The sequence below is a fragment of the Mauremys reevesii genome, linkage group 8, assembly GCF_016161935.1.
Source record: "Mauremys reevesii isolate NIE-2019 linkage group 8, ASM1616193v1, whole genome shotgun sequence".
Taxonomy (NCBI): Eukaryota; Metazoa; Chordata; order Testudines; family Geoemydidae; genus Mauremys; species Mauremys reevesii.
Genome location: NC_052630.1, coordinates 24,809,597 through 24,868,655, shown reverse-complemented (window position 1 = coordinate 24,868,655; position 59,059 = coordinate 24,809,597). Strand labels below are relative to the sequence as shown.

Sequence of the window (59,059 nt, the reverse complement as noted above, 5' to 3'; positions counted from 1 at the left end):
AGGGTAATTTTACATGCAAAAGGTATTAAATTATTCGGCAATTACTCTTTCGCCTTACCATGTGAATTTGCTCTTTTTTTAATCTACCTGTAAGAAAAATTAAGGAGTTTTTACAAAATAAATATAAAAGTTTATTTATTTATTTAAAAAAAAAAGATGATAATTGAACTGCTGGTCCAAATATATTTATTATTCTTACTTTAACATAGAATGAAGCCTGCAGCCCCAGAGTTCTGTCCCTGGCAGGCGCAAGGGCCACGGCTTCTCTCCCCTGCTGGGCACTAGGCAGGCGCACATAAATGCCCCGGCGGGTGCCATGGCACCCACAGGCAGTGTGTTGGGGACCACTGCCCTAGCCATTTCCAGCTGAAATTGTACCTGCTGACATTTGAGGTTGCAGTGGCTTGTATGAAGGCAATAGTCTAGTTCAGGAAGGGTACATTTGCACCCACACTAGATTTGTGCATTTGGGGCAAGACTCTGCTTTAGACACACACCCCCCTCCAAAAAAAACCCACAAACAACAAAACACCTTAGTCATCGTTTCTCCCCCCCCCCCCCCCCCAAAAAAAAAAAAAACATCCCACCACCACAAACAGTGCTTCTTTGCTTTAGGGTAGGCTATACAAAAAAAGGTATAATCATCTTTCCCTGAGCTTCACCCAGATCATACAATTTTCAATGAGATGGTGTTCTGTTGTGAGTTAAGAGTCTTTTGAAAAGGTGACATTTGTATAGGAAAAAATAAGTTTGCCCCTGCTCACCCCACAAGTCCCTTGTGGAACATTTCACCTTACCTTGAATGGAGTATGTAACTTAGCATTATGGTCTCCAATAACCCTTACAGTCATACAGGTACAGTCAGTAATAGAGAGCATAGCAATCTTAAGGGGCAATGGGGGGGAGGGGAGAGACACACCCACACCAAGAAGTCATGTCAGAAGTGTTAGCAGATTATGTCTTTGGTGCCTTTAATGTTTATTTTGTTTATGGTATATAGTTAGAGAAGAAGATGTGGGCAACTTAACAAGACTAAGATTTAGGACTTCAGACCGATTCATTAAAACCATTTTTATTCAACCAAAAAACCTTTACACATATTTACCAGTATAACATTTTAACAAAGCACGTGGATTGTCTTTCCGTACTGCCAGTGTCTAAAAAAAAAAAAAAAATCTTATAGAACATCTTCCATCCAATGAAGACCGGCTTCCTTGTGTTTCCATGTGTTGACTTTGTGCAAAGAACTAGATAAAGTGAAGAGTTAACTGTATAAGAGCCCAGTGAGTTTAGCATTCATTAAAGGTCACTGACATACCTGGAAATGGAAGCCCATCAGGATGTAGGAGCACAGGCAGGCAGTCACAAACAAATTCTCAGTCTGTCTGTGCCAATCCTGACCTGAGACTTCTACAGCAAGATGTTTTAAGTCACTAACCTCCAAGATTGTCAGTTAGAATGTCAAGTGTGGTTTAGGTGGCATAGACTCTCCCAGCAACTGGCCAGAGATCAACTTTGCAACCAGGATTTCACATCTATTCTGTGGTTTAGGGAGTGACATGTGAAGCCAGCCAACATAGATGACTGGTCTCACGAAATACTCCTTCCATCAGTAAGTACATGTGAACAAAACAGTGAAAGAGTTTAGCCTAATGTACAAGAATCATGTGCAGTCAACCCAAGTAAAACACTTTATTTCTTGAATTAAAATTAAATACTTGTTATTTTGTTGAACTGGTTACCCATTATACTAAATGGCCATAGAGATGGACAGATTTTAAATCTGTTTTTGGTATTCTGTTCTCTTCAGTTGAGACAGTTTAGACACAGTAGGAAGTGACATGCCAAATATTTCCCTGGGTCGCAGTGTGAAGCAGGCTTTGACCAGAGAACCTTTCCAGTGCACAGTCATCCATTGCCCGCTGGGTAATAAAGTTATAAATCTAGCATTGTTCTTTAAAAATATTTAAGAAAGCCTTTCCCTTAAGGGCTCTTACTAGACACCCATCATTGTGCAACCTTGATCCTTGATTTTATAATGTACATATGGTCCCTTGAATCTTCAATGCAGCATTTAGCTTTTCCCAGCAAGTTAACAGGATCATCTTGAAACCAAGAGCAAGTCAGCACTTGTTCCTGTTGCCTGCAATAGAAAAAGCTGCTGTGAGCTTCTTGTAAATGTTTTTACTACTGTAGATAAACAGTAACTCAAAGTTCACATATTACCCAAGACATTAATTCCTGCTACTAAGTTACAGTTCTGCATTTCCCCATATGGAATGAGGGGTTTATATAATGTGAAGTCTTGGTTTGACTATATTTGAGGGATAATTGCAGGCAAGTGTGGACACTTACACATGATCTGAACCATTGATACTCAGACCTCAGTGATTCAGGAACCAAATTAGTGATCAGTGTTACCCAAACAAGCCACAGTAGTGTGAATTCATTGTTTCATATACTTTTTTTTATTTTATTAAAAAAAATTCTTACAGCAAAATGACTGACTCAGTATTATTTTATCAACTACAATAGGTTAACATAGTAAAAGCATCCTGACTGGATAATAATTAAATCAGTGTTTTAATATATGCTCAAAGAGCCACAAGAGACCCATGCAAGCCTCAATTTGAGTATCACTCATCTGATTTAACACTCATACTTACCTTCTTTAAAAGGAGTTTTGGGAGCACCATTTTCCTTGCTATCATATTGAAAAGCTTTAGAAGAATCAAAGCGCCTGATGCCCTGAATTTCATTCAGTTGCTCCTGAAGCTCTCTCTGTGCTTGTTTTTCCTTAGCTACCTGAGCACGCAGTTTTGAAACCTCCTGAAGTAGGAAACGAACACTTTAGTATAATTCTGAGGTCACCACATTATGAAGGAAGCAGTCATGAATCAGTAAAGTTAAGCTATGTTAACAAACACTAGCCAAGAGAAGTCTGTAAAAACTGAAAGACAAAGATTTTTGGATGGCTGGAAACTTTATTACTTACACTTGACTCAAGAGCATGGCATTCTAGAAGTACTAAAAAGTCTATTGGTGATGCTATGAGACACTAATATCCCCTGCTTTCTTTGCGAGGCTCTGGCCAGTGTGGCAATATGGAACTTGGGATCCATTTCCATTAGGTCTAGCAAAAGGTCAAGCTGAGAGATTTATCTTCTCACAGCTATTACCTGGTTTGTCAAACATTAAACACTAGCCCAGATGTAGATGCCTGGAGCTGAAGCAGCTCATTCCAACTCTAAGCTAGAGAGAATTGTCCAGATTATTTTAGTGTTAAACTCTGAATAAGTTCAGATGTTTAGTGTCAGCATCTAGATAGTTTATCTTAAACTACGGTGATGTTGCTTAGTGGCTGGACGTGATACATGGGTTAGACATGTCAGTTGCCAAACCTGTTTGAGCTGAGCATTCTCATCTTTCAGCTTCATAACATGTTTGATTTTCTGCCTCTGATTCTGATGGCCCAGTAGCTTAGCATAGGCATCACTTAATTTGTTCAGCTCTTCCTGGGCTGCACCATGTTCATTCAGGAGAGCATTCTTCTCTGCCTCAAATGCATCTAGTTGTTGCTGAAAGAGAATTTGAGTAGGAGATAAAGGAACATGAACTATCACTAGCTATTCTTCTTTAAAGGAATAGGCATGCCCCCAACACTTCCATTAAGTTTAGGTTTAAGAGGAACTATTAAACAAGAAATTGGTGATAACCAGCTAATATCCCTTCCCCAAATTGGGACACTGGAAGTCATATGCAAGGAGGTGGGGGGGGGGGAGGGGGGCGCGCGTGCGGGAAATTAGTGGCATAGTAATATCTTCCAAGTAAACTCCAACTCTTAATAGTTGAGAGTTGACTCACTGGTAATGAATCTTCAGTCTGTAGATGCTGCTTAGCAAAAAGACTAACCTGAAAAGGCTTAGTTTTGTTGTGCAAGTCCTCATAGAGAGCACGCCAGGTTTGTATCTCTTCTTCAAAGCCAGCAGCCACCTTTTCATCTATAGTTTTCCTGAACAGAAACACACAAGCAGTTTTGGTTGTAATCTAGTCTTAAGTGTATTCCCATTACTAAACCAGTCAGAGATCTGGAGTCACCTTGATCTTTCAACTTCAAGCTGTTTCTTGAAGTCTTCAGTTTGCTCTTCCAGTTTTGTCTGAAGTTTAGTTATCTGTGCAATGCAGGATTCCTTGGTTCTCCTTATTTCTGCTTCTTTTAGCGCTAGCTTTGTCTGGGCATCTAGAAGCATCCTAGGGAAGGGAAAAAAAGTTAAAAAACAGTTACTTCCTCATGAAATATTTGGAGACTTTCAGATTTAATCAGCAGTAAGCAAAGCTTGCAGCATTCCAGCTACTATACTTACAGAAAGAATGGTTAGACTGAAATAGCAAGGTTTGCACAGGCAGTGTTGCATAGAGCAGCCAACAGAGAGATAGAAAGGGGCTATCAGATTAAGCCTACAATATTTGTAATGTTTAGTAGTTCATTTCAGTTTAGTAGTATCTCTTTCTGTGCAAAGAAAGCATCTGTAAAGCCTATTGATCTGTCCAATGGAGGACTGTTTTGACACATTGTTAATTCAATGTATTGTGTCTTATTCCAGTAGTTGTCTGAGACAAACAGCTAGGGGCACAACTTGGGGTGTCTCTCAAGCTACTTGCAGAAGGATACATCTCATGCCGACAGACCCGCAAAGCTAAACTAAACAGGTGTAATTGAACAGTTAATGTAAGCAGTAGAAGCTTAGACTCCTGAATGAGAAGAGCCCCTTAATAAAACCAGCAGGAATTGTTCACTTTTGTCTCCTTAAGCATTTCAAGGAAGTGTGAACTTGAAAAAAGTGTTTTAATTAAGCTATTTGTAAGATTCTAAACTGAAGAGCTAGTGACTTCCGTAAGTTACTACAAACTTCACTGTACACAGAGCTGGAAAAAAAAAATCAGTCTGGATGTCAAGAGGCCAACTGCTCTTTTATAATCTTTCCAAAGGCTTTTAAAATGCTATGTCATTCACTGGTAAGCCTTTAGTTTACTAGACATATCCTGTTGTAGTCAAATACTGAAGATAAAGGTTAAATAAAGTGAACTTATGACAGCTTTCAAGACAGTTAAATGCCACTGTAGTGTATCTTGAGGTCCTAGATTAAAGAGCAAGAAAAAGTTGGGTAGCCCAGATTAGTCACAAATATTTGACTTGGACAGACTTTAAGGCAGGCATCTTGAGGAATGAACCCCAAAACTGCAGAATTAGAGCGGAGAGATTTAGGTCACACAAGGCATTTGGAGAAGCAATAAGTAGGGGAAGAAAGAGAGAAGACTGAAGTTCCCTTTTCACTGTAGCCAAAAGCAGGAAGCTTTTGGGTGACAAGCATTTACATACAATGAAATGGACTGATAGTCCATTACCCAAGTTATGATGGGATTGTGTGTGAGAGAGAGAGAGAGACACACACACACACACACACACACACACACACACACAGATGAGGTATTGTAGCTAGCTATCCAACTGAATTGAGCCACCTCCTAACCTGCATTGCATATACTAGTGGATTTTGCACAGCAACCTTTCAACGCCCTGCAGCTGAAGATCTATTCCTCCAAACAATGAGAAACAGTTCATAAAAATAGTTGCACTGGAGAAATATTCCATATGGTCTGGCCATAGGCATGTCAAAGGTGCCCCCACACCACCACTTTAAGGAATAATCAGATGGTCCATTACCTTGCATATTCCTCTTTTGCCTTGTCTTTAGCATGTTCCAGCTCCTGGAGTTGCTGTTGCATATCCTGGCCTGCTTTTCTCAGTTCAGCTACTTTCTCCTGTAGAGAAGAATTGTCCAGTCGGAGACATGCCATTTCTTCAGTCATAGATCCCTTGTAACTAGAAGGAAAAGTTTTAGCATCTGTTACTTAAATGTTAGTCTTCATTTTGCAGTGTTCAGTCCTTTTGAAGACAGTAACAATCCACCATAAGTTTGAGGCAAGTTGTATTTGAGATCCCATCACAGAATCTTAGTAATGTAGAGCCAGGTGCTTCAAGTGGTCTAGTCAATTCTGCCTCTGCATGGGGAGGAAGTATTTCAAGACCATTCGTGAAAGGTATGTGTCTAATCTGTTAGAGACCTCCAGTGACAGGGACTCCACAGCCTCCTGTTTCAGTGCTTAACTATCCTTGTATAGTTATAACTTTTTCCTGTTATCTAACCTAAGTCTCCCTTGCTCCAGATTAAGCAGATTGATTAATTGTTCTCCAATCCACTGATGTTAGGACAAGAAACACCTTTTCTTCTTTATGACAGCCCTTAACATATGAGATTGTTTATCAGGTTCTCTCTTAGCCTTCTCTTCTAGGCTACGGATTTAAAAAAAAAACCCACACAAACAAACACACACACACCCCCCCCAACAAAACACATTTCCCCCCCCACACACACACAAACAAAAAAAGCCATACCTTTCCTAATAAGTCAGGTGTTTTAAATCTTTTATCATTTCTTGCAGTCCTCTATTTGTCCACATATTTCCTAATGTGCAGTGCACAGAATTGGAAACAAACTCCAGCTAAGGTCTCATCAGCACCAAGTAGAGTGGGACAGTTAACTCCCACATCTTACATATAACACTGAATACATCCCAGAATGACATTGCCCATTTTTGCAACAGCATCACATTGTTGACTCATAATTCATTTGTGATCCACTATAGCCCCAAATCTTTTTCTGTAGTATTATTGCCTAGCTAGTTTTCCCCAATCTCTTTGTTGTGCATTGATTTTTACTTTCCAAGTGTAGTACTTTGCCCTTATCTTTATTGGATTGTATCTTGTTGAATTCAGACCAATTCTCAATTTGTCAAGGTTGTTTTGAATTCTAATCCTGTCCTCCAAAGTGTTTGCAACCCCTCCCAGCGTGGTACCATCCGCAAGTTTTATAACCATACTCCAAGTCATTCATGGCACATCAAATATAGTATACAGATACCTATCAGAGTGCTCAAATTATAAGCAGTGTCTACAATCCTGTTGAAATTGTACCAAAAAACTTCAAGTTTCAAGTAGTTCAGATGACCAAATACAAAAAAAAAAAAAACCCTCTCCATTTCTGTCAGAAGTCACGCAGGGGTCAGACCTAACTCTCTGAATGCCCTTTTGTATAGCAAACAGTTACATAAAAATCAGATTGACGTAATTACTCATTGTTTTAAAAGTTGGGAAAGTACTGGAAGACAAGCAAAGTGTTTTTGCTATTTCTGTATCCTCTGCCAGTTTTAAGAGTTGAAAAAGTACAAGATTACCAGTTCAGTTTTAAAATACTTTGCAACATCATGTGTAGTTTCCAGTGATTAAAGCAACAGTATCCCTAATCAGAGAACAGCCTGTGATCAGAAATTTAACTGTCATAATATTCATCTGGATCTTAACAGAAAGTTAAGCAGCACTTGCCAATGCACATAATTCTAATGCAGTTTTGGTTTCAACAATGGGAATATCATTTGGAACAAAAAAAGAGTGTTCCACTAACTTTGATAGTGTTGGGTTACAGGTGCTGACTTGATGGGTGCTCCAGGGCTCGAACATCAAAGGTGGGGGGGGGGGGGAGAAGGAGGGAGAAGAGAAATAAAAGCAGGTGCTCAGCACCCATTGGTCACCCGCCAATCATCTGTTTGGCAGCAGGTAGGAAACAGGGTGGGGGAGCAGGTGGAGCACCTACCTGGAAAAAGTCTGAGCCTGTGAAATCCCACTCCTCTATCTCGCTCTCCAGCATCTAGAGAGAATTTGCATACCTTTCAAATTCAGCAACACTTTCTCCAAGTTTACGCAGCGTGTTGCTGTGCTCTTCTTGCTGCTGAACAATGGCTTTACTGTGTGTTTCATTAGTTCTCTCCAACTCAGCATTCTTCCTGAAAATAGATTTTAATATTCCATTCTTGAGTCCAAATCTTGACACTGGTCTAGGACAATCAGCAGTGGTTGTACTGGCCATGACAGACTTGCTCTATCGGCTTCCTGTTACCTCTGATCCAAACCAGTATATTTCTTTCCTCAATACTACTTTCAAGAGTCTTACTAGCAGGTTTGACTTTACATCATTTTCTTTCCCCAGTGCTTTAATTTCAGTTGTGTCTGTAGGATGGGATTTTTACCATGGAAGTAGAAGGAATTTGAGTTCAGGAAGAAGAGCTGCAAGTAAGGTGCTTAGTTCAATTAATCTCAACTCTGAGATTAAACTGTTTTTCTTCCCTGGTCCTCACAGCAGATCTCCTTGGGCTAGTTTAATTTCTCCAGAACCCCAAAGTCAATGTTATCCAGTTGGGCTAGAGGAGTCTCAATTTTATCTTCATATGGAAGAAAAATAGCTCTTTAGAGCTAGCAAGTCCAATAAGAGCTTAAATAGAGTACATTTGTGCACAACACCTTGCTTTATGTACTTTTTCATTATCCTGAATCAGTAAACTGTCTAGCAGTTCATAAAATTACATCTATTAAATTCCGATATTAGACACCCTAATGCTGGATACAAAAATGAAAATAGTAATTGATTTAACACCTTTTCTACAAAGTTATCTTAAAAACACTGGTTGAACAGCAGCTAACACTTCAGTCTTTTAGTTGCTGAGCAACTTGGTGTCCTTTAAGGCCCTACAAAATTCATGGTCCCTTTTGGTCAATTTCAGAGCCATAGGATTTTACAAGTGGTAAAATTTCATGGATTCAGCTATTTAAATCTAAAATGTCAGTGTCGTAATTTTAGGGGTCCTGATCCAAGAAAAAGTTGTGGGTCACAAGGTTATTGCGGGGTGTGCGCGCGCGCTACCCTTACTGCTGCAGGCAGCAGTGCTGCCTTCAGAGCAGGGCAACTGGAGAGCAGTGGCTGCTGGTCAGGAAACTAATCTGAAGGCTGAGTCACTGCCAGCAACAGCATAACTTCTGCCTGCAGAGCTGGGCCCTCAGTCAGCAGCTACCACTCTGGCTGCCCAGCTCTGAAGGCAGCACAGAAGAAAGGGTGGCAATACCACGATTCCCACCCCTTACGACACCCTGCAACTCCCTTTTGGGTCAGGACCCCAATTTGAGAAACACTGGTATCCCCATAATCTGTATAGTATAGGGTAAAAGTGCGCGCACACACACACACACTTCACAGTCCGTGACACATTTTTCATGGCCATGGATTTGGTAGGGCCTTATTTATAACAGATAGGATTGAGTTGCTAACATTTAAGAGCTGCTTTTTGAAGATATTGGATTAGACCCAACTGCTATAGAAAAATGAGCTGGTGGCCACAAGTCAATTTAGTCCTGTGTATTCTAGCTGAGAATTTTTTTTTTTTTTTTTTTTTAAATTGAACCTGGGATTACCATTTGTATTTCCAAATTCATTAGACGCAACAGTTAGTTACTCTTTTCACAAACCCTTTCAGCTTTGCTTCCATCTGTGCTAGCTCTTCAGCTCTGGACTTGTTCTCTTGTTCCAAGTGCTTTACCAACTTATCAGCCTTTTCTTCCTTAATATGCAGTTTATCTAACTCATCCATTGCTTCTTCTAGTTCTTCCTCCAAAAGGAGCCTCTCATTTGTCATCTCTTCTTGAAACTCTAGCAGCTTTTGATGCATGGAAGTGGAAAGTTCCTGTAGGTACAGACAGCACAAATACAAAGCTATTAGTACAAAGGAATTTTGAGTTTACACAGTAATCTTAATTTTCATGAAGAGGAAGGGCTTGTCTACATGAGGTTGACTAGCTAATAGCTAGTCTACTATAGCTATGCCACTCAGTTTCCTCTGTGTAAACAAGCCCTTATTCAACAATACATCCACAATGGGTTTGATCTAAACCAGAGCAAGAATTCAACAGCATTTGCTAAGAGAGTAGATCAAGTCTGTATTTTGTTTACCTTCTCTTGTTGCAGCTGAGAATAGATCTCCTCCTGTTTCTGCTGAAGTTTTTGGTTTTCTTGCTCCTCTAGGAGGAGTCTCTTTTTCAAGCTTTCTATTTCAGCATTCATACTTTGCTCTTTTTCTCTGTTCTCAGTTAAGAGTTTCTCTATGGAAGAGAAAGATGCCAATATAAGAACGCTTTGAGGACAGAATAATTAAGAGCTTTGCCCTACAGTACACTGTGGTGCTCTCTCACTTTTTTTTTTTTTTTAAAGTAGACTTTCCCACAACTTGGTGAGCTGCTGAGTTTATCATATGAACATTCTTCCATCCTAGGTGACAGGAGCAACCATTAAGACTTTATCTCTCTCTTAGCATCAAAGAAAATGGGGCAGGAAGAAGCATGACCATTTCCCAGAACAACTGCTGGGATTATAGAGGGGTGTGCAGAGATGAGTCACTTAGTGGAGTCTAGAGCCAGAAGATACCACGGTATGCAGCAGTGAATTGTGACAATGCAATGCTGCACTGCTGCCTGGAGAATGGCTCACACCCCATCAGTCACCATATCAGAATATGGAACTAGAACCAAGTGATTTTTCAAGTGGAATCATAGCTTACATTCTGGAATTTCCAGAGTAAGTAACTAGTTCAGACAGCTCCCCATTCCCAACTCCCCCTCCCCTCCATCTGCTGCTGGGTGAAGTTTTTAGTACTGATTAGTAACAATACTTCTGACTATAATCTGGGCTAATAATAGGTAAAGAACCAGTTTAGTATAACGATATACCACAGTTTTGACTTGGGACATGCTAACCTACATTTCAACAGAATCATGTTACATAAGGTCTAAATGAAATCAGTTTGGACATGGGTCCAGAGACTCAGCCCACAGGCTATAACAATTACCTTTTTCTTGTTCAAGCAACTGACACCTTTCATTAAGCTCTTTGATTAGCTTAGATAGTTCTTCCTCTTTTGTTGTAAAACAATCTTTCAAGGCCATGATGTCCTGGTCCTTTTGTGCCAGTATCTTCTCCATATGGACAAGATCTAGTTTGTACTTCTCTATCTGTTCTGCAACTCCACTAAGGGAGCCGGGGAGGGGAGGGGAAGAAAAGATGCAGATATCTGTCAGCATTACATTTTGCTTAATTTTACATTTGTTGTCGTCACAATTTGTACCAACATAATCCTGTGTAACACTGAAGTCCCAAGTATCTAAACAGGACTTGGAAAAGATTAGTTTCTAGATGGAAGAGCTCAGGACAAGATCTATATTAATGTGCAATGATGGAGATCAGGTTTTTATAGTGCACCTTTAATGCAGCTTCCACTTTGAGAGTTAACTAAGACTCAGATCATTCCTTCTACGGAAAAATATTCATGAAGAATCCTATGAAATTCTATCCACTGAGTGCCCCCCCTCCCACCCCAACCACTTGAACTGGTTGGGGGCTTTCCCCTTCTCCAGAGAGAAGTGGAAACTAGTCTCAGATGTATGCAGGAACTGCACAGATCCAAGAAAGTCACAGTGTCTGACTCACTGCATGAAGATACAAGGCTCTGCTTAAGGGTCCCTCCCTCTCTAACAGTGCATCTTTGCATCTCTCTCCGCCCCTTTAAGGGGCAGGGTAGATCCCCAACAAAGAAAGTGTTACAGAATGTACTGCAGCCCAATTCCACACTAATTGTGCACATGCCTTCTCTATATTGGGATCTGCAATACACATAGTTGTCCCATTGATCTTGGAAGGCATCTGTATTGAGTCTGTCTACACAGCCAGTAAAGCACTGTCGTGGCAGTGCTTTAAAATGACTGTGTAGTTGCTAATAAAACTACTTCTGCAAGGGGAATAGCTCCCAGCACTGTAGCACTGTTTACACTACCACTTTCCAGCACTGAAATTTGCATTGCTTTGGGGGGGGGGGTGTTTTTTCACTCCCCTGAGTGAAGAAAGTTTCAGCACTGTAAGTGGCAGTGTAGACAAGGCCTAAGAGGGAAAAATCTAGCATAAAAACCTCTGCATAAATAGTGTTGACCAGACATTTTGTATATGGAAGTAGCTTTCTATGCCACTATGGAGAGGTGAGGCCTTGCTCAATTACCAAGAGTCAAGCTAGTTTGAAGGTTTTAAATCTAAGAAATGGACTAGAGATTCCCCCTCCTCCCATACAAAGGAAGAGAGTTAGAATACTGATGTTTGTACAATTCAAATTAGAAATACCACTAAAAGCTTGATCAAGCCCCTACAACTGAAGCTTAAGTGACACTTGATTTGTCAAATCTAAAATAGAAACTTGTTACCTGAGTTCTGTAATATATTCCACGAGTTTCTCAGTGTCAGACTTTTCTTCAACCTTGTCTCTCTCAGTAGCAGTTCTAAAAATAAGAAATTTAGATGCTGCACTTAACATGACAGTTCTAAAACCAGATACTCAAGAAGAGCTGCACAGAGCCAGAGGTTAATAAGTAGCTGCCTGAAGACAACTAACAGAAAACCTGCATTCATCTGTGGATTGCTAGTATTAAGGCATCTAATCATGAACCAGAATACACCTAGATGATAAGTAATTCAGTACCACACAATATGAAATTAAGGCAAGTTTCTTCATGAATCTGTTAGAGTTGCATTTCAGTAGATTTTGCATTGTCAGTTTCAAATACTGAATGTTTAGCCATTCACATGCATGTGGGAAGCAATAAAACTTGAAGGAGAGCTCATGCTAACTCACAGAATAAATTAATTCACTCTCTTCCATACCTAGCCTAGGGGCTCTCTGTCCTACAGTCTGGGAAGGAGGTGGCATGAGATCCTGCCCAGTCAGTAACTGTTACTTCTGGTAGCAGTGAGAAGATGGTATTAGGGATCTGAAAAAAAATCAAGTAGATTTTTCTGCCTACCTATGATCTTCATGATTAGGGACATCAGTTGGGAAATGCTGCATCTAGCCGCCAGTTGTACAAACATACTAATGTCTCCCATGACCAGTTGCCTTCCCCAGGAACTATTAGCTCTAAGTTTACCAGCAGAATCATTACCACCAGTTTCATGAATTTTACTTGTATTATCAAACTCAAAATGCAATGTTAGCTCAGGCATTTGACTCCTGAGACATTGAAAAGTGTACAAAAAGACATAGTGTAATGAGGATTCCATTCTACTTCACACATGCTTGAGCACAGGGTGGTATGGGCAGTGGCGTAGCCAGGTGGAGGGAACGGGGAGCAATAAAACAAGGTGCCGCAGTGGGTGGCACATTTACTCACACAGCGGCGTTCTGGGTCTTCGGTGGTGGACCCTTCACTCACTTCGGGTTTCTGCGGCAGCACTGAAGGTCCCGCCGCCGAAGCCTGGGAGCGAGTGAAGGTCCCACCGCCAAAGACCCAGAGCGCCGCCGGGTGAGTAAAATAAAAACACAGTGCTTTTTAAAAAATAAATAAATAAATAAATCGCTCCCCTAGGTGAGTACAAAGGCACTAGGAAATTGACAAGGCACCACTTGCGCTCAGTGGGGGAGCAGCCGCTCCCCCTCCCACCCCCACTGCTCCCCTACTGGGTATGGGTCACACTTGAGATCCATTTTGAAATGTGCAGTGATGTAGAAAAGCAGTGGCCTGCACAGTGAGGTGAAGTACACTGGTTGTTGATTGGCTTCAGGGTAGAATTTGAGGTGATGGATGGGGCCTGCCTCTCTGCCCTTATGATACATAAAGACTGCAAATTAAGTGCCTCAGCTTGAGATGGTGTAAGAAAAAGATGTCTTTCTAGAAAGACATTCTCCACAATGGGTATTAGAGCAAGTTGGAGAGGAATAGCTGGACCTTCTGGTCAGAAATTCTCACAACACCCTTGTGAAGGAGACAATTGTTGTTCCCCATTTTGTAGTTGGAGAATGGAGGCATAAGCTTCACTGAAGAGTCTACATCTGGGCCAGGAACTGAATCCAGTTAGCTTGAGTCCTAGTCTAGTGCTTTAATCCTCTAAACTATCCTTCTTACCATATTATACATGCTAGCTCACCTGAACTATATTAACGTTGGTCAACTGGTTACCTACAGCACACCAATAGCTTGAGTTGATACAAAATAAAATTGAAACCTCGCAGAATGCAATAACTTTCTTTTTGCTATGGAATGGAAGTCACCCAAGGTTGACAGATTTCTATTCCAGTCACAACTGAAATATTAGAGGAGCTATTTTGTCTTGCTTCAAAATAGACACTAAGGGGCAGTGTCATATACTAGGCACCTCTTACAACCCTATACAACAGGGCCTAAACCTGATTTACAGATCACTTTGTATTAGTTTTCTGCTACATCAGATTCCAATCCACTGGCAAGCTCCTATCAATTCCCTGTTTTCAGTACTTCTCTTCTCCGTAGCATCTGCTGACACTCATTTAGTTTGCCATATGTTACAGTTAAGTATAAGCAACAATGAAAGAGTTGGCAATTTATACCAGAGGTAATTCCTCTATTACTTACAGTTTTTCTTCCAGCTGTGCTACTTTTCCTTTGGAATGCACTAGATTCCTCTGGACTGCCTGCAGCTTCATTTCCATGTCTTCTTGTTTAGCAAGGACATTCTTTAAAGAGAAAAAAGAAAAAAGTAGTTAATAGCTATAGACATTTTACAAGCATAAAATATAGCCAACAAGTTATATTCCTATTAGGCACTGTGGCAGGCTTATTTATCCAGGCTAGTTTGCCACCATAAATCAGAATTTACTATTGGTACAGCCCAGTGCAGTTGGAGTCAAATTTATTACTTTGGAATTCAAGATGAATATGAAGTGAGAAAGTATATCAGGAAGGTATATTAATAGCAGTGATTTTTACAGAATTAAATGACGCTATTTTGTTTGCTTTTTAGACGCAATGGGGTCTAAACACATACTTGGATTATGATGCTGCATGATTGAAGATGACCATTTGTATCGCTGTTATACAATTGCAACATCTTATACAAAGTGTATCATGTAAGGTGTCAATGAAAAAAAAAGTTACAATTTGTCAGCTATGATTATCCTGGTTAAATCCATGCATCACTGTATCTGAAGTTACAAACATTGGATATAGATCTGCATCTCAAACATGTATTGTATGCCTGGGTGACACCTCAGAGCTAGATTTATATCAGGGCTAGCCAACTCTGTGTTGGTGGCCCATTAAGGACACTCCACTCTCACAATGGGCCATTGAAGAGGCAGGCCTTTCCTGTGGAACCAGGTGTAGGCAAACTTTTTGGCCTGAGGGCCATATCTGGGAATAGAAATTGTATGGCGGGCCATGAACGCTCACAAAATTGAGGTTGGCATGCGGGATGGGGGGGGCTGTGGTTGCGGGTGCAGCCAGAAGTGAGAAGTTCATGATGTGGGACAGGGCTCTGGGGATGAGGGATTTAGGGTGCAGAAGGGTGCTCTGTGACCAAGGGGTTCAGAGGGTGGGAGGGGAAAATGGCTCCAGTTGGGGGTGCAGGCTCTGGGGTAGAGCCAGGGATGAGAGGTGCTCTGGGTGGAGATTGAAGGGTTTGGAGGGCAGGGGGAGGAAGAGAGAAGATCAGGGCTGGGGCAGGGGATTTGGGCATGGGGGGAGGCTCAGGGGTGCAGGCTCCAGGCACTGCTTAACTCAAACAGCTCCCAAAAGCAGCGGCATGTCCCTTCTCCAGCTCCTACAGAGAGGCACGGCCAGGTAGCTCTGCACGCTGCCCTGTCCACAGGGACATGGTTCCTGGCCAATGGGAGCTGTGGGGGTGGCGCTTGGAGCAGGGACAGCGCACAAAGCCAAGCCTCCTGGCTTCCCCTACGCACAGGAGCTGGAGGAGGGCCATGCCGCTGCTTCCAGGAGCTGAGTGGAGCATCCCCGACCCAGACCCCGCTCTCCAGAGGAAGCTTGAGAACAGGATTTAAAATAAATAAATAAATAAATAAATAAATAAATGGCTGGCGGGAGGCATCTGGTCTGCAGTTTGCCAACCCCTGTGTGGATGCCTCAGACAGCCAGGAGCCAATGCCGACCCCTGTGATTTTGCAAACCATGTAAGGACATGTAATGAAGAGGTGCTCCTCCCCCAACCCTAGAGCTGCTGCAGCAGGAAGAGGCTCCCCCCCCCCCCCATCCCAGGTGCTGCTGTGGAAAGACAGAGCTGGAGGGTGTGTGTGTGTGTGTGTGTGCACGCGCGCACTCTTCCTGCCGTAGCCCGGGGCAACCAGCACCCCCAACCCCTCATCCCCAGCCCTACCCCAGAGTCCACACCCTGGGCCGGAGCCCTCCCCACAACCCTCTGTCCCAGTCCTGAGCCCCTCATTCCTAGCCCCACCCCCGCCACATGAATTTTGTTATGTGCACCAATATGGAGGTGATGTGTCACATCTCCTCCATATTGGTGCACATAACAAAATTCATTCCACACATGCATGGGAAAAATTAGAAGGAACACTGCCGGAGCCATCTCCATTTTGCCTCATTCTTGCTCCAGTTCCCTGGATTATGGGTTTACAACTAAAATGAGTATTTTTAACTATGGACTGAGGCCCTTCCAATCTTTTGGAAGCCTGCAGTCTAAAACCTGATCTATGAACACTGAAAGTCACTTGAATGGCTAAAGAATCATATACATACAATAACTCTTCTTAATAAAAATCTTTAGTTCGCCAATCCTTAGTAAGATGACAGTTTGATATGTGGGTCAGATCTGAGATACACTTGCATATTGACCTGGGGTCTGATCCTTTGGGATTAGTAGAACCTCATATATAATGAATTGCGTTTTTCCAGTAACCTCTCACTATACTAGACTTGTTTGTCTGGCCATTTAGGGAACTGTGGTAAAAATCTGCCTGGGGATTGGTCCTGCTTTGAGCAGGGGGTTGGACTAGATGACCTCCTGAGGTCCCTTCCAACCCTGATATTCTGATTCTATGGATAAGAACCAAATGACTGGAATGCCTAAGAGGGACTGTGTTTGGCTTCTTGGTAGCCAGTGCAGTGCTACGGAAGTCCTTTTGATACTGCTCTGGAGAATGTCTGTCCTGTCTCTTGCAGTCTGCCTTGAGTGTGGCATTCTCAGTGTGGTCCATCCCAGGCACATGGATATTGTGACATCTAAGGATTTCTAGAAGCCTAATTATCTGGATTCTGCTCTTGTCTCTGCTGTAGACTTGCAGTGCAAACTTGAACTCATTTGAGCCCTTTGGCTCACTTCCCATTTAACAGTGGAATAGCTACTTCTGACAGTGGAGTTGGAAGAACCCATTATTTGCAAGTTGATTTGTAATTAAAGGCATTTCAATTGCAAGCTACCATGTAGAAATACTAGTACCCTGCTTCTAATTCTGGAAGAGATCCAAGTTCCTGTCATACGAGCAATTTCAGTACAGTAACTTACCTTACTCTTGGTCTCCATCTTGTTCCTGAGTTTCATTAACTCCATGCATAGACTGCTCATTTTTTTCTGTGTGCCATCTTCAGAAAACTTGAACAGAGACAAAACATTTTCTGGTTAACACAGAATTAGCCCTACACAGAAAGGCAGTTTACATATTCACTTAATAAGGGCCTTCCCTGACCCTTATTAATTCCCTCCCCCCCCCCTTAATCCTGCCTCCAAAAGATATCTGCAATTCTTACCGTTTTGGGGGGGGGGGGGGGAGGGGGAAAAAGTACTTTTAAACTGACTTTGCATAAACTGCAAAGTGCACAAGCCAAGGCAAATGTACATTAAAAAGGCATATTTGTGGCTTTATATTCTTAAATTATAAAGTTCTACAGTATCTACCACTGAAGTGTTGCAGTGTAGCTTGAGAGTAGTGTTGTAAAAGTTTTACTTTATTTACCTGAATCAGTTTTATGTATTTAACACAGTATAATAGCTCCCATTGCTGGTGAGGGCAGGAACCTGAAGGGATGAAGCTAGAGCCCTAGAAACATATACCGAAAAGTGTTCCTACACAAGCCACTAATCTCCACTGAAAGTTTACCATTTGCCTATTCATAAATTCTAGTTGCGCCTTAGGATTAACAGCAGATTTCAACTTGCCACATGTCAAGTCTAACAAGTTTGATCAAAAGAACTCAGCCACACAAGTACACACTTGATATGGGACTTTATTCTGAGGGTAGGATATACCTCAATTGCTTAGGTCAAGATAATCAAAGCTAGTAGGTAAAATCCTGGCCCCACTGAAGTCAGTGGCAAAGTTTCCATAGACTCCAATGGAGACAGAATTTCACCCATTATCTTTAATCTTCTTCCACCTTTTTCACCGAAGAGCTCTTTGTCAGTGTCCTCCAAAGCAAAGCTTTCCTTGCACAGCATCTTGGTTGATAGTTTAGCAGGAAATTTACCTCTCCTCTCTTATGCCTATGTGGGCTGTACCAAGACAGTGCATAAGATGAGGATGTTTTGCAGACAGTAACACCAAGCATCACTGTCTACCCCGTAGTATTACTTCAACTTTGTTATAACAGTTTGATCCAAAATTGCAGTGTTGTGAAAGACAACAGTGCAATTAAACTTTTAGTTGCCATATAATTTACAAGTACAGCCTAGTACTCTATTCACACAAGCCTGAGCATTAGCCCTATTGGTCAACCTACCAACCCGAATCTAAGGGATCAGGTCTAGTCTTTTTTCTTAACTGTAGAAGACTAAAAACCATTAACTTTGTTGCTTGTGAAAAAGCTTGAGGATGTCACCTGCACAGAAAGTGACAAAAACCATAGCAAGTCTCTGCTAACTTGATTAAGTGGATCCAGGTCCAGACAGATACCTTTGATTTTAGAAATTCATTAGTTCTTGTTAATTCAAGAAGCTGTTTTTCCAGGGAAGCAACATTCGCGGAGAGAGATGTTTTCTCCCTGACTGCTGCAGTTAGTTTTGCTTCAGACTTCATGAAATCCTCCTCTAGAGCCTGGAGTCTTTTATCCTGCTCTCCACGTTCTCTCACTAATGCACGAATCTAGAGGAAACAAGTTGTTTGAATATTTATTACACGTCTCTAATTTCTAAAAAACAAACCAAAAAAACCAAAACAAAAACACAAGTTCAGTTTGAGTGATGCCCATTGTTCTCCTGTGAAGACAGATTATCCTTCGTCATAACAAACTTTTAACTGTTAGAAAAAGGGAAAGGACATGTAAGATCTTTACCCGTCATTAAGCTTAGTGGCTTTTGTATCCTTAGCATTTCATCTGGCTACTTTGCCCTCCTCAGTTTATTTCAACTGGGGTGCAAATCAAAATAATCTCATGGTTTCTCTAATTTGCCATGTGGGCAAAACTGGCCCTCTGGATTGAGGGGTGGAAAGACACTTATGTCAACACCACACCCTTAACATCTGAGAGATTTTTACATGAAGCCAAAATATAGTTTTAGTGGTGAAAGGGAGAAGTTTAACATCCCCACACTTGAAGTTTGTATCTTAATTCCAAAGCTACAGCTTCAGCAGGTGATTACATAGAACAATACCCCACCATTTGATGAGAAAAAGCAGTTTCTCTCATATTCATTGAGATATTTGCCCCAGAATGTATTGCTAGCCTAGAAGATTCAGATGAATTCATTAATGGAATGAGCTAAGATATTATGAGCATGTTATAAGAACCTTTACAGAACAGGCAATGCTTAAATCAAAGTGTCATGATTTTGTACCGCTGACAAACCCAGTAGTTAGTACATAGTTATTTTGATAAAATTTTGCTTTGGTCATTATACAGAGCTATTTATAAGCTTAATCAATGTGTCAGGTTACATATTTTGTTAGCTAGCAATTTTAATTCCTTCCACATGAAGCCAATAGTGGTCAAATTATTTAAAAAAAAAAAAAAAAAGGCACCAAAAAGAAATCTGTTCATACCTCTTTCTCAAGCATCTTTTGTTTTTTCAGCTCTTTCATGATGGATGTATCCTTTAGATAGGAGAAAAAGCATGTAAGGGTTACATATTCTCATACCCGAGAGCACAAAAACTAACAGGTATTCAGTTAAGGTTGATTACTCCATTGCAAGGTTTCTTGAAAATTACTGACAAAATAAACTGCCACTATGAGAACCATGATATTGGGCTATTTGAACTAGTATGCTAATCATAAGGAATTTTATATTGATTTACATAATATAATACTGAAAACCTGACACTGATGTTGTGTTAGCAAGACTTCCTACCACTTCACAAACACTTAAAACCAAAAAAAAAAACAAAAAAACAACAAACAAACAAACCCCGCAACCCAGCATCGAACCCCACTCGTTCCTTAAAACTACAGAATATTTAATTGACTTTCACACACTAAGTGGTTCTACCCCTTCTCTTCACGGGGAGGGGGCGGGGAGTAGGAGAAGATACCATACTCACACCCAAGCATGATTCTTAGTATTTGGAGCCCCCCAGCCTCTTATGTCCCCATATCGGGGCTTTCTGCTTTTCACTTTATTCTATGGGAAAGGCAGCAGAGGCTCAATAGCTACTTAGCTCCTCCCTCCTCTGTCTCTCTCTGTTTAGAGTCTGGGAGGAGAAAGAGCAGCACTTGAACTGTCTATTCCTTACCTCTCCCTTCTCAGGAAAAAGCCATCACCTCTCCAGCCACAGGTAGAGTTTCTATTGACCCTAAGCAAATAGATTATTCCAGATCTGACTAAGCTACATTCAAAAGGAAAAAATGGAAAAAACTTCTTAGTCCCTACAGGATGGGCATAAGGATGGGCATTGAAATAAACCCAATTATCTTATCAAAGGATTCAAAATTTGGAGAATGCATTGTTTTAAGACACCCAGATTCAGAGTAGACTAAAATTATAGAATTAACAGTATGAATATAGCTATACCAGAGACAAAAAGAGTCTTACTGTTGATCCCAGAGATTTAAGTCTTCTTGCAGTTTTGGGCAAGCAATCATTCATTTCACTATTCAAATTCTGTTGATTTCCCATTTCCCCTGTGGAGACAACAAAGTTTCACCATATTGAAGGGTCAAGATTGAGTGACTGTTTTTGTGGAAAGACTACATTTGACAGAGTCTTTGATCTTTGTTAGAATACCCACCTCAAATCTGAAGGTTTGATAAAAATATAACTATCTTCTATACTTGTCCATCCAACTCTCGTACAGTGCCACCATCAATTCATAGTCTATTCAGTTTCCACTGAATTTACCACCCGTCCTGAGACATACACTCAGGAAACGGAACATTGCCACTTTACAGCTTACTGTATCTCCTCAATTGCAGTGTGAAAGAGAAACTGACTATGTAGGTAGGTGGATGGAATGCATGAACTCCCTAATGTTTCAATGAAAATAATGCAGTATTACTGGAGGATGGAAATTCAGATAAGCATACTTTTCAAATTGCTGGCAGCCTTTTAAAATAGAAGCAGGTGGTCAATGAACCAACGTGAAGCAAAAGCAAAGTACAGACCATAATCTCAAGCACTGAGAAAGCAAACTGAAGCAGCAACGTATTAGCACCAAGGCTATGTTTACACTACAGCGGCAAAAGAGATACAGCTGTGCTGATGGAAGAAGTTTTCTGTGTATGTAGTTAATCCACCTCTTCAAGAGGTGGAAGCTAGGTCAACAGAAGAATTATTCTGCATCTACACAGGGTTAGGTTGATCTTACGATGATGCTTAAGATGCAAAATTTTTCAGCAGCACTGAACAATGCAGCTAGGTTGATCTAATTTTTAAGTATAGACCAGGTGATAGTTTCAGTATTGCAAGCCCTTTGAAACTTTGTAATTTGCAAGTTTGTCAAGCTGTAGGACTACTTACCTTTCTGCTTTCTAAAGCGTTGGGATTTGTCAAGAGACACAGGTTCCTTCAATGCCTCTGAAGATTTGACTTCATAGGACCCCGATGATGGGGCATAAGCTAGAAATGAGGGAATGAGATGTTCAGCACAGGAGAGAACACTAGTTATGAGAATCTGAAAGAGGAGAGTTATATTTATGGATTGATTGCCACCAAGCAGTTCAGACCTATACTGCATTTCCCAGTTTTTAATCTGCACAAGAGATATCCAAATAAAAGCGCAGAAGACAGACATTGCTTGTCCAAGCATTCTGCAGATCATACCAGCAGTAAAGTTATGCCCATAGCAGAGCATTCTTGCCTGTTTGTGTATGGACCGCCACCATAAACTAGATTTGTGGTCTATACTCAATACTGCAGAAAGACTTAAAATTAGTGCATTAAAGCCTATTCAAGTAGTTATTGGAAACACATGAGCAATTAGAAGACAATCTTGTTCCTTTAAGACTGGATCAGCCCTATTTCAGCACTTTTGTTGGCACTTTGAATGGCACAAACTTTTAAAAGGTAGTCCCTTCCACTTTAAGAGGGAGGCTCATTTGAACTCTGCCATTTTCCAAGTGCATAATTTTAAAAAACTGCTTGCAAAAGTGTCTTTGAAGGGAAACAGGAAAGATAGGAGAACACACTGGCATAGATTCATCATTGCTCTTACACTTACAGCTGGCAATATCCTGTCCTCGGTGGTCTCAGAATATGGCAAGCTACTTTAAGCGAGTCTGTCAACTTGTTTTAGTTTCCAAGGCTGATTTACTGACACAGAGGTCAGGGATTGAACAGATATGAATTGCCACCCTCTGACCTCTTCAAGTATATGTTGGTGGGAGTGTATATAGATTCAGAATAGGTATTAGTGACAGACTGCAAGGCAGTTCTTAGGCAGTGAATTTCTTAAAGCTCTGTATTAAACTGTCACTAGCTAGGATTTTGTGGATATAATCTTTGCTTTTTTATATCTTGTATTAAAGCTTTAACAAACAAACAAACCATCTAACTAGGTGCCCCTTTATTAGTGAGGGGGTGGCCTGTACCTGTAGTTCCATTTCAAGAAGAAATGGGATTCCACACTAAGAAGAAGATTGGACAGTTACAGTGACCTTTGGTTGAATGGAAAAATTGTAGTCAGTAATATTTAATGTAACGACACATTAGTGCTTGATGTCATGAAGCAGTAAAAAGCCAAAAAGTAGAGATGGAGGGACTGCTGTCCTTGGATGGGGTATGATCTAAAAAACCAAGTCCTTAAATTATTTCAATAGTTTGGACCACCTCCTCAACCATGTTATAACATTTTTGGCAACTGTAACAGCTGTCTACAGGAGATGGAAGGGCATTTTAGCAGCTTAAAAAAAAAAAAGAGCCACCACCATGCAACTTGCCAGCTGATTCAAGGAACATAGTTTGGGAACCACAGATATATATGAAGCACACATGGAGTATCTTGACACTGAAAAAGGATGCAATTGAATTGGTGGAAAGATCAGAATAAAGTTTTCACAAGATGCTAGTGCCACTGTAGAACTCTACGAATCCTACCCACAAGGCTAGTTGTATCAGCCAGTTAGAGGAATACTCAGGTTATGTCCTAAAATTTAGGTTTTATTAGTCTGTTTCATAGAGATTAAGGCCAGAAGGGACCATAGATCATCTGTCTAACCTCTTGTTTATCTCAATACATAACATTTCAGATATTCCTATACTAAATCTAAATCTAATGACTTTAGTTAGACCAAAGCAAGGTAGTCCTCAGGAGACAAAACAATTGTGTGCCACATGGAGAACAAGAGAGACAGAGATACACTAATGCCTGGAAATTGATTAGGAGAGAGAGATGCTCAGATGATCCTAGCTGCCAATCCATGTCCTGAAGTGCAGAGGAAGCCATCCAGACCAAAACATTCCTATCTACCTGACTTGGGAGAAGATTCTTTCTTGACTGATCTCCTGATCAGTTAGGCCCTGAGTATATGAGCAAGACATACCAGCCAGGCATCTAAAATGATTCTTTGTACTGTCTCAGAGTACCAGTTTACTCTGACCACAGATGGCAACAGGACACCGGACAAATCGATGATGCCTCAGGAGAAAAACAAACACCAACACACACATACCCCACACTAAAACACCCTGTTGCCAGTTATACAGTAGGGAAAAATTCTCTCCTGATCCCTGCAGACAACTGTCTGAGGCATGAGAGTTGATTAGTAGAGCTGCAAGTGTTAAGATTTCTTCCCTTGTCCTCAGTAGGCTCCTGTTTTCGCCATGAGGTGGATGAAAAGGGATTCATAGATTTAGATTTCAAGGCCAAGGAAGGACCACTAAGGCCATCCAGCAATGCCTCCCCCGCCACCCCTCCCCACATACAAGCCATAGAACAGTGGTCCCCAACCTTTGTGGCCAGTAGCATATTCATGTTTTCAGAAGAGTGTGGCGGGCGCCAACAATTACTCACATACAGGGCCGGCTTCAGGCACCAGTAGAGCAAGCACGTGCCTGGGGCAGCACATGCTACAGGGCGGCATTCCGTCCATTCTGCAGAGTCAGAGCGTTTTTGGGGTTTTTTTGGCGCCAGTTCTGGGCAGTGCAGAGAGAAGCCAGGAGGACAGAGAACACTGGCGCCTGCAGCCCTGGAGTACTCTGTCCCCAGCAGACGCAGGGCTGCGGCTTCTCTCCAGTTTAAGCTGCAGCCCTGAGCCTGCCAGGGACCGAGAACACCGGCGCCCGCATCCTGCAGCCCCAGAGTTCTCTGTCCCCAGCAGGCATGGGGCCGTGGCTTCTCTCCCCCTGCTGGGCACTAGGCGGGCACACATAAATGCCCCAGTGGGCACCATGGTGCCTGCGGGCACCATGTTGGGGACCACTTCCATAGAATTTATCCCAGAAACAAGATTAAAGCATATGTTTAGAAAGATCACAAGCAAAGCTCAATAGAAGAAGCATCATCTTTTCAGAGTTTCACAAGTGACTGGAAGCCACAGACAAGGAAGATGAAGCTTTCGGTGCATCAAGTGACAGTGACCCACAGAATATTTACAGTGCAACTACAGAAGTCCCTGTCAAGCATGTTTGTGACATACAAGGCTTTGGAGCTGTGCTCCAGCTCCACTCCACCTCCAGGCAAAAACCTGCAGCTCCACTGCTCCGGAGCTGCTCCGCGCTCCAGCTCCGGGCTCCGCTCCAAAGCCCTGGTGACATACTCCTCTATCTGAGTACTCTGTACCAGGCATAAATAGGCCATTTATATTTCAGTGAAGACAACAGAGCAGCCCTAGAAAAAGTTGAGCAGTTAGGCCAAGTTCCAATGCATGCAATTTCATCGCTCACAGTCCACAGAGGATGTGGGTAAGGAGGTGCCCCTTAATCCATAAGCATGAGCTTGCTACCTTACTGAAATAAGTCTGCTGATGAATTTTTGTCACCACAAATACTAAGTCCGTCCACATATTTACACCAGCGACACCATCACAGAACCTAACCAGATCAGCCACAACATCTCTGGTGGATGTGCAGGTGAATGAACCAATGTAATATACACCATCATATGCCAGCAATGCCCCTCTGCTATGTACATCGGCCAAATTAGCCAATCCCTACGTAAAAGGATAAGTGGTCACAAGTCAGATATTAAGAATGGCAATATACAAAAACCTGTAGGAGAACACTTCAACCTCCCTGGACACACAATAACAGATTTAAAGGTAGCCATCCTGAAGCAAAAAAAACTTCAGGACCAGACTCCAAAGAGAAACCGCTGAATTTCGGTTCATTTGCAAATTTGACACCATCGGCTCAGGATTAAACAAAGACTGTGACTGGCTAGCCAACTACAAAAGCAGTTTCTCCTCCCTTGGTGTTCACACCTCAACTGCTAGAAGAGGGCCTCATCCTCCCTTGTTGAGCTAACCTCGTTATCTCTACACTAATTCTTGCCTGCATATATTTATATCTGCCTCTGGAAATTTCGACCACACGCATCTGATGAAGTGGGTATTCACCCATGAAAGCTTATGCTCCAAAACGTCTGTAAGGTACCACAGGACTCTTTGTCACTTTTTACAGATCCAAACACAGCTACCCCTCTGATACTTGAGAGTAGCATTGTTGACCTGAGACCCCTCTGAGCAGACGTTTGAGCCTGCACACAGCCAGAACAACCTTTGATCAAGGGCTGGAGGCCATGGACAGCTGCCCGCCGGGATGCTTGGCACGCCTATTTCTTCCGGCGCTGCACCAACGCCAGCCTTCAGGAGTTAGCAGTAGGCTGGTTAATCAAGGCACAAAGGCAGGCAAGCCTGGGAGCCTACGGGCGCCTCAGGGACGCGAGAAACCTTCACTCAGCGTCACTCAGCCGGCTGCTATGACCAGGGAGCACCAGCCCGGCCGAGCAGCTGTACCAGGGCCTAAGGGGAGGCTTCAAGGACACCATCAAGGCCAGCCGGCCCGGCCCCCAATCGCCTCCCCTGCAAGGCCACTGAGCACCCTTAACCCTCGCACTCCCACAGGGGCTGGGTGCACCCTCCCCCGCAAGAGCCGCTAAACGCCCCGGGCTAGCGACAGCACGGCCAGCTCCGCCCCCAAGCTACCCCGGGCGCGGGCCCCACGCACGCTCACCAGCGGCCTCGTTAAAGCGCTTGAGGGGGGCCTTGGGGAAGGCCATGGCTGCGCAGCTCTCAGCCCCAATAGCCACTCACGCTCGCCAGGACCAGATTCAGATTCAAACTGCCAACCGCCTTCTTAACACCCCCCCGACAGCCAATCACAGAACACCGCCAGCGAGCCTCTAGAGCCACCCAGCCAATCACCGCCTCTGCCCAGAGTATGCGCACCAGATCCCACGGGAAACAAGCGACGGCAGCGCATGAGCGGAAAAGAGGGGCTGCGGGGCGCGTGCGCAAAACCTGCCTCGCCCGCGACGGCGCATGCGCACCGCGCTGTTTTCGGAGCGGAAGGAAGAAGCGTGCCGTGAGCTGAGCGATGTCGGGCCCCTTTGAGGAGCGGAGCGGGGCGGTGCCCTGCGCGACGCCCTGGGGCTGCTGGTACCAGACTCTGGAGGAGGTGTTCATCGAGGTGCAGGTCCCGCCGGGCACCCGGGCGAAGGACATCCAGTGCAGCCTGCACAGCCGGCACCTGGCGCTGGCCGTGCGCGGGCAGGAGGTGCTCAAGGTAGCGCTGGGAAGGGGGAGGCTGGCCGAGCGGGCTGCCAGTGGGGCAGGGCCCGGCCTAGGCCGCAGGGCTGACGGGGAGGCCCCAGCAGCTGTTGCAGACAGTCAAGACCGGCGGGGCGCGTTTGCTCTGGCGCTGGCTCACTGACACTTGGCCCTTACTGCACTAGGGAACGTGTAACCTCTTCCTGCCCTGGCTCGCACTGCTGGGGAGCCTCGTGGGAGACGCTGCTTCTAGCGCCCTGGTATTGGACTGGGGGGTTGAGGGCCCATGTGTCGTTGACGTGGCCCTCTGAGTGGTGTCTCCTTTGGCTATAGAGTCTCTGGTGGTTGGGGTGTAGCTCCTGCAGATTTAAAACCTGTGTTTGTTGTAAAGTTCAATACAGTAACTCCTCACTTAACGTTGTAGTTATGTTCCTGAAAAATGCAACTTTAAGTGAAACAATCTTAAATTAATCCAATTTTCCCATAAGATTTAATGTAAATGAGGGTGGGAGGTTCCAAGGAATTTTTGGGGGGGCAGACAACAGGCGTTGTATACTGTATTGTGGTGGGGAGGTGCTGCTGGCTTACCCCTGGGGCTTAGAACTGGGGGTGCAGGGTGTGGGAGGGCACTCAGGGTCTGACAGGGAGTTAGGGTAGGGGTGCAGGAGGAGGGTCAGGGCTGGGGCAGGCAGGAGGTGCAGAGCACTTACCTGGGGCAGCTCCTGTTTGGTGCAGGGGGTGTGCAGGTTGCTCTGTGCTGTGCAGCATTGCCCCCCGTGGCCGTGATTCTGGGAGCTGCCTGGCAGGCAGGGCTACCCAGAATGCAGAGGCTGTAGGGGCTGCAGGGCCCTAGCCTGCAGCTCTAAAGCTGCTTTTGGAATGTGAGCACCAGCTGGAGGACTCAGGAGGAGCAGGGGCAGCCTGCAGCTGGAGAGAAGCAGCCCTTTCCTCTTCAAAGCCAGCCAGAGGGAAGTGGCTCTTTGAAGGGGAAATCACCGCTTTTTCTCCCTGGTTGCCCCGCTCCTGCTGAGTCCTTAGGCCCCTGCTCGCAGGGCTGCATTCTGAAAGGGGCTTTAGAGCTGCAGGCCAGGGCCAGGGGAGCCCCGTACACAGCTCTTCTGGTCTAGGCCTGTTTAGGCTCGCAAGTTTGTTTTTTCACTACCAGAAGTTGCTCCCTTAAAAGATATTATCTCACCCTTCTTGTTTCTCTATGTTCTGGGACTGACACGGCCACAGCAACATTGTAAACAATTCAGAATATTGCCTCATTTCTCAGTCCGTGAGGTTGATTATTTTCCATTTAAGAGAGATAGTAAGTAACTTTATGCCCAGGGTCTTAATTTTTCTTTTCTTCTTTACAAAACCTGCTAGTGCAACAGGTTTGTTTTTTGTTTTTTTTACAAAACTTGCTAGCATGTTTCTTGTTTGGTTTTGCTATTTTTGAAAAAAACAAAAAACAGTTAAAACAGTTTTGAGGAATTATAATACTTCCTTGCAGTGCTTGAAATGAAAACTGTAGTATTCTACTAGTATGTGAGAACCTAAGTGGAACTGAGTCTCTAAGGCCATGGCTACACTTGCAAATTTGCAGCGCTGCAGCAGGGTGTGAAAACACACCCTCTCCAGTGCTGCAAATTGTGGCGTTGCAAAGCGCCAGAGTGGTCAAAGCCCCAGCGCTGGGAGCGCGGCTCCCAGCGCTGTACATTATTCCCCACAGGGAGGTGGAGTACAGACAGCGCTGGGAGAGCTCTCTCCCAGCGCTGGCGCTTTGACTACACTTAGCGCTTCAAAGCGCTGCCGCGGCAGCGCTTTGAAGTGCAAGTGTAGCCATAGCCTAAGGTGCCACAAGTACTCCTCGTTCTTTTGGAGTAGAAATAGAAGCACAGGGGTCCACTCCTTCACTCCTCAAATTAGCATAATTCACTTCATTTGATTTAAGCATTTGAAGATGGAGACCTTACATTTCCCCTTCAGTACAAGGTGCTGTACAAATAAATAATAAAAATAATGTATTGGTAACATAGGTAATGACTTTTAAAAATTTTTGTCTTGGCACTGTCCCTTTAATATTTTTAAGTTACTGTGTCTAATTACAAACAGTGTATTACAAATTTTGTCTTGAACGTATTTCATTAGCAAACAGTAAAACACATTTAATGATGATGCATTGTAGAGTATCCATAGGAATGAAAGAATCAGCTTTCTAATTAAAAAATATTAGAAATGAGAAAGTTTTCAAAGTTGTTGCAGTGCAAATTCTATGGTATATGTCTACAAGTTTTTGTTTCAATAGTTAAAAGCAAGACACATACACTGTAGGATTTATCTTAGTACTTCAAAACTTTCTGATTTTCTTTCCTTTCTCATTGGAAAGCCCATTTGCTTTCCCATTGGTGCTGGTAATTAGCAATTCTTTGCATCATTATAATTTATTTATATTGTGCCATAGGTGTGCATGGCACTTTACAGACATACTGGAACCTTGATGGGATGTCACATTAAAATGGGAATCCCCCTATCCCCTTTCATTGAATGGAGATACTGAAACAGTGACAGGTATTTTTATTGTATTAAGCAATTATTTTTAATAATTATTTTTACTTACTTTCTTAGGTATAATAATCATTGGAGCTTTTCAGTGCCAGGTTGCCCATAGTTACTTTTTAAACCATAGGAAGTTTTCAAACTTCAGTATAAACTGGGAGTAATGTTTTGAGATTCAATATCAATCAGATTTTGAGAAACTTCTATTACATAACCTTGTAAATGTCTTTTTCAGGGTAAACTATTTGACTGTACAATAGCTGATGAAGGGACATGGACGTTAGGTAACTATCTGCTTCTTTTAAATGAAATTTTGAAAGACAGTTAAACGTCTGTGTGTGTTCAAATCTCTCTCCACATTAGATTTCATTTCTTTTTAAGATCCAGAGTGTACTATAATTGTGTCATGATCTGCTTTTTTCAAACATACAGTTCTTGGATCACAATACAAAAACAGCCTAATGATGTCTTTAGTTTTTTTAGAGAGAATTATAAAAATTAGAGATGAAAGGAAAATACTGTGTTAAGTCGTCTAGTACATTCCCTGTCAATGCAGGATTGTTCCCATTAGTATACTTCGGAGTGCTGGTTCCATTCATCTAGTTGTAAAAGTCATGAGCAATCAAGCCTCACTGAGAGACTGTTGTCCAGTTTTTTTTCCCCTTGACATTCAGCCTAAATTTTCCTTTTCTTAATTTCATCCCATTACTTTGGACAGCATACTGAGATATAAAAGTAATTCCTTGCCTTCATTAGCGTTGACCATTTTGAAAGTTGTTACCATGACCTCAGCTTCATTGTTTTCCCTTAGCCAAGATGTACATACAGTAACTCCTCACTTAATATTCTAGTTATGTTCCTGAAAAATGCGACTTTAAGCAAATCCAATTTCCCCATAAGAATTAATAGGGCGGCGTTAGGTTCCAGGGAAATGTTTTTTGCCAGACAAAAGACATCTATACACATACAGTATAAATTTTAAACTATTTTTTAACAATCAATTTAATACTATACTTAGCAATAATGATTGTGAAGCTTGGTTGAGGTGGTCGAGTAAGAGGGTGGATCATCTGGCTGCTGTTCTTGCTGAACTTTCCCAACTCGTAAAAACACATTTAGAGATTGTTGTTTTGCTCTTTTTTTTTTTTTTTTTTTTTTGGTAATTTTCTTTATAGCAAGTCATTACTAATCACTTTGGAGCTGCGTTCCTTGTCAGGATCATCACTAAGGATTTGCAAGCCAGCTTCAATCATTTGGAAAGCTTAAGAAGGGTGTTTGGCAGTCAAATTTCTTGGCCCTCTTCTTCTGTTGCTCTCATCACCTCTAGTTGCATTAGATCTTCATTGTTTAGCTCTTCTCTGTGTGAGCAGAAGTTGTGTAACGTTGGCTTCTTCCACCTCATCAAAACCTGCTTTCTTGGCCAAGCCGAGGATAGCGGGGACATCATCTTTAAATCCTTTTAAGTCATTGAAACATTCAGGCCGCAACTTCCCCCACACACCATTCGTGCATGCCTGAATAACTTAGGCCCAGGACTCACCAATGTTATTGAAGCACTTGAGGAAGGCAAACCTACAATTCAGGAATTTTGGCATGACTACAACATCCTCATCAGTGCCTCTGAAGAGCTGGTCAAAAGTACGGCCTAAGTAATATGCCTTAAATGCAGCGATGGCTACTTGGTCCATGAGTTTGGATGCGTGATGTGGTGTTAGGTGGCAGAAAGACAGATTTGACGTTTTCGCACAGGTTGTCCAGATTGATTGGATGAGTTGGTGCATTATCAATAAGCGATAAAATCTTGAAATCAAGATTTTCCTTGGCACAATATTCCTTCCATGCAGGGACAGCATAGAGAATCAGCCATTCTGAAAAAATAGCTCCAGTTATCCATGCCTTCTTATTGGATTTCCAAATGACTAGAAGGTGTTCCTTTGCGAGCTCGTGGTGTTTCGGATTGATATACCTTCAGCGATTTCATGTTCACATCTCTGACAGCATAACCACCTAAAAGCAAGGTTATGTGGTCTTTAGCTGCTTTAAATCCAGGCGCTGTCTTCTCTCGGGAAATGTAAGTCAGCTTAGGCATTCTCTTCCAGTAGAGGCCCGTTTCATCGCCATTGAAGACTTGCTTAGGGGAATGGCTGCCTTCCTCAATTATTTTCTTGAGATAGTCCAGGAATTTTTTAGCTGCTGCAGTATCGGCGCTAGCTGCCTCACCAGACATTGTGATGTTATGCAGGTGGAAGTGTCTCTTGAACCAAACTATCCTCGATTTGCCATGCACATCTCTGTCTGTGATCCTTCACCTTGGTCTCTCTTCAAATTGTCATACAAACTTTTTGCCTTAGCTTGTATTACTAGCAAACTTTAGTTTTGGTCCTCTGTCCACACTGAGAGGAGACACTCCATTATTTTCCAGCAAACTACTTCTTGATCGACTTCTTGTAGTAGCATTAAGTGGTGTTACACACCGAGCACTAGCCCTGATCTTGTCGGCATTACTCCGTATTGTTCTCACAGTGGTCGGAGTAAGACCTAGAACGATGCCAATGTCTACCGCATGCTCGCTTGCATCAAAATGTTTTAAAATGTCTAATTTAGTACCCAGACTAATGGTTTTCCTGGTTTGCTTACTGGTAGTGGTATTGCTAGGTACTCCACTATCACTTGCTGGACGTTTTTGACTCATGATGCTGGGTGATACTCCTCTGGATGGTGCATGCATGTGCTACTCTTTGTTCCCTTCAGCCTGGAGGGGTTGGGATCATGCAGCATCAATCAACTATTGAAAGAGAGAGAATTTGGAAAACCCATGTCATTCTCCATGGTAATCTGCTCCCCTACTGGAAGCCCTGTGGGTTTAGGCTAGGACTAGTTATGGAGTCAGTTTCATTGCATGTTCTTTCTTTCACAGGAGCCCTGCTGGAGGAACAAAGGCCTTCTTCCAGGGTGCTCTGGAAAAACTGGCCCTCCTATAGTAACCATGCACTCAGCACCAGGGCAGCACTGCAGCCAATGTAGCTGTGACTGTTGTAAGAGGAGGAAAATAACATCTGCTGCAGGGCTTTGCCCCTCCCTGCTGTGTGCATGCAGGGGCAGAGAGATGCAGTTGGCATTGAAATGAATGGCAAATCTCCCATGGATTTCACAGATTTTCATGGGAATAGGGCCAGGCTCTGTGAATCCCTAGGCAGCTTCTCCCCCTTGCTAGAGTGAAGCAGGGACTGGAACGCTATTAGCTTGCTTTGGGCCAGCTCTCACCCTGTGTTCTTACCCCCTTCCCGCAAAGGGGGGGGGGGGGAGCGGAGCAAATGGAATGTTGTGTATTCAGACGCAGGCAGTGTTTGCAGGTGGCTGGTGGCCTCGGGCGGAGCTTCCGCAAGCACTTGGCTTGGCACCCTATTCCCAAGCAGGGAGGAGGGTGGTGGTTGGGCTATAAAGTGATGATGAATTGCTGGGGGGTAGTGTGCACGTAGTGTGTTTACAAACATACAGTAGTTGGGAGGGGCCCCTGCCTTACCCGCACAGGCACAGCCCGCTGCAGACAATGAGGTGGGCAAGGAGGCTGAAGGTGCCACGTTAGGCTAGGGAAGCGCCTTGAGTAGCAGCAGCGGCAGCTTCCCCCTTTGCTACTCGGGTACAAGCACAGGTACCGACTTTGCCCGGGGGTGCTCAACCCCACATCTGCCACAGGCCTGCCCTCACTCCACACCTTCCCCCAAGGCCCCACCCGCCTCTGCCTGCTCCCGCTCCACCCCTCCCGTGAGCACGCTGTGTCCTCGCTCCTCCCCATTTCCCCTCAGCCTCCTGCAAGACAGCTGATTGCAGGGGGCAGGAGGTGCGGGGAGGGGAGAGAGGGGAGGCACTGATGCACGGGTGGGAGGCACCAGTGAGGTGGAAGGGAGTGGGGCGTAGGTTGCCGACCCACCATGGTTCCGAGCTCCCATGAGGACCAGCTGCTCTGCCAGAGAATCCTGCAAGTGGTAGACAAAGCGGGTGGCCAAATGTTATAAGGGAACAGTTACTGTATTAATTTAATTAATCTTTCCTCATCAGTCAGTCCCTCTAGAAAGGTTCCACTTAGTTTGTGGGGAGGAAATATATATGTACAGTCTTTTAAACATATGAATAAAAGGATCTTCTTTTCCTTAGTTTTCTTGTTGCACATTGGTCTAGATGTCTGAGTTTGTCTTCATTTTCAGTGAATGAAATATCTTTTTGCATAGCCCTTAAGAATGAAGTTTCACCAGAAAATTCACTAAAATATTAATGTTGAATTTGGCTGAAAAAGAGTATAGCACTTAAGAAGTCCTATTTCTATTTTTCTTATGAAGAAGACAGAAAATTGATACGTATTGTTCTAATGAAGACAAATAGAGATGCTGGAAATTGTTGGACCTCTCTGTTAGAAAATGAGTATGCTGCTGATCCTTGGGTACAGGACCAGATGCAGAGGAAACTTACACTGGAGAGATTCCAAAGAGAGGCAAGTCAGAGGACACTAGTTACTGTTTGTGTCTTATTTATACATATTATGCACAGGTTATGGCCATGAAACTGAGAAAAATTATTTTACATTCATCAGATACACAAAGTTAACCCATTTTTACTATTTTATTTTAACCCATTCTGGTTGATTTGTCACTTAATGGGTTGAATCTTCATTAGGATACCAAACTTTGCCTGTAGGATGCCATTCTGTAATTTGAGAGAACCTAAAACTCTTCTTTTAGAATTTAAAAAAGGCATTCGTTTTGGAAAGTAATGCATAGTTCATTTAGAATCTTGGCATTTGACTTCAGTGAAAGTTGCAGGTACCCAACAGCAGGAGAATTGAGCCTTAAAAGAGGACCTGTATATGGCATTCTCTCTCTTAATGATTACATAGCTGTATTTAAAGTTTATTTTTCAAAATCAAGTCTCCTTGAGTATATTTATACAGAACACACAGTCAAAACTTTGTTTTGAAGACAAAGGAGAATAAACTCACTGGGCAAATAATTCCTCCCTCTATTTTGAGTAGATTTCATGCTAAACTTGTTTCCCAGTGCTGTGACTACTACTTATAGTACTTCACCATCCTTGTGTACTAGCATTATTCCCACAGCTCTGCTGAATTACTAGAGTTTAACAATTAGCAAGTGCTGAATCAGCACAATTTTTTATTTAACAAAAAACAGCAGCATTTTTATAAAAACTAGCTTTCCAGTACTGCAGGAACTTCCCCTTTCAGATAACAATTTAAAGGGACATTGTAAAAGTCAACAGCTGTAATATTTAACCCCACTCCCTAATAACATTTAAAAGATTTTCTTGATATGGAAATCTAGCTGCCTCCTAAACTTGGGATGGCAAGAGCCTGCAAACTCACTTTTGTAGCTGGGCAAGCCACCAACCATAATCCCAATCTCCCTTTGTGTGTAACTGCTGATGCATGTGTACAAAAAAATTTCACTCTCCCTGGAGAATTTCAACTGTGCCAATTCCCAGGAACATAACAAGCAGAAGGTTGTGTGTTTTTATCAGGTTAGGAGAACGTTAACAAACTTTGATTTATATAGTGATATATTGAATATTAACCTTTATATGAATCTTTTATCTCTGTACAGAATCCTGGCTTTGACTTCAGTGGGGCAGAAATTTCTGGGAACTACAGCAAAGGGGGTCCCGACTTTTCCAAACTTGAAAAATAAACTTTTCAGCTGTGTTCCAAAGAACCAGAGAGAAATTCTGTGTTAAACTGAAGGAGTGGAATATGTCATTGCTAAAGACTTCACCTGTCTACAGAATGAATGTCATCAAATACTGTCTCTGTCGATAGTTTACAGAGGATTCCTTTCAGTAGGATCAAGGCAAACAGCAAAGCTAGAAGCTCATTTTTAAATGTGTTAATGAAAACTATGCACACATGATAAATGTACTTTAAAGGTGTCATGACTGTTTTTAAGCAGTATGGATTTGTGTAAATATTCCACAGTGAAGTGAAAGAGGCACAGTTATAGAATGCTACATAAATGTCAGCACTCCTCTTGTGGAGAATTAATCCTACAGGCAAGCCACTTACCATTATCTTTAACTTTGAAAGACCTATATTTTTCTACATTTTAAAAATGTACTTTTGTAGCTCTCACTTGGTTAGCCGCCCTCTGATGTGTGTTAGTAAATTCAATTTTAAAACCCCAGTGGCAGAAACAGGAATATTACTCTTAGATACAGAAAATAAGTTTTGACATTTTAGTGTTGTGCCAAATGTTGCTGAAGGACAGACAGTGTGGTAGCAGAAAGTCAAAAGGTTTAGGTTGAAGCCTGGTTTCCAGTACTCGTAGGTCTACTTACAGTATAGTAACTTCATATTCTTTGTGGGAGGAGAAGAGGTTTTGGTTTCTGAAAGGGTGGAATACTTTGCCTGTAGGATGCTGTGTACTTAGAACTTAAAACTTTTCTTTTAGAATTTAAAAAACTTCCCATGTGAGAGCTACCATATTGTACTACTTCCTGACTAACACACTGAACAAAATGTTGACTTACATATACCATTGTGCAAGAAAATAAATGTGCAGTTATGCATTTCTATTGTTCCTATTTAGTGTATAGTTTGAATTTAAGAATATAAATTTTAATTACAGGTTTTGGCTGGAGCTTGACTACTTTGTATTATGTGCTTTATATGAAAGTTACATATTCTAAGACTTTCCTAATTTAATTCTTAATGTAGCCAGCAAAGACTGAGTATATGTCCAACATATATTATTACAAAAGCCAAATCATCTCCCTATCTAAAAGAGTAAGAAGCCTGCATCATGCTTTGCACTGTTATGCATGTTTACAGATAGACCAGTTCCAGCTGTGAATTCCAGAATAGAGGTCTCTTCATTGACAATGATCTGCCAGCAGCCACCAATCCATTAAAATATCAGGCTTAATTAAGAGTGTCAGCTGATCAACAGCTATGGGAGTACAGAGGAAGGAGTGAGTGTAGGGTGCAAGAACCTAATCCATTTGTAAAATACTCTCAATCCCTTCCATTACACCTAGGAGCAACTATAGTAAAGCTACTTTCTTGTAACAGTCCCTGAAACCATATCAAACCTCCCAGCCCATAGGTCAGCTGTTACCTGCTCCACTGGGCTGGGATAGCATTTAATTTCTGTACAATTTAACTTTTTCATTTTATAGAAGAGGTTCAGACCTCTGAGCCATTATTACAGGGAAGAGGCTAGATCTCTCACATTACCATTAATTTCACTAGTGTGTTAATCCAAAGGCTGAGACTCTAAACATGTCCAGCTAATTAGTTCTTCTTTCTGACAAATAGCATGAGAATTGAGTATAGCTGTATGGATAAATCCAGGGCAAAGAAAGAGGATGGAAAAAGGAAAACTGAAGGGCAAAAAGTACCTGGTCTGTGAGGTGAATGTTTTGTGCCAGCAAGTGACAGTGAATGGTACAAATAAGTTAACTGAAAGTTTAATTAATATGTAAAGTTTGTGCAAACTGCCTATTTATAGCAGTAGTACTAAGTAGGATTTCTAGACTATTAAAAATGGAATTCTGTATTCTCCATAGCCTGAGTTTGACAACTTGTACCCTTACAGCAAACATTCCTATGCAGTCTAGGCTCTGGAGCCTGGTAATGCTTTGGGAGAGTTCTGCAAAGACAGGCCAAGATGAGCATGTTACTGCAATATAAATAGGAGATAGCAAAACTTTCACCAAACCTACATCTAAGCTGCAACTGGTTAGAATTGTAGCAAACACAGGAGGAAAAAGCCAGTTAGCTGTGATTATGTATCTTGAAGTTAGGGGACAAGACTTTTTTTTAAAAGTAGTGGAAGGAGGCCCTGTTACCATCCACTTCCAGTTATTGCCTAAAAGTAGTTTCTACTATAGTCAGCCCAGTACAAGACACCATCTAGGGTTCATGAGGAAGAGATGGAGTGGCACATGTAGGATATGATTTCACTTGAGTTCAAATCCCTTTTGCTCTCTCCAGCTGCCTCAGACATAAACCCAAGAGATAATGGGAGCTTTCTGGATAAGAGCATAGTTATCCAACAGCTTCATTTAGGTTTTCATGTACAGCTCCAGTCAAGAAATTACCCCTGCAGCTGAGGGAGAAGTAACTGCTTAATCAACCCTTCAAAAAGTATATAATGGACACTTAGCAGTCCTTTCTCAAGAACTGCTTATGTAAGAAGGCCACTATAATGCTCTATTTAGGGCTACAATAAAGCTTTCCTCAGCTGTTCTGGAGCCCTTCTCCTACACTAATTATTAGCTATGGAAACAGGTGCCAATACCAAAGTCCCAGTTCTTGGGGAGGATAGTTTTCAAGCCTCATGTTCAAAATCTCAGTATCCCAATGGAAGGTATCTCAGGTTTTTTTTTTTGTTTTTAAAGTAGGAAGATGTAGCCTACTAGTAAATAGTGTGGTGTTGCAACCACGGTGGACTTAACCATACCCTTCATTTCAGATGAAGCAGTCATTTAGAAAAAGTCAGGCTAGTCTATTTGACATTTGTCTCCTGCTTTGACATTTAAAGTCAAATTAGAGGGGAAGTGAAAACTAACCTTATCTGTACATTAAATAAACATATCAAGATTTGGTCTTAGGTGTCACAGGTTTAAAAAAACAGAACTTATACAATAAGTTGACAGTTTTAAAATAGATGACAATGATATCTCTACAATAGCTCTTAGCACCTACAGTTTAAGTTTACTTTCATAAGAGCATTTATGTGGGAATGCTAGTGGTCCCAGAATCATAGTAAAGAAACAGTTTTGTAATAGGTATTGGGAAGAGGGTCAAAAGGACAGTTACTCAGACACCTGCATTTCAAAAAGTTTTATTGAAAGGTACATTCTTTAATTAAACAAACAATATTACTTCTGCTAAAACTAGCTCAGTGCATCTTCAGCAGTTGCATTCAGCTTGCATAGCATGTACTATCCTTTACATCTCCTGCCCCTTTCACCAGTTAGGTATGCTGTATGTAGTTACCACTGCTATCTGCATGGTCAAGGCTAGCAACAACATTCATCTATAAGTTCATAGTAAAAAAATTTCTTCCTCAAGCTGTTCACTACTTAGCAGTAGTTTAAAGTGTTCTGTAGGAAGTTTGACTATGCTTTTATTACATTAGAGGAAAGGTGAGGTGTTTCCCCAAAAATCAGTGTTAGATTTTGGAAAGTAGATGTTGGCGTACCAGCCCCACATTTTATTTAACTATTCACAGTTCTTTTCTCCCATTGCCCAGATTAAATTTAGAGTGCATGCAGGAGTTAGTGATAAGAGGTTCTCATGCAGTGCGGAGCATTCAGAGCTCACTGCCTACATCCCAGCTTCAGCCATTTGTTTCATGACATACAACACTGCAGCTTTACTTGCGCTTAAGCATCCCCTTCATGAACATTGTTAGAGTGTACTCTCTCATATGTTTGACCTTCCTCTATTGCTGAAGAGCTAGCATTGACACATAGGTTTAGATCTTTTAGTGATCAACCAGGAATGAAGCTGTATTTGTTCTAAGTAGTTTGAGTTCTGAATCAGCTCTATTAGAGGAATAGATACAGTTTCCTATTTGGGCAACAAAAGCTGATGTCATCTTACCTTATGGTGGTACTGGTACAATTTCTATTGATTATTATGCAGGTGCAGTTTGCATGCCCTCAATTTGCCCCATTGTCTAGAAGTGAAGCTAGGGAGAAAGTTGCAGAGCCTGACAAAACCTGACTTGTCAAACTGCTACTTGCTGTTTAACTGACATTGCAAACTGATATAGGGTGCAGTTTGCTCATGAAAGCTATGCTTTCAATCTCCACCATTCAAAGTTCCCAAAATTATACTTTTCACAAAATGAGGGTAGAAGGATGGCTAAGTTCAATAATGATGCAGAGTAACAACTGCAGGCTTTCCCTGCATAGTGTCTGACTGATTTGTATTTTATCATCTTAGCCAGAGTTGTCAACTCTGCACTGGAGGTGGACTGCACTGCATCAAAGGACCAATGCCTTGTGCAGGAGGACATGGCTACTCACAAAGAAAACATGACAATACAAAACATTTGACTTAGTCTCTGGGATGCAGTTATCTATCCAGTGCAGTATCAGGGAGATTTGTCAGAGACTATTTGGTAGACTCAGAAGTCCTGAAGCACATTATGCCTCCTATGTTTCAAGTAGGAGTTTTAGGAGGTGTAGAATCAAATTGCATGAAGTTAAGTAATCCAGCTAAACAGCTACAGTTGCAGTAACCAAGGTTAAACTACACTAGCTGTTCTATCAGTTAACTACTGAGTTGTCTGAGGCTATTCACTACTATAAACAGTATTATGATGCTTCACTGTTACATTTTCATATTTCAATATTCAGACAGGTTTTAGTCATTCATCCTTCAGGAACTGTTTACTACTTATTACTCCTGTAGTCAGCACCAATACAACTGCATTTGCTGGAAAGGTCTACTAAAGAAACCTGGATGTTTTAGTTTTCTAAGAGTTGAACTTCAGATGCTGGAACAGTTGTCAGGTTTTAGGCTTCAGTTTTCAATTCCACAGCTGAATTCTGTAAACCAGCCGTCAGGATAGTCATCTTTCTGCACAGGAATCTTAAAATAGACAGTATAAGAGACATTAAGTCAACTAAACAGCTGTTACTACAGATGTAGTACAGCAAGACAATTTCTGCCCCTGAAAGTAGGAAGGGGATGGGGGAAGGGCAAAGGATACTCCAGGGAAGAGACAGTTAATGGCAGTCATTTAAAAAAATTAAATGAAAGTAGCAACTCAGCAGTGAAAGTTAGTTGGGTAATAGGCTAAAACAGTAATTAACTCATCTCCAGCTTAGACTCCCCACCCCTGAAATTTATTTCAGGCCTTTAGAGTTTGTTTCAGCAAGACTGGTTTATTATACATGGGTTAGATACAAGCAGGGTTCCAATAAAGTGTTGGACAACAGCTTGTCTGGTCAATGCACAGGACAAAGAGTTAGAGGCTAGTTTTGCCAGATTAAGTTTAACCATGTTTAAACTATGTAGATACAGTAGAACCTCAGAGTTACAACCTCAGGAATGGAGGGAGGTTGTAACTCTGAACAAAACGTTATGGTTCTTTCAAGAGTTCACAACTGAACATTAGCTTAATATAGCTTTGAAACTTTATGTAGAAGAAAAATGCTTTTAACCATCTTAAGTGAAAAGCACAGAAACAGTTTTCTTACTGTGTCAAAAATTGTTTACACTGACTTTAATTTGTCATTGTTTTCATTTAACACAATTCCATACTGTATAGTATTTGCTTCCCCACCCCACATATCTCTGCTGCCTGACTGCGTACTTTCAGGTCCAAATGAAGTGTGTGGTTGGCTGGTCAGTTTTTAACTCTGGTGTTTGTAACTGAATTTCTACTGTAGAGCTTTGGAAGTGAGAGGGGAAGCAGTGTCTTAATGCATTACATACTACTTCAGTTGACAGGGTATTTATTTTTGTAGGAAAATCATTGTCTGAGATCGGCTTTGTAGACTTTTCTATGACAATTATCTCAGAATTGTTATTGCATGTTCTGTATGCATGTTAGGAACAGGTCCTGAAGTCCTAGGACAACCAGAAAGTTGTTACAGGCAAGCCAATTTCATTAACTTGGTATCTGGAGGATTACTACTTTCACTATAAATTTTGGTGCACTGATTATACATTGGACCTGCTGCTCAAGTATAGACACTTCTTCCTTTCCTCTTTTTCCTTGTAAGCATCAGAATGTGAAGCAGGTTAACCACCTGGCATCTTTGTCACATCCCACCACTTGCTCTGCTCACCTAGCTGTGCTCCAGACTTCAGTGAGATTCAAGTCCCATACTGTGGTGTCCCAGAAAGAACTGGTACTCTGCTACAGGAGACATTAGGAGGATTGCCAGTTTGTATTTTCAGACTCAGGTATTAGTGTTGATGCACCTAAAGGTCAGCAGTACGTGTCCAAGGATTGACAGGCCACTTGGAATGTGTTGATTAAATTGAAGAGTTGCTTTGTTTGACAACTAAGTCGAATGTCTAGGCTGTGCCTAGGGGGCTGAAGAAACCTCCTCCAGTCTGGTAAGCATGAAGAAAGTTTTAGTTGTTTAAGGATTCCTGTTTGTGCACAAATCTAAGTTGAAAGCAGTTAAAGAAAGTTACCTGTTACGAGCCAGTCTCTGGGATTGTGGGGAGATGTGAGATTCTGTAGTAGCTATGCTTCAGCTGCCGTGCGGTACGTCCTGACACAATCCACTTCAGCTTCTGAACATTTGGTTTTGAACACTTGTTTGATGAGTATTCTGCAAGGCACTTTAATACCAGCTCCTTCCAGAAAGTTAGGTCTCTGCTATTTGTCTGAATGAAGAAAGGTTGAAGCTAGAATTAAGCACTCATTTTCCAGTAGTTTTAATCTACCCTCGCCACCTACAAGCAAGCTACATTAAGAAAGCCTTGTACCACATGCCAGTTGGGGGCAGGTGTGAAGGGGACAAGCTTGGGTGCCAATGGACTGCCGAAGGCCCTTAGTTCTTAACACACAAGAGCTTGGATAAAATACTTCACATTATTTTTGTGATTACTGGGCTCCAACAGAAAGGAGTAGTTGTTCCCTTGTGAACAAGTTTCACAATAGTTCCACAGAATGACACCATATAAGTTGTAGATGATAGTAATAGTCAAGTTGAGCCAAAACTTGACTTGGTTTTCCTTGGCGGTTTATTTACATCAGGGATTGGCAACCTTTGGTATGCAGCCCATAAGGGAAATCCGCTGACAGGCTGGGCCGGTTTGTTTACCTGCAGTGTCTGCAGGTTCGGCCAATTGCAGGAAGCAGTATGGGCCGAGGTATGTGCTGGCCACCACTTCCCGCAGCCCCCATTGGCCTGGAACGGCGAACCGCGGCCAGTGGGAGCTGCGATTGGCTGAACCTGCAGACACTGCAGGTAAACAAACCGGCCCAGCCATGTATTTCCCTGACTGGCTGCATGCCAAAGGATGCAGAATCCTGATTTACATCATGGATACTGTGAAGGACTGTTGTACCTTTTCATCCCCTATGAGCCAGTCACACGAATGCTGCATAAAAAGTTACAAGCAAGTTTTTCAAATCTCTCCACCTTGGGAGAAAAAAGTCAACTCCAATTTGTCAGATCAAGTAAAGAATTATTTCATTTTTAACTGTAGCAAACTAGAATCCTTTCTTTGGAGGAGCCTTCAAGACAAGCAGAATTCAACAACCTAAAGTTAAACTTGTTCAGAGACTCTACCCTTCACTGTTGAGGTCATTTCCCCCATGACCTACCTTGGAATGTATCTGAAGGCATTCTATCGCTTCATTCAACTCTAGCAGTTTCTTTTCTTCGATCTCTAGTGCCAATATAGATAATGCCAAAACAGAAGGCTAAGGGAAACAAAGTAAACGTTAATACTGACAGCTGAGACTGTTAAGCTTCAGTAAACTCAGTGTGCTTATGGTATTAGAAACCACTTACCTTGACTTTAGAGAACATGATTCTGCAGTGACATGCCTTAAGCTGGGCTTCAAGTCTCTCAAAATTAAGACGCTTTCTTCTGTAAGAGAATGGCATTAAGAGTTTAGTTAGTTGTACAGAGCATGTAATTTTCTTTCAGTATATAAATCAGATCAAGACTGCAAAAGCCTTAGAAATTTGCTGCCATTTAATATAAAATTACTCAGACATTCTCTTTGATATGGTTTAAGGGCTCCATCAGTTCCAGAAGTGTTTGTGAAAGAAGAATGACAGGCTTCTTTTAAGTTCAGAGGTGTTGGGTATATCTACACTTAAACCACTACAGCAGTGCTGCTTCCACAATTCAGCATATACAGTAACCTATGTCAGTGGCATGGGTTCTTCTGGCAGCATAAGTAATCCACTTCCCCTGGGGACCTAGTACTGTCTACACCAGGTGTTAGGTTGGCATGGCTACATTCAGGGTATAGATTTTTCACACCTGAGAGATCTAGGTATGCCAATGTAAGTTCCCACTGTAGTCTAGCTCTAGGACTCAGTTTCTGTACTATAAAATTAAGTGTTGCAGCTTAATGTGCTATTGCTTTGTTTTATGCATAGATATTTTTCTATACACATTTGCAAGACTGGCAACATGGTAAAGTAAAAACAGTTTTGGCTTCATCTCCCCAGTTGTTCTGACCCAGATAAGGGGTTTTACAGGTTTGATGTGCTTACAATATTTGTTGACCAAGCAAGTTTTGATCATGAAGTAACTAAGAACATTCATGAACCAGCTGTCTTTTCAGAGACAACATTTTGAAAGACTATCTGCCAGACTACTGCTGCTTGATCAGCAATGCATTAACTGCACCTGTTCAGCAAGGCTGTTTCCCTGATCTAAAACTATGCTCTGTGTCATTTTTATTTTAGCTGTAATCAACATTGTCCCTGAAGTAGGAGAAAGCTCTGTTCATTAGAGCACAGTATCAATCCACAGGGATTCATATCAGCCACTGTTTACCTGTTTGTAACTGTTTGCATTCTCACTTTTGATTTAAATTGTATACATTAAAGTAGATTACTTGAGTGATTTTCCCCACCAGCCCTTTCCCAGTGGGCAGTGAAGCTTCAAAGTCACGGTGTAATAGTTGTTTTACCTTTCACAAGGTAAATTCTCATGGATGAGAAAGTGATAGAGTTGTAGAAACTGAAAGGCAGTTGTAGCTTTGACTCTCCAGTATAGCTTCTCTAACACAATTTTCTCCATTCTCATCATGTCAGATACAGTGAACCTGTACTGGCTTATTCGAATTAAGTCAGTGGCTAAGGGAATGTTTCTTTCTTCTTCTGTTGCTTTCACAGCCAGGTAGAAGCAGCTTAGTCCAACACAGCCTAAGTGCTTAGGCTGCACCTAAAAGAAAGGACAAATTCCTTATTATAATTAAAGCATTTTATAGTAAGTCAGAAAAATAAACATGTGTTCAGCTAAAAGATGTTGGGTTCTCTTTTTAAGCCAAGCTCTGCAGGTAGCAATCATTTTACATTCTGAAACTCGACCATCCACATCTATACACTATGATGTCAGACACCCAAAATTACTTCTCACTCTGCCTTCTACAAGTAGGGGCATTTGGGAGATTCCCCTCTTATACTGAGCTTTCCTTATTGTATTAGAAATCTAGACATTTCTATACCAGGTTAGATCAGGGTCACTAATCCAATATTCTATTGTTGAGTTAGACAGTGAGGTACAAGAAGTTCCTTGGAGAATTAAGGAAAAAAAATCTAACTAGTGGGCATGTCTTCCAAATCACTGAAAGAAACTGGTATGTGCTCAGAAGTGAGTGTGTCTAGTCCTTTTTAATCTGATGGGGGTGGCTTTAAAATTTTCTAAAGGATTTTTTTTGATTCAGTAATCTTTCCACCCCTCCCCCCCCATTTAGGAATAAGCATGGTCTGACTGTGGTATGCTTAAATTGCCTTAAGACTGAGTTGGAAGATTTTGAATTGCTTACTTTTGATTATTATAAAAGTATCTTTGAGAACTTTTATTTCTGATAGCATACACAATGGCATAATGAGATCCTCTGGTCACTCTATGCAATTATAGGAGTACGCTTCAGTCCCCAAATCCTCCTTCCCAAAACCACTGAAGTACTCAGTGCTGACCAACATCTGAAGTCTGTTGAGCACTTGGCATTTTGGACAAGAACCTTACAGATCTAGAGTAGTAAAATAAGAAGTAGCTTACAGGAATGTACACATACATCTTATATTGAAAGGAGTAAGAGAAAGCATGTGTACAAGAGAAGTTTGCTGTTTAAAACTAACCGGAGATGTGAAACTCTGACAACCCATAGTTGAACTGACCTAACCCTGGTTTAGGCAGCACTAGGTCAACAGAATTCTTAAATCAACCTAGCTACCACTCCTGAGGGGATGTGTATTACCTGCACAGATGGGAGACCCTCACCTGTTAGCAAGCATAGGTATGTTTACAATGAAGTGCTATAACAGCACAGCTGTGCCATTATAGCACTCTTAGGCCTGGTCTACACGGCGGGGGGGGTCGAACTAAGGTATGCAACTTCAGCTATGCGAATAGCGTAGCTGAAGTCGAACTACCTTAGTTCGAACTACTTACCTGTCCTCACAGCGCGGGATCGACGTCCGCGGCTTCCCCGTCGACTCCGCCACCGCCGTTCGCGGTGGTGGAGTTCCGGAGTCGACGGGAGCGCATCTAGATGAGACGCGATATATCGAACTCCGAGAAGTCGATTGCTACCCGCCGATCCGGGCGGGTAGTATGGACGTACCTTAAGTGTAGACAAGCCCATAGGCTGTATCTTCACTTGGAATAACTCTAGTTAAGAACACCTTTAAAATCTTATTGAAGACAAGTACTATGTAGTTTTCACATAAGTTAGGAGGTTACATTAAAGGCTATGAAGCATAGCTAACTTTTTTTCTTAATTAAGTGAAGGCAAGGCCATAGAAAGTTAGCGTATAAAAGCTTATGTTTCCAAAACATACCTTCATTTTTGACAGAAACCTGTCTAAGAAATTCACAGCTAAAGAAAATGTTTCTGTATTGAAGCCAAAGAATTGAGTTAAGCTGAGGAGATCTTTTACTTCAAAGTCTCGCAACCTTGCAGTCATTCGGAGGCCATTGTCATGAGCAGTTTCAATTAGTCTCAGTCCAGAAGCCTTTGGTTGATATCTTAACTCTTGTTCCAACAGAGCATTGAGCTGATCTAGCAATTCCTGAGCTTCAGTTGTTACAAGCATTTCAATCATCTGTAATGAGACACAAATACTTAATGCAAGAAGCTACTAAAAGGCATTTTGGGACTCTGATATGCTGGGGAGTTGCATTTGCCCTACATCAATCAGTGGCAAAGGGAAAGCTCTTCAACTTTACCCAGGAGGATAGAATTACATCATAATATTAGCTAGCTCTACTTAGATTTATAATGACTCCCTCTCCATTGTTCTAGTCCCAGGGTTCTCAAATTGGGGGTCAGAACCACTCAGGGGGGGTCACAAGGTTATTACAGGGGAGTAATGAGCTGCCAGCCTGCACCCCAAACCCTGTTCTGCTTCCAGCATTTATAATGGTGTTAAATATACTAAGTGTTTTTAATTTATAAGGGGGGTGTCCACACTTAGAGGCTTGCTATGTGAAAGGGGTCACAAGTACAAAAGTTGGAGAACCACTGTCCTAGTCAGACATTTCTGCTGTTATACTTCTGGACTTAGACGTCTGATTTTCTAATATGCATTAGACAGAAGATTTTATTATTTATGGAGTTGGTGTGTTATGGCCAGCAAGCAGCCTTCCCCTTTAGTATTATACACCCTGAAACGCCCACATTATACAGGAATCTGGGCTGGCATTTTATGTATGCAAGGAACCCAAACTCAAGCTCGGGAGTATTCCTCCAAGAGAGAGGTCAGCACTTTGCAGACAGCGGGGCTGTAGCGCTGACTGCAGCGCACAGACACATCGCACGCCCGTCAGCTGCCCGAGCCCTCCAGTCACTCAGCACCTCCCCCTCCACAGTGACATGCCTGGGCTTGTCCGCCCGGCTCGGGAGAGGGGGACTCGGGCTCATAGACCCCGAGACACAATCTTAGTGCGGGGTGGGGGGGGGGAGGGGCTTCAAATCCTCCTCCCCCGCCCCCAGCAATTCCAGCTCGACCCAGGACAGCCCCAGGCTGTAACAGCACAGGCCGGCTGGGTCGTGGGGCAGAGAACCGAGCGCCCAGCCTGGCGCCTCTGGTGCCCCAAACCCGCACGCGACCTGCCCAAACCCGGACCGTCCCCCGGCCCCAACCCATGAACGCTCCATCCCCCCTCCCCCGCCGCCCCCTTACCGTGTGATCGGGGGCAGGCGCCGGGTCCTGCTCGGGGCCGCGGGCACCTTATAAAACGTTCCTTAAAACCTCGCCGCGTTTAAAAATAAATAACCGCGCGCGCACCGCCGCCCCGAGGCCCCACTACGGTGGCGCCTGCCCCGACCACCCTCCGACCCGCGCCCCCAGCCCTTATGTAGAGAGAGAAGGGCGGGTGCCGCCCATACTCGCCTCCGGTTGGCTGCTCAGGGTCTGATCGACCAGCCAGTCGGCCAATCAAAACGCTGACTGAGAGGGAGGCCGAGGCTGGCGTCTACCGGCCTCAGATGTAGCCTTCGGAGGTCGGGTCGGGGAGGAGTCGCTGATCCGAAGCGCCGCCTGCTTTGGTCACCAGGGGGCAGAGACAGCGCCTTGCACCATAGAAAGGTCAGGCTCGTGCCTAGATGCACCTGATGAAGTCACCAATGGCACCTTGCTTCCCTCCCGCCCAGAGTCCCTGGCTCCTGGGCGATTTCTGCTAGGGCTGTGCCCTGGGTCAAACGGGCCACGAGCCATCATGGGCCCTGCAGGGCTAGAATCTGAATCTTTCCGGCACCACCACATAACTCTGCACCATGCCTACTTATGCTGGCTCCTCTCTGCGTGCTTTTAAGTTCCATAAGCTTTCGCCAATCTAGATACCATTCGACAGAGGGATTATTTCGGCTGGCACCTCTTATATGTTGCTCCAGCTACGCAACAGCGGATGCTCTTGCTTCATTCATATAGCAGGGGCCTGATGCTTCTGTCTTCTCTTCTAGAAAACTTTAAATTGTTGAACTCACATTATTTTGTTTTAAATTTATAAATTTATACATTTATTTTCCTTGCTTTTGAAGGCATTTAGACAGCTGTCTATAACTTTGGTGGATTTCCAGCTTGCACATCTGCATGTCAACGTAGAAATAACATCCGAGTTGAAGCTTACTTTATCTTTTAATGAAAGGTGAGTTTCTCACCTAATTATATAACTCTAGGAGCTGGGACTTTAAGAAAAACATCAAATAATGAGACATTCAGGCTGAAATCACTAATGTGAGCAACACAGCAACCTCGCCTGGCTACATCTAAGCAATATTGTATTATGAGTAGGCTTGTCAGAATACATTTTAAAAAAATAAAAGGATAATACTGATATTTATTTCTAATTTTTTAGATTTTTATCTATTTACATTTTCATATTTGTGCAAAATCATGAGTATTTTAAGCATTTTTTCTATTTTTGTCAATTTACATTTTCACAGTTGTGGGAAATTATGGGGGGGGATCAGACAGTTATTTAATGACAGTAGACACTGAGATTCAAAAGTTAAAGCTTTATATAGACCATTAAAACACAAATTGTCAATAACACATCAAAATATACAAAGTAAATATCCTTAAATCAACAAATCGTACTTATTTTTACTATTTATTTGCTATTTCATTGGTAACAAGCCTAATCTGAAAGTCTAAATCACTTGATTTTGACTCAAATTCTCAAGCTGCATTTTTCTTACTTTATCTATCTGTACATTTCTGTTATTATTGATGGAAATTTTTTTCATTGGTCTGTGTGCATATTATGCAATCAATGTTTACCAATATTTATCAACAAAGATCTAATTCTTCCAAGCCTAGCTATGAAGCAGCCTGGCCTGGCTATGTCTAAACAGCACTATGTTATGAGGTGCGCACTATGGTACTTGAAAGTTGGGAGGTAGAGGGGTTTGCTGACAGACATACAAACAGAATATGCAACTAGAAGAAGAGTCAGTGGGTTAACTGGACCTATCCAGCCTCTCTGCCTCCAGACCCTACCTGGGGCAGGAGCCCAATCCCCACCTCCAGGTTTGGTTCCCTGACACCCAAGGGACCCAAACAGTGAGTGTAGTGGGAGCATAAGAAACAATAAAGGGACAGCAGAGAGCAGGCCTCAATCTAAACTGAGCCACAAGGGTGAAATAGGTGCCTGCTTGCCACAAGCTTACCATTCATGTCCTTCCTGGAGTATCATGAAGAACAATGGATAAAAGGATTGACCTAAACAACCTCTTACAAATCATATTGCAGAGGGCTTAAGAGATGCCTGAGGATACAGTCTCCAGGAGATCTGATAGTGACTTAGGGAGTGGGGATTCATTCTCTAGGCATATATTGCAATTTTCCTGAGCTCTGGGAGCTACAGGTCATTCTGGGATAAAAGGCCCAAGAGCTGAAAGTTTAATCACATTTTTGATCCAATAATTGTGAATATATATATATAAAAGTAAGGCTGGGTGGGAAAAAATAGAGGCCTAGGCACAGGGTAGAAAGGTCCAGGCTAAGAGGGAATAAAGCCAAGCTTTTGCCTTTTAACATTCTGAGAAACCAACATGCCAAGGGTTCAATTCTGTAACCATTATTTATGCTAGGAGGCCTTACTTATATGTAAGGTGGGAAACTTAGGCACAAATCCACCCCGTTTAGGATTAATCAATTTTTCAGACAGAGTCATTGTCAATTATGTATAGTTTTTGATCATATACATATAATAGACAGATAAGACAGAACTGGTACGGGACCAAGTTACCAAATTCTGAGGTACTAGGAAGATCTCTACTTCATGGTGGTAGTCTCAGTCTCTGGACCAGTGTTCTCTAAGTTTGGCCTGTGTTCACTTGTTTTTTTATAAATTATTTTGTCCCTGTATGCCATCTAACATTACACATACCCAGTTATACATGTACTCAAACTTTCATAATTTGTTTTTCATTCTCCATTCTGTTGTTATTAATTATTAACATTAACTTTACATCAGCTATCCTTTTACCATTCAACGCACCTTGTCATAAAGTCTTAACATTAAACTAACCAGTCAGCAATTTCTGTAATATTTTAATATAATAGTTCAGTGCATGTGTATCTTCCTAAATTATTCATTAACATAACTTTTATTTTTCTTATTTGAATAGCAAAGTTATGCAGAACAACATGTCCTAATGCCTGTGCATTCTTATCTTTTCCAAACATGGATTTTCAAGTGAATTTTGCGCATGTTTTCACACCAGGCTTGTAAATCATAAAAAGCTCTGTCAGCAATTTTGCCTATTGAATTTCGAGGTGCTTATTCAGTTTAGGGCTGTGGTGTTTCAATATTCCCCAGCACTCCTTCCTTTGGCACCCTTGGAAATAATATATTTTTGAAGGTGTCACTTATTTTACATGGTGGAGTATGGTGATGTGTTCCAATGCCTGTTTTCTTTCCTGCCTTTTTTTACCAGTCTTTTAATATAAACTATATTTTACAAAACATTATAAGCATTCCTATAATTATTAACACTTGTATCCATAACAATATCTTAAAATTGAATGCTGCAACCATATGTTCCCAACTGTATTTATTAGATCCCACCAGCTCTATTTGATTATTTAGTGTACTCAGTTTTTTTTCACATAGGAAAGAAATTATTTATATTTCATTTTAACAAAGATTTTAGGTATACGTTTAACTTAGCAATAGCCTAGGTACTATATAGTTAGGTAGAAACTGCATTGACTTAGAACCAAAGCTTGGTTGACTTTTTATTACCAATGGTTCAACAAATTTGAGTATAGGTATGATTTTGACTGATCCAATTGTAATTTTGAATTTAGGGATAAAACACCAATTGGACTAATTAATTGGGCATACTCTCTCTCTCCCTCCCTCCACATTTCTTACATATATTGCTCATGTTTGATGTTTATTTGATGCACACAGACGTACTGGGCAATTGAGGTGAGCCTTTTCAAGGTCCTGTTTCATTACTAAGGCATTACATTAGCAGATCCATCTGGCTCACACCTGTTCTATGAGACTACTTACATGTTTTGGAGAACAAGTAGTACCACTGAAATTTCCTTTGTTGGAAACCTTTGCAGGAATAAATAAACACATTTCTCATGTGAAGTTTCACTGCTGAGCCCTTTTAAAGTTACCTGCACAAGGAAAAAAAGGTCACAAAAATATTTGTTAATTCATTCAGTGATCTTTCCTTACCAGTTATACTGAAGAGTATACAAGAACAACCCTGTGAACAGGTTTATGAGTGACAGCGGAGATAGAGTGAATTCAGAAACCTATTCACCCCAGGGCCAAATGTTATTTATATTACAGCACTTAATTTTAGTTAATTATTTAGCTGTCATTCAAAGAGCTGTCACTGAAAGTTCTTACCACACTAGGTCATTACAGTTGCAAATTATGAACTTGTAAACTGCAAAGTATATATAGTGTAATATCATTTTGAAAGCAAGTATTTATATTGACACAAATTTTTATGTCCCAACTCTTCCCTAAGACACAGTTAAAGCTGTTTTGGCAAACAGATTGATCTACCATGAAAAGAGGTTCCATAGTGAAGTTATAACCTTCAGGATTTATTTAATTTGTTAACCACTGTTTACACACTGCCTTTTAGAATATTTAAAAAGTGACTACAACTTGCTGTTAGACACACAGCAGACAAACCAACTCACATGCAGTATAAATAAATGACAAACAATCCCTTGCCGACCTTCTCCTTCAGAAGAAAACTGGCAGCTATATTTTTGTAGTGTATTTGCTTTAATGTCCATTGTTTGTAAAACTGCCCTAGAAATCAAAATGTCTCTTCCTACAGTTTGTTCTTTTATATTTGGCAAACATTACTTTTGTGTACAATATTTCTTAGTGGTTTAATAATATTTATCTGCCTCAAAGGATTGTTATTTAGATTGATTAATTTGTTGAGAAGTATTGTGAGATCTTTGGGTGACAAGCACTATAAGTGAAATTTATTATTATTTATTATTACTAACTTTAACAAAATTGGAACAGAAACCAAGTTGATTCCAATTTATGTTACTTATGACTTTCTTTCACTAATAACAATATTTTTCATTTATACAGGACAGCTGTAACAATTCTTCTAATGATATAATTTTTTTTAGTTATCCATGCCCCATCTGTGATGTGCTATGTAAAAGTCTGTATTAGAGCACATCCTTCTCCTATTCCCCACCTTCTTTTTGTCCAGTCAGCTGTCTGTTTGGCTCCTGCAGTCCCTCCATTCCCCTAGATATAATTCTTAGACTCATGTACATTTATGGCATTGTTCCACTATGGGCGTATCATATTGAAGGACCCCAAATTATTTTACAAACTATGGGCCAAATTTTGAAGTTCCTAATTGTGTAAAATTCCTATTGACTTCAACAGGAATTTTACACAATTGAGAGCTGCAGAATTTGGCCCAATATGCGTTATGCTAATAAATATGCTTCATAAATTATTTGGATAATGGCATAGAACGTACACTTATAAAGTTTGTGGATGATACCAAGATGGGAGTGATTGAAAGCGCTTTGGAGGAGAGGCTTAGAATTCAAAATGATCTTGACAAACTAGAGAAATGATCTGAAATAAATAGGATGAAATTCAATTAGGACAAATATAAAGTACTAATTTAGGAAGGAATAATCAATTGCACAGAGACAAAGGGGGAAATGACTACCTAAGAAGGAATACTGCAGAAAAGAATCTGGGGGTCATAGTGGATCACAAACTGATAAATTGTTTTCCTTAACTACAAAGGAACTAAAATGTGCATTAGGAAGTGTTCATCCTAAATTGTGTGTGCAAATACAGTCCTTTAATGTATCTTCACCTTTTCCAAAGAAAACTTTGGGTTTTGTTAGGGTTCCTGGAAGTTTGGCTCTAAACTTTGTCTCTCTACATTTTATCTAAAGAGCTTGTGTCAGCAAAAAGCAGTATAGTCTTCTTACAGTGACAAGCACACATACAGGAAACACTGACCTTAATAAAGCTTAATTTAAAAAAAATGAAAATCAGCATATAGTATGAATCCAGCTGTAGTATCTGATTATAACATGCAGTGCCTTTGCAGAAAGCAGATAATAACCATGTAATAAAAAACTGAAGATAGATACACAGATATCAGAGTAGCTGGCTGTATTAAATCATTTGCAAATGGAGAAAGGGTTAGAGCCTGTACTTTAAGACCCTTTGAGGTACTGTTTGCCTCCTGAAAGGGGTTGGACACCTCTAACCTCCACTGAAATCGAGAGGAATGTAAGGTACTCAGGACCTTGCAGGATCCCTGAGGGAACTTCCAGACAATATTTATCATAGAATCGTAGGACTGGAAGGGACCTTGAGAGGTCATCTAGTCCAATCCCCTGACAGGTGTGTTGTCAGTAGCTACCGGTGTGGTGCTCTGCTCTTGTTCGATGATGATAACAGTTGGCTGCCTGCGTGTTCCCTCTGTGTGCTGTCCCAGCTCTGCGCAGATCGCTGACACAGCAAAACCCAAGAGAACCCCCAAAGACCACAGACTCTAGTAAGATATGAAGGAACATGAGCCGGGTTTATTGTCAAACGAAACACAGTAATAGTTTCCCGTAGACTCTACAAGACATACTAAAATTTTTTGCCCCCTGGCAATGGATCGGCTCAGTCAGTGGCAGGACTTTCCACTGCCCCCTAGGCCAGACAAAGATGTGCACTCTGGGACCTAGTTTTATACAGTTACAGGACAGATTACTTATCCCTACGCAGGGGCGGCTCTATATTTTTTGCCGCCCCAAGCATGGCAGTCAGGCAGCCTTCGGTGGCATTTCTGCGGGAGGTCCGCTGGTCACGTGGATTTGGCAGTGGTTCTGCGGGTGATCTGCCGGTCCCGTGCTTTCGGCATACCCGCCGCCGAATTACCGCCAAAACTGTGGGACCGGAGGACCTCCCGCAGAAGTGCCACTGAAGGCTGGCTCACTGCTGCCCTCACGGCGACTAGCACGCTGCCCCCCGCGGCTTGCCGCCCCAGGCACGCGCTTGCTGCGCTGGTGGCTGGAGCTGGCCCTGTCCCTACTGATGTATGGAAGTACAGCCCCTTGACTCACTGGGGACTGTCTCCCTCTTTGATCATGTTGTTTCAAACAAATCTATCCATCATGTTGTCCTTTTGACCCTGTCTTTAATATGCACCTGCCTGTTCCTTGTTATCTCTGTGGAGTGTTCTGATGCTATTTTGGCACAAGTTCCTCTTATTAGCACTTATGTATGGATGCACCTACTTCTAGCAGCCCTCTTCTTGCCAACTTCTGTGAGTGGGGCCTGGCTCTGGCTCACAGCCCAGCTTTTGCTTAGTGATGCCTGGAAGTACTTTGGTTCAGGCGTCAGGCCTTAGACTGGGCCTTTGATACAAGAGTTTATGTTTCAGGGCCTCATCTTACTACAAGGTGTTTGTCTAACCCGGGGTAGGCGACCTATGGCACGCGTGCTGAATGCGGCACACCAGCTGATTTTCAGTGGCACTCACACGGCCCAGGTCCTGGCCACCGGTTGGGGGGGAGGGCGGGCTCTGCATTTTAATTTAATTTTAAATGAAGCTTCTTAAATATTTTAAAAGCCTTATTTACTTTACATACAACAATAGTTTAGTTATATATTATAGACTTATAGAAAGAGACCTTCTAAAAACGTTAAAATGTATTACTGGCACGCAAAACCTTAAATTAGAGTGAATAAATGAAGACTCGGCACACCACTTCTGAAAGGTTGCTGACCCCTGGTCTAACCTGTTCTTAAAAATCTCCAGTGATGGAGATTCCACAACCTCCCTAGGGAATTAATAACAGTGCTTAACAGTTAGGAAGTTTTTCCTAATGTCCAACCTAAACTGCCCTTGCTGCAATTTAAGCTCATTGCTTCTTGTCCTGACCTCAGAGGCTAAGGAGAACAATTTTTCTCCCTCCTCCTTGTAGCAACCTTTTATGCACTTGAAAACTGTTATCATGTCCCTTCTCAGTCTTCTTTTCTCTAGGCTAAGCAAACCCATTTTTTTCAATCTTCCCTCATAGGTCATGTTTTCTAAACCTTTAATCATTTTTGTTGCTCTTCTCTTGACTTTCCCCAATTTGTCCACATCTTTGCTGAAATGTGGTGCCCAGAACTGGACACAATAATCCAGTTGAGGCTGTATCAGCATGGAGTAGAGTGGAAGAATTACTTCTCGTGTCTTGCTTACAACGCTCCTGCTAATACATACCAGAAAGATGTTTGCTATTTTTGCAACAGTGTTTCACTGTTGACTCAAGACTCATATTTGGCTTGTGATCCACTATGACCCCCAGATCGCTTTCTGCAGTACTCCTTCCTAGGCAGTCAGTTCCCATTTTGATTGTTCCTTACTAAGTGGAGTACTTTGCATTTGTCTTTGTTGAATTTCATCCTATTTACTTTAGACCATTTCTCCAGTTTGTCCAGATCATTCTGAATTTTAATCCTATCCTCCAAAGCACTTGCAACCTCTCCCAGCTTGGTATCATCCACAAACTTTATAAGTGTATCTCTATGCCAATATCTAAATAATTGATGAAGCTGTTGAACAGAATCAGACCCAGAACTGATCCCTGCGGGACCCCACTTGATATGCCCTTCCAGCTTGACTGTGAACCACTGATAATTACTCTTTGGGAATGGTTTTCCAATCAGTTTTGTACCCACCTTATAGTAGCTCCATCTAGGTTTTATTTCCCTAATTTATTTATGAGACGGTCATGCGAGACAGTATCAAAAGCTTTACTAAAGTCAAAATATACCACATCTACCTCTTCCCCCCCCATCCACAAGGCTTGTTACCCTGTCAAAGAAAGCTATTAGGTTGGTTTGACATGAGTTGTCTTGACAAATCCACGCTGACTGTTACTTATCACTTATTATCTTCTAGTTGTTTGCAAATTGGTTGCTTAATTATGTGCTGCATTATCTTTCTGGTTATGGAAGTTAAGCTGACTGGTCTGTAATTCCCTGGGTTGTCCTTATTTCTCTTTTTATAGATTGGCACTATATTTTCTCTTTTCTAGTCCTCTAGGATCTCTTCTGTCTTCCACGACTTTTCAAAGATAATTGCTAATGGCTTAGATATCAACTCAGTCAGCTCCCTGAGTATTCTAGGGCAGTGGTCTCCAAACTTTTTTGATCGCGCACACTTATCAGTAAAAAATGTTTGAGCACGCACCCCCTGCCGCGTCACAGGGCTGGCTCTACCATTTTTGCCACCCCAAGCCCGAACTGCTGAAGCAAAAAAAAAAAAAAGGCGCTCAGACTCCTGCCCGAACTGCCAAAGCAAAATAAATAAATAAGCCGCCCAAACTGCCGAAGCGGCACTGCTCCGGCAGCACTCCTCCTGCCGCACACCCCGAAGGATCCTCTTGCACACCCCTTGGGGTGCATGCACTCCACTTTGGAGACCACTGTTCTGGGGCGTATTTTATCAGGACCCGGTGACTTGAAGACATCTAACCTGTCTAAGTAATTTTTAACTTGTTCTTTCTCTATTTTAGCCTCTGATCCTATTTCATTTTCACCGGCATTCACTGTTATCACAAGCTGAATGGAAGATGCGCTAGTCAACAGAGAAAATGTTGTTCCTGTGGGAGAAAATTGTTCCCTGTGGCTCAACCCATTGTTCCCTCAGTCAACCCATTTTCTTCACCAAGAGGAGTCTGCTCCCTTCCTGGAAGCTTAAGCAATACCATAGGGGAAGAAAAGTTTTGCTTCCTTTATTCCAGAGAAGGATTTTTATTCTCCTGTTGTGTTGTTTAAGGATTATAGACCCCGCACACACTAGTGCAGTCCCCTGTGGGGCACACAGTTGTTTAAGTGAGAGGGAAATTCATATTGTGGTGTATTTTTAAGATCTTTCTGCTGCAAATTCTGCTGCCACTAGCTCACTGGCCCCTTCTTTCATTGATTCAGCATCTTTCCAAGCTATGTGAGAAAGTGGGACTTACTTTTTTAAGCAAGAGACAGAAAATAGCCAAAGGGAAGAAGAGAAGGAAAGGGAGATGAAGGGGACAGAAGGAGGAAGGGAAGAGAAAGGAGAGGAAACAGGGAATAGAAACAAAGATAAGAGAGGGAGTTGGAAAAGGGAAATTAAAAAAGGGAGCAAGAGGAGAAGGGAAACAAATATGGAAATCAGAGGTGCTGGAACAGTTTGTATAGTGGGGGGTGCTGAGACCCATTAAACCAAACTGTAAACCCTGTGTATAATAGAAACCACTTGAAGCCATGGGGTGCGGCAGCACTGCCAGCATCCCTTGTTCCAGCACCTATGATGGAAAGAGAGGGAAAGAGAAGAAGGGAGAGAGGAGAAAATTAGGAAGGCCTTTTTTCCCCCTTAATTTTATTAAGGGAAACATTTTTGTATGTAAGTGCTATAGTGTGATCTATTTATAACTTGGAAACACACTGATATACATGCAAAACCAGAACAAAACTAAACAAATGTAATTGCATTTCTATTGCTTTACTTACAAAAGCATAATTAGTGGTGACACTCCTAAAACAGCCCATACTACAATAACATTTTCTTTGGTGAGTTCCTAGCGCCAACTGTTTGTAGCACAGTGTTGCCTTTTTTAGAGGATCTTATTCCTCCTCCTCCCCCCCAGCATGCCTTATGTTGGGAGTGGGGTGGGAGGGCTGACTTTAAACTTGGTAGAGCCAAACCACTTTCATCACAAAAAGCTCATTTTATAGCTAGCAGTTGCTGATTATGTTTCTTTCTTTTTTTTTCCAAGCTGGTAAGTAATTTGTTTTATGTTTTCTCTTCCTTAATGGCTGAGATTGAACACTCTTTAAAAATATTTTAGAATTTTTTAGAGTTAAGATAAACATCATGCATATATTAAGAAGATTCTGTCTAGGACTAGATTATAAAAGGCTGTAAAATAGCACTAGTAAAATTAATGTCAAGTGGTGTGGCAAATGATGATTGTGCCCTATGTACTATAGTTGGTGGTAACCTGCCTTTATTTCTGAACGTCTCTGAGTTTGTGTATCTTACCTTTTAGTTTTGGCAGATTAATATAAATCTTAAATTGTTTTTAAAATTTTGACTTACACCAGTAACTAACTATACTGAAGATGAACTCTCTCACCTAATGGAAGTACAAGACTTTTGTTCAGTTATTTGCTTATTTTTCAGTTATGCAATTCTCCGTGGTTAAGTGGGGCTGATTTTCATAATAACTATAGTTATTAATAATTGCTCAAAATGCAGATTCTTTTACAGGCAGTCCTTGACTTTACGACATTTGAGTTGCGACGAACGACACGACGCTTCTACATTGACACCCTGATTCGACTTACGACTATAGGTTTCGAGTTTACAATGCTCAGTCCTCCAATGGAGTAGATTGAGGTTCCGAGTTCCAACGCAATTGTAAGGAACCAATTGTGTGATAAGTACAAGGACTGCTTTAGTCTGCAGAACAGACTAAATCAGAACACAGTGATTTGGATGACAACAGTTACTTAAATATGAATTTGAGGGTGCTCCCTGTTTTTCAGTAAATAAACTCCGCTGCCAAAGGTCAAGGTTTTTATAGAACATAAATTCTAAGGCTGAAACCCTAATTCTTAGTCCAGGATATAGTTATTACTAAGTTAATGGGGTACAACCTCTAATTTGAGATTATGCTTCCCTATATAGAAGAGCATAACATACTTGCAGTCTAAACACTTTTATTCTTAGATTAATTTTTCCCAGGAAGGTTCAGAATTGGGTCAAAGAGGCACTCCCAGCTAGGAGCCAATTAAGTGCAACTGAGCCTAATTAGGCACAGTGCCTTAAAGAGGGGATGATTCACTTTCACTTTCACTTGACAGAGATGAATGAGTGTGAGTTTCTACTCAGAAGCCTGGCAGGAACTTGGGGAGTTATAAGGACTGCTCTGTTTGTATAATTTGTGTTGGAATTTCCTGACAAGCTATATGGAAGGACCAAAGCCAGAGAGT

General features: G+C 41.9%; 3 protein-coding genes across 4 annotated transcripts; 1 reads left to right on the top strand and 2 right to left on the bottom strand.

Annotated features, from left to right (window-relative positions):
• Nucleotides 1-1,056: 1,056 nt before the first annotated feature.
• HMMR (hyaluronan mediated motility receptor) lies at nucleotides 1,057-26,440 on the bottom strand. 2 transcript variants are annotated; one of them, XM_039483776.1, is made up of 18 exons: nucleotides 26,303-26,418; nucleotides 21,653-21,751; nucleotides 20,729-20,817; nucleotides 19,741-19,791; nucleotides 18,655-18,843; nucleotides 17,271-17,357; nucleotides 14,369-14,469; nucleotides 12,188-12,262; nucleotides 10,789-10,967; nucleotides 9,897-10,045; nucleotides 9,416-9,630; nucleotides 7,786-7,902; nucleotides 5,726-5,884; nucleotides 4,099-4,251; nucleotides 3,913-4,012; nucleotides 3,402-3,578; nucleotides 2,667-2,829; nucleotides 1,057-2,143 (listed from the first exon to the last, which is right to left on the bottom strand). In XM_039483776.1, the coding sequence occupies exons 1-18, from the start codon at nucleotides 26,346-26,348 to the stop codon at nucleotides 2,124-2,126; spliced, it is 2,169 nt and encodes a 722-aa protein (XP_039339710.1). In that variant the 5' UTR covers nucleotides 26,349-26,418; the 3' UTR covers nucleotides 1,057-2,123. The 2 variants fall into 2 exon arrangements, with proteins under 2 accessions (XP_039339710.1, XP_039339711.1); XM_039483777.1 differs by lacking the exon at nucleotides 21,653-21,751 and having other exon boundaries at nucleotides 26,303-26,440.
• NUDCD2 (NudC domain containing 2) lies at nucleotides 26,417-36,012 on the top strand. The gene is made up of 4 exons (XM_039483779.1): nucleotides 26,417-26,854; nucleotides 29,618-29,666; nucleotides 33,720-33,871; nucleotides 34,995-36,012. The coding sequence occupies exons 1-4, from the start codon at nucleotides 26,666-26,668 to the stop codon at nucleotides 35,076-35,078; spliced, it is 474 nt and encodes a 157-aa protein (XP_039339713.1). The 5' UTR covers nucleotides 26,417-26,665; the 3' UTR covers nucleotides 35,079-36,012.
• A 2,203-nt stretch (nucleotides 36,013-38,215) lies between these two features.
• CCNG1 (cyclin G1) lies at nucleotides 38,216-47,382 on the bottom strand. The gene is made up of 7 exons (XM_039483778.1): nucleotides 47,242-47,382; nucleotides 45,898-46,161; nucleotides 44,022-44,275; nucleotides 42,883-42,961; nucleotides 42,693-42,791; nucleotides 41,552-41,746; nucleotides 38,216-39,991 (listed from the first exon to the last, which is right to left on the bottom strand). Exons 2-6 carry the CDS (start codon nucleotides 46,159-46,161, stop codon nucleotides 41,555-41,557), a joined length of 888 nt encoding a protein of 295 aa, XP_039339712.1. The 5' UTR covers nucleotides 47,242-47,382; the 3' UTR covers nucleotides 38,216-39,991; nucleotides 41,552-41,554.
• Between the last annotated feature and the right edge of the window lie 11,677 nt (nucleotides 47,383-59,059).

Excerpts from the sequence above, each read along its gene's own strand:
- HMMR (XM_039483776.1), bottom strand. The coding sequence starts at position 26,348 with ATGGCCTTCCCCAAGGCCCCCCTCAAGCGCTTTAACGAGGCCGCTG. Across the intron at positions 9,631-9,896 it reads CTCAGCTGCAACAAGAGAAG|GAACTTTCCACTTCCATGCA; the intron begins GTAAACAAAATA and ends CTGTACCTACAG. Across the intron at positions 7,903-9,415 it reads ATGGAAGCAAAGCTGAAAGG|GAAGAATGCTGAGTTGGAGA; the intron begins GTTTGTGAAAAG and ends ATCTATTTTCAG.
- NUDCD2 (XM_039483779.1), top strand. The coding sequence starts at position 26,666 with ATGTCGGGCCCCTTTGAGGAGCGGAGCGGGGCGGTGCCCTGCGCGACG. Across the intron at positions 26,855-29,617 it reads GCGGGCAGGAGGTGCTCAAG|GGTAAACTATTTGACTGTAC; the intron begins GTAGCGCTGGGA and ends TGTCTTTTTCAG. Across the intron at positions 29,667-33,719 it reads TGAAGGGACATGGACGTTAG|AAGACAGAAAATTGATACGT; the intron begins GTAACTATCTGC and ends TTTCTTATGAAG.
- CCNG1 (XM_039483778.1), bottom strand. The coding sequence starts at position 46,161 with ATGATTGAAATGCTTGTAACAACTGAAGCTCAGGAATTGCTAGATCAG. Across the intron at positions 44,276-45,897 it reads GGTTTCTGTCAAAAATGAAG|GTGCAGCCTAAGCACTTAGG; the intron begins GTATGTTTTGGA and ends CCTTTCTTTTAG. Across the intron at positions 42,962-44,021 it reads GAGAATTTACCTTGTGAAAG|AAGAAAGCGTCTTAATTTTG; the intron begins GTAAAACAACTA and ends ATTCTCTTACAG.